Source organism: Macaca nemestrina, chromosome 7, assembly GCF_043159975.1.
Source record: "Macaca nemestrina isolate mMacNem1 chromosome 7, mMacNem.hap1, whole genome shotgun sequence".
NCBI classification, from domain to species: Eukaryota; Metazoa; Chordata; class Mammalia; order Primates; family Cercopithecidae; genus Macaca; species Macaca nemestrina.
Genome location: NC_092131.1, coordinates 25,484,844 through 25,556,932, shown reverse-complemented (window position 1 = coordinate 25,556,932; position 72,089 = coordinate 25,484,844). Strand labels below are relative to the sequence as shown.

The following is a 72,089-nucleotide window of genomic DNA, read 5'->3' as shown; positions in this document are numbered from 1 at the left end:
TTCCATGTGTAGATCTGCATCTACTTGCAAGTGACTTTGTACAAGATGTGAAGTAAACATCCAGTTTTATTTTTTTACATGTGGATATCCAGGTATCCTATGTTTTAAAATAAATTAAATCTGTTTTTTATCAACTGTCCTGCAGTGTCATCTTTTTCTTAAATATCCATATATATATGGTATGTGTTGAGATTTTTTTATTTCATTAGCCTATTTCTCTGTTGCTGCACTGATACCACACTATCATAACTACTATGCTTTATAATACATCTGTAATAAGGTTTTGTTTGAGATGCAAGGTGAAGAATCAGTTTCAATTTTCTCATGTAGATAACCAGTTGTTATAAGGACTATTTATTGGATAGTCCAAAATTTCTACATTATCTGAAATATCAACTTTGTCATGAAAATGTTTAAAAATACATATGTCTATTTGTGTATTATTTATTTCATTTTATTGGTCAGTATTTTTTAAGGACTCATAGTATCGAAATTACTGTAGTTTAATAAAGCTATAGATTTGATATCTGGTAGAATAAGATGAACTATATTCTTATTCTTATGTATTTCTTCTTAGGTCTTTTATTTCTACACACATTTTAATGTAATTTGTTATGTAACCCCCAAAAAAATTCCTGTCAAAATTTTGATTATAATTGCATTTAACGTAAGTAATGTGAAGAGAATAAACATCTTTGCCATATGAACTCTTTTATACTAATGATTGTGGTATATTACTCATATATTGAAGTGGCCTTTATGTTCTCTCAATGAATGTGGCATATTACTTCTTTTTTTAAGGCAATGTTTTACATTTCTTCAAAACATGAATTTTCTCCATCAGTATCATCTATTTATATATTTTATTAGGTTTACTTCTAGGTACCTTACATATTTTTCATTTATTTACTTCGATGACAATGATAATGGCTTTCTACCTTTTTGTTGCCAATATTTGAAAACACAATTTTTGTTATTAATATTACATGTGATTATCTTGTTAATCTCTTATTAACTTGCTAATTTGTCTGTACCTCTTGGGGAGGGTGTTTATTTCATTTGTAATCGTTTGGTTTTTTTTCCTTTCCAAAGTTTTAAGAATGTAGCTATCTTTATTGGTTGACTATTTTTATATTTTAAATATATATTTTAAAACATCATAAAGATAGATGATTTTTGTCCATTCAATCTGACATTTGATATTTTTATTTTCTAATTTTGTCTATTTGTGTTTATTAATATTAGGCATTTGAATTTCAAAATTTTTTGTTTTTCTTGTTTTGCCTTTGTTTTTTATTTGTTTTCATGCTATATTTCTGTTCTCCAAATTGAATAATAGAAATAAGGGCAAATGGTTTTAAAAAAGAGAAGAAAATTCAAACAATATACTAAAAATCCATGTATATGTCTTACTTGCCATTGCAAAGGTTGCTAAGAAATTTTAAAAAAAATTGTTATTATCTCTATAGTACTAGATACCATTTTTCATAGTGCCACTTGGTACAGAATTTTTAATATTTTCATGTAACAATTATCTATTAAATTTAATTATATATGAACATTTAATCTTATTTTCTTATAGCCATCTTTCCTCAGGATCATCTGAATTTATTATTCTTTCTCTTGTTTCACATGCTGAAATCTGCATAGTTATGCTGAAAAATTATGTTGCTCCTAACAATTACCTGAAATGATTGTATTCAATTGTGAGACCCTTTCCTTTTTCCTGCTGATATTGGGTTTTTACTCACCTTGTAATATTTTTATCTCCTAAGAGTTTTTTTTTTTTTTTTTTTTTTTGCTCGTTTATCTTTTGACTTTGGCTCTTTCCCTTCTCTTCTCATCATTTGTCTTCTACCCCTTTACTATCAAAACCATTTCCATTTTAAGCATATTTACCATAAAACCAAAAGCAAATACAAAAGTTAAAATAAAATTTATAAAGTACTTATCTCACGTTACTGGTTGCGCAAGTTGATAAATTACTGGTTAAAAGATTTTGGATTATTTTACTATATGCATACTAGTTATGTCAGAGAGGATGAGTCATGTATTTTAAGATCTATTTTTTCCTAGCAGTTACTCCTGTAGAAGTTTCTCTTTCCAGGTCAGCATTGTGGACGTTTCTGTTTCCACAACAGCGTCTGCATATGTAGATCCATGATCCATGAGAAGTGGAAATTTAGAGATGTAAGTTCATGAATATCAGATAAGCAAATATTATTTTCACTTGACTTTGAGGTGCAGTTGAGATTTGGGGCACATTCTTTTACAGAAATCATCAATCTTAGATCTGTGCCCTCTGTTTCAAGATTGAGGGCATTCTCAACACTCTTTTATCTCGAGCTCTATGTGAATTGCAACTTCTTGTATCTGTTTCCAAAAGATAACTCATGAATGGAAAACCTACAGTGACATTAATGAGTCATACAATTGGCAAACTTAAAAATCAAAATTCCTTGATCAGGGTTAAAATTATGATGCCTAATATGTTTAGCACTTTTTACTACATTGTTCTAAGTACTTTGTGTATAGTAATTTCTCTAAACTTTACTACCATACCACAAGATAGGTGTTCTATATTTTGGATGAGGTTAATTAATTTTCCTTAGGTCACACAACAAGTTATTAATTTACATCCATATAATATGACTTCACAACCTAGTCTCTTAATTGTCACACTCAACTTCCTCAAAGTTAGTAATAGGGGAATTCAATTAAAATTCTGATTTTCTATTCCAAAGATGGTTATCTGATGCCTTGTCAAAGAATAGACAGGCTGGTAGTTATTTACAGTAACTGGTATGTATGTATGTGTTGTTTTATAAGATACCACAATTGGGTTCACTAATCAAAAATTAAGTTATTTGATTAGTATTTTCTTCTTCTTCTTCTCTCTCTCTCACTTGATTCCTTTATTTGCCAGCTACCATAATTTAGTGCAGGATTTGGCCTACATTCATTTTTATCCAATAAAAACCTTACTGAAGTCCTAAACTTTGCATACTTACTGCCAGCCAACTTTATTATTTTATGAAGTTAGAAAAGCTGGATCTTTCCTGTTTCACTGAGATAAAAGTATCTTGGCTTTCCCTACTCCACTGTGATCAGGCTAACCATATGGAGTTTTCTCTTAATTTTCTTGCTTTTTATATCATAAGCAAACACATTTTGAGAGATACAATATAGCAGAACTAGTACAGCCATTAATTGGCAATGGGTTTACTCTAAGAAATAAGATATTAGTTAACAGCAAACTATTAAGCTATAGCTACCTGGGGTCAAGTCCCAGCCTCTTTTAGATATACAACCTTAAGTAATTTACAAAAAAATTTCTGTGCCTCTAATTTCTCATTTATAAATGTAAATATGATGACACTCATTTTAAATATATCCTAGACTTGTTATAATAATTAAATGAATTGACATGTATAAAATGAATTCTGCTTTTCATGTAATTACTAACTTGTATTACTAATAGTCTATCTTTTTTGAGTTAGAAAAATTTAACTTCAATTGAAAATATATATATATATACACACACACATACACAAATACATGTATAGTTACAAACTGTGACAATGAATATAAATAAAAGTCATTATGTTGTAGAGGAATGATACGGTTTGTCTGTGTCCCCACCCAAAATGTCATATTGAATTGTCATCCTCATAATCCCTATGTGTCAAGGGCAGAACCAGTTGGAGGTAATCAAATCAGGGTGGTAGTTTCCCCCATGTTATTCTTGTAATAATGAGTTCTTATGACATCTGATGGTTTTATAAGTGTCTGGCACTTCCCCTGCTTGCACACACTCTGTCCTGCCACCCTGTGAAGAAGGTGCCTGCTTCTTGTTTGCCTTCTACCCTGATTTTAAATTTCCTGAGGCCTCCCCACCAGTGTGGAACTGTGAGTCAATTAAATTCTTTCTTTTATAAATTACCCAGTGTTGGGTATTTCTTCATAGCAGTGTGAGAATTTACTAACACAGTAAATTGGTACTGAGAGTTGAGTGCTGCTGTAAGGCCTGGAAATATGAAAGTGACTTTGGAACTGTGTAGCAGGCAGAGGTTATAACAGATTGGAGGGCTGAGAAGAAGACAGGAAAATCTGGGAAAGTTTGGAACTTCCTAGAGACTTGTTGAATGGCTTTGACCAAAATGCTGATAGTTATATGGACAATGAAGTCCAGGCTGAAATGGTCTCAGATGCAGATGAGAAACTTGTTGGGAACTGGAGTAAAACTCACTCTTGCTATGCTTTAGCAAAGAGACTGGCAGCATTTTGCCCCTTCCCCAGAGATCTGTGGAACTTTGAACTTGAGAGAGATGCTTTAGGGTATCTGGCAGAGGAAATTTGTAAACCGCAAAGCATTCAAGAGGTGAACAGAGCATAGAAGTTTGGAAAATTTGCAGCCTGATTCTGCAATAGAAAAGAAAAACCCATTTTCTGAGGAGAAGTTCAAGCATGCTGCACAAATTAGCATGACTAATGAGGAGTCAAATGTTAATTGCCAAGAAAATGGGAAAAATGTCTCCAGGACATGTCAGAGACCTTTGCAGCAGCCCCTCCCATCACAGGCCTAGAGGCCTAGGAGGAATAAAGGTTTTGTGGGGTGAGCCCAGGGACCTCTTGCTCTGTGCATTTTCAGGACATGGTGCTCTGTATCCTAGCTGGTTCAACTTCAGCCATGGCTAAAAGAAGCCAAGATACAGCTTAGGACATTGCTTCAGAGGGTGTTAGCTCTGAGTCTTGGCAACTTTCACGTGGTGTTGGGCCTGTGGGAGCACAGAAGTCAAGAATGGAGGATTGGGAACCTCCACCTAGGTTTCAGAGGATGTATGGAAATGCTTAGATGTCCAGGCAAAAGTTTGCTGCAGGGATGAAGCCCTCATGGAGAATTTCTGCTAGGGCAGTGCAAAGGAAAATGTGGGTTGTGAGTCCCCAAACAGAGTCCCCACTGGGGCACTGCCTAGTGGAGTTTTGAGAAAAGGGCTGCTGTTTTCCAGACCCCAGAATGGTAGAGCCACTGACAACTTACACCATGTGCCTGGAAAAACCACAGATACTCAATGACAGCCAGTGAAAGCAGCCAGTGGGTGGGTAGAGGGGGTTTGGACTCTGTAAAACCACAGGGATGGACCTGTCCAAGGCCCTGGGAGCCCACCTTTTCATCAGCATGACTTGGATGTGAGACATGGAGTCAAAGATCATTTTGGAACTTTAATTTTTAATGAGTGCCCTATTGGATTTTGGACTTGTGTGGGGCTTATAGCCCCTTTGTTTTGGCCAATTTCTTCCATTTGGAATGGGTATATATACTCAATGCCTATATCCCCATTGTATCTAGGAAGTAACTAACTTCTTTTTGACTTTACAGGCTTATAAGTGGAAGAGACTTGCATTGTTTTAGATGAGACTTTGGAATTGGACTTTTGGGTTAATGCTGGAATGAGTCAAGACTTTGGGGTACTGTTGGAAAGGCATGATTGTGTTTTGAAATGTGAGGACATGAGATTTGGGAGGGGCCAGTGGTGGAATAATATAGTTTGGCTGTGTCCCCACCCAAAATGTCATTTTGAATTATCATCCTTATAATCCCTATGTGTCAAGGGCAGAACCAGTTGGAGTTAGTCAAATCATGGGGATAGTTTCCCCCATGTTGTTCTCGTAATCATGAGTTCCCATGACATCTGATGGTTTTATAAGCATCTGGCATTTCTCCTGCTTGCACTCATTTTGTCCTGCTGCCCTGTGAAGAAGGTGTCTGCCTTCCACCAAGATTGTAAGTTTCCTGAGGCCACTCTAGAAATGTGGAACTGTGAGTCATTTAAACCTGTTTCCTTTATAAATTACCAAGTCTTGAGTATTTCTTCATAGCAGTATGAAAATGAACTATTATAAGGCTATATATCAAGGAAACCTAACTAAGCCAGGTACATAGGTGAGAATTTTTTTTTTCCGGTGTTTGACACTCAAAGTAAGAATGATTCATAAATAGATGGTAATATGCCCAGGTAGGGGAAATTGCACTGGCAAAGATTCCATGAAGAAGGAAGAATGGCCTGTTTAAAGAATGGAAAGGATCAGGCTGGGTGCAGTGGCTCATGCCTGTAATCCCAGCAGTTTGGGAGGCCACGGCAGGTGGATTACCTGAGGTCAGGATTTCGAGACCAGCCTGGCCAACATGGTGAAACCCACTATGTACTAGAAATACAAAAATTATCCGTGAATGGTGGCACATGCCTGTAGTCATAGCTACTTGAGAGGCCGAGGCAGGAGAATCGCTTGAACCTCGGAGGTAGAAGTTGCAGGGAGCCAAGATCGTGCCATTGCACTCCAACCTGGGCGACAAAATGAGACTTCATCTCAAAAAAAAAAAAAAGAAAAAGAAAAACAAAAGAATGAAAAGGATCCAGTATGATTTGAATTTAAATTTAAAGAGAGAAGAGGAAATGGAAAGAAATAATTCTTTGGAGTTAATCAAAGATAGTACAGAGTCACGTAAACCATGCTAATAGTTTGGTCTTTATTCCAGTAATAAGAAATATCCATTAAGGAGGTGGCTGAATTCATCAGTCATGTGTCCACATTCATCATAAAGAGGTTATTCTGGCCAGCAGTTTCTATTACAATCTACCAATCATGTTTGGCCAATTCCCACAAATCAGATGGTTGCATTTTTCCTACTAGCTTCAGGTTTCTTCTTTTGTTTATTCCTCCCTCTTATGGACTGAATTGTGTCCTCCTCTTCCCTGAAATTCGTATGTCCAAGCTCTAATCTTCAGTACTTTAGAATGACTGTAATGGAATTAGAGCCTGTAAAGAGGTAAATAATTTAAAATGAAGCTATTAGAGTACGCCCTAATCTAGCCTGACTCACTGATATTTTTATAAAAGGAAGAGATTAGGATATACAGATAAATATCAGGGTTGTCCATGAACAAAGTAAAACCATGTGAGAATACGAAGAAAAGGTGGTTATCAGTAAGCCAGGGAGAAGGGCCTCAAGAGAAACCAAATCAACTAGCACCTTGATCTTGAACTTCCAGCCCCCAAACTGTGAGAAATAATTTTCTATTGTTTAAGCCATCCAGTCTGTAGTATTTTTATGGCAATCCTACCAAACAAATATACGCCCCTCTCTTTTTGTCTTTTCTATTTTTAAATATTAAATCTGCCCCCGTCAGTGGAAATTATCATGTGAAACCATTTGATATTGAAAAGATTGTCAGTTATTATTTTGGGGCTCCTCTAACATTCCATTTTTCAAAGTATAGTGATTATAGAGAAAATAAATTCAGTTTGACAAACAAACATTAATGTGGTATCATGTCCTGTGACTTTGATTTTAGCAAAACTCCTATTGAAGCCCTGAAAGTGAAGCATGAGTACTAGTTGCACCATTCACAGCCTTGCATCTGGGGCACTGGGATAGTTCTAATAATTCCTTGCATGACTCTTTCAATAATTAATGTTTTGGTTGTTTTAAATGTTTCAATACCAAAAAAAATAACCTTACACCAAGTGTCAGATGTTCAAATTATAATACAAAACAGATGTTCTGCAGTAATTTACATGAAATTAATTCTATCCAGAGTTCTGGTAAAAATTAGAAACCATTTACATGCTGAGCTGTGGTAGTTTCTGTGTCACTAGACCCCTGTCTCTGCAACCATTTTCTCTTAAATCTTTGCAGTCCATTTATATTTTGTACACACTTAGTCTCTTGATGGCTCTGATGGTTCTTAATTGAATTTCTCATAGGAAGTCCCAGTGGTAGGTTTGTTACAACTAACAACTAATAATGATATGCCATTATGGCTAAAACAACTACTCTCACTTTAATTATTAATAATAATAGTAATGTCTTTCTAGTTACTTCTAAGAAAACATGAAAGTACATTGATTGAGTAACAGACCATTCCAGCATATAAAGCATAGTTTAAAAAATGTTTTTTATGTATTTACTTTTAACTTCAGGTACCCTGGATTGAGTTAATCATATTCCTCTAGCACCTGGAGCATTAGTACAGATCTGCCAGATCTGTCAATGAGCCTCTGTATTTTATTTATGCGTTTGTTTATTTATTTTCTCTTAGGCAATATTGCAAATATGATTTTTAAAAACAATTATTTGTTTTGGTTGTCATAAAACTTGTACACATCTTTTTGATTTGCACAATTGCTGTATTCTCTATGTGGTCTATTTTGTTTCCTTTCAGCAGTTTCTTAGGACAATTTTTCTTTATTGAAAATGAATGAAATTGTTTATAACCTCTCATTTGGGAAAAGAATACAAACAACAAAGCGTCTGTGGTATGTTATGCTTACTGCTCCCCTAGTCTGATGTCCAGTTAAGCAAGTGATGCTACCTGTGCTACATATGTATGTATAAATGGAAGCAAGTGATTCCAGCTATGTAGAATGAGACAAATCCCAAGCAATATCTTCTTAATGTAACATTTTGCAAATTTAACATTTTAGCAGCTCAGGTACACATTTCATTTGGAGTACTAAATCTCAAAAGCCCATTGAAAGCTGTATTGGGTAAGAGAAACATATTTCTGATTAAGACTAAAAATGTTATTAAAGAAGATAGAGAGAGGTACTGGCCAACCAACATAATTATAATGTCTTACCTTTTTTAAAAAACTGGAAGGATTTGACCATGCATGTGCTTCTAGTGGAGAGTAGGGTAGGTAAGCATCAGTTAAGATTCATTCTATGGCTTCACAGAAGACAGTAAATAGCAGCAGTGCACTCAAAGTAACGCCAGAGTTATGTCAAAGTAACCCCAGAGCTTGTGTCTATGGACTTGGGTTATATGGGTATTAGTCTAAGTTAGGAATAGCAATATTTGGCCGCATCTAACATTCAGGAGATGTAGGAAGGGGGAGAGCAAAACACAGAAGCAGTTCATCTCAAGTCTTTTGTATCTACCTAGAAAAGGAAGTAAAGGGCTAATGGTATAGGTAAGGTGTTTTGGCTCTGCAGATTAAAATTGCCCATAAATTCTATGCATTTACATGAAATCTGTCTGCAAATGTTATGGGCATTATATATTTACATGTTTTTTTCTGTTACTTAAAACTATTAATATAATTCAATGATAAGAGTGCTTGTCCTGATTTCAGATATTTCAAAAAAAGCTAGAAGAGAAAATAGAATGAGACACATCCCAAGCAATATCTTCTTAAGTAGATTTTCCAGGGGAATTAATATGCAAACAGCCACATATTTGATGTACTTATGGATAAGTAGATGAATGCTCTCTGTGTGTGGTACAGTGTGTTTGGCCAGAAGAAGGGTCAGCAAACTACAGTGTGTGGGTTAGATTTGGCCAGCTGCCTGTTTTTATAAATGGGATTTTATTGGAACACAGCAGCACTCGTTTGTTTACAGATCATCTATAGCTGCTTTTGTGGTAAAATTGCAGAGCTGAGTAGTTGTGACAGAAACTGTTTGGCTTGAAAAGCCTAAAATATTTATTCTGGCTGTTTACGAGCTTGACAGTCCTTTGAGTAAATCAAACCAAGTCAAGTTTCAGAAGTGAGTGTAAACCAAAATGAAGAAGACTGGATAAAAAACAAAATTTGAGAAGAGGTTAACCTTAACTCTTAGCATCATATTGAGGGTGAATCCTGAAAATCTGGAGAAAGTAGAAGTAGACTGATAATGGACCTGACTTAGGGATGAATAGATAAAGAACCCAAATGTAGGTATGTAGATTAGAAATAATCTGTACAGACAATGAGCAAAGTTGGATTTTGCAGCTTTCATGTGTGGTTTGGCAACTATTTGTAGTCTTCATATTTTGGTTATTGAAATGACAAAGATGTAAAGGAGTCTGTAGGCACTTAGTTTCTGAGTATATCCTCACAATTTAGGTGCTAGGAACAAAGGCACAAAGTTAATGCAACATCAGTTTATTTGCTAACAAAAAATGCAGGTGAGCAAGGCTAGCCCTTCATATTCACTGTGTATTTCTTACTTTCACATACCATGTGCTCTGGTAAGTGACTATAAAGGAAAAATGCAGGTTTCCTTATTCTAATGAAAAAAAAAAAACACACACTCAACTTGGGGTGGAAGTATGGTCTGAGAAATTACTCTTTTAGGAGCAATATTTTCTGCAGAAAAGGTTATCTCCTAGAAAAATGATGAAGACATTTTGCAAATGCTCCTGAGTTTCTAGAGTTCCTCTGGCCAAAATCTCTGGATGAAAACCTCAGCTCTGGCGGGCGCCTGTAGTCCCAGCTACTCGGGAGGCTGAGGCAGGAGAATGGCCTAAACCCGGGAGGCGGAGCTTGCAGTGAGCTGAGATCCGGCCACTGCACTCCAGCCTGGGCGACAGAGCGAGACTCCATCTCAAAAAAAAAAAAAAAAGAAACCTCAGCTCATTTCAAACAATCTGATTTCCAGTTAGAAGTCAGGTAAAGAGAAATTTAAATGAATTCAAATACATGACGTCTAATTATAAGTATGAATCAGATATGCCAATAACATGTACTAACTGCCCTCATAAGGCTGGGGCTGTGAGTATAGGTAAGGAGGATACTGGAGAGTAGTTCTACAGTCATTTCAGTTAAGAATGAAATTTCTGAAAACCTCTCTCTTAAAGTATAATTGCCTGACCTTTAGTTAGATGTCAAACATAAAGTCTGAAGTTTTACATTGGCATATTATTACCTAGTATTTTAGAAAGGCATCTTTTTAAAAGGATAAGGGTATAAATGGATGGAGTATATATTTTGAGAAGATGGGAATCCAATTGATTGTTACATGCTGTGAAGTGTTTATATGGTCTAACTTTGCAAAGTGATTTTAATGTTAAAGGCAGAAAAATTCAACAGATTTCCTGAAATGCCTCAATTCTAACTAGAAAGTTCATTGACAAATTCTAAGCAGCAGCTCCACAGTTAAGCAAAACTTTCTAATTGCTGTGGACCTATGCTTTGCAATAATATATATGTAATAGTCTGGAGAAAGTTCTACGCAGTTTTGGGCTTTTGTTCATGGTCACGTGACCGTTTGGAATCTTAGGTGAGTTTGTAACATTAATTAGAAAATTGTGATTGTTACTACTTTGAATGAAGAAAGAACAACTTCTAGATTATTTAAAATGTTTCAAAATTTTTCTTACTTTAACAGAATAATCATAGATATTTTTATAAGATTTATTTAGTTAAAGTAAAAGTAGAGGACAATGAATTAGAAAGAATTGAAGGGATCAGGGCCTCCTGTTTCTGCTTTTGACACTGGTGCTGGATGTAAAGAATGCTGGACACATATTAAACCAGGCTAATATTATGAAATGAGGCTCTTTTCAGTCATTATTGCTGTAGTTCAATACTCACTGAGGAGGCTGAGCTTGGCAGTGAGAGCTGGGCTGGCTAAACTTAAATGGAAAAGGCCGCAGTGCCACTATGATTTGATTAGTCATATTTATATAAATATTATTTATAATTCATATTTTAGCATCTTGGGGCAGAACAGCAACAAAGACTAAAATCCAAATGACACTTTGTCAATACATGGAACATGATACTTATGACTATTGCTAACCCTTGTATTTCGTCTTTAATTTCAGGGATAGTATCTTGAAATTAAAGGGATAGTATCTTTTTTATTAGCAATTTCTAATCTTCAAACAAAACTCATTTCTCACCCAAAAATATAAATACTATTAATGTAAAGATCTCATTTAGTGTCCTCTAACATCCCATGATCCTCAGTAATAGGCATCAGTTTTCAGTCATAGCTTTGAATAATAGCAGTGTTCACTTTGCAATATTAACTCCTGTCCTCCTAGGGCACATTGAGTTCCAGGGATTAGCAACATGAACATATCTTTTTATGTCACCTATTTTAATGCCATGGTCTGAATGTTTGTGTCCCTGCTAAAATTCATATATTGAAACCTAATCATCAAGATGATGGTCTTACAAGGTAGGGCTTTGTGAAGTGATTAAGTCATTGATGGCTCCACCCTTGTGAATGGTACTAAGGACCTTATAAAAGAGGCTCATAGAGCTGCTTTCTCTTTCCGCCATGTGAGTACCATCTTTGAAACAGAGAATAGGCACTCTCCAGAGACCATATCTGCTGGAATTAACCAGCCTTAAGTTCTTGGTTATAGCATCCTAAAATGATTAGGATACCTCATGAAGCCACTTTATTTTATTTGGCTTTTTATAAGGCAACTACAGACACAAAGTAACCAAATTCATTTTATTTTTTAAAGCAAGTTGTCAATACTGTGGAATTAATTGTCAATATCTATCTATTCAAACTAAAGAGAATTTTCCAATAAGTCATGCCTATTTTCTTTTTTCATTTTATAAACTAATCTACCTAATAAAAAGAAAAGCCTATGTTAAAAGCATCTTCCAAATTGTTTTTTCAGTTTACAGTTTGACATGATAATAGCTTGGGATTTGTTTTTCCTTCACATGGGTATATATTGACCCTCACAGTTTCTGGACGCAGACAATGTTGTAATTGTGCTTACTTGGGAAAGACTACTTAACTTTTCTAGGTCTTAATTTTCTCATTTATAAAGTGGGGATGTTGTGAGTCTCAAATGAGACAATGTACAAGCAATGTAAAGATGATTAGGACATTATTTATTTACTTATTTTTTTTTTATTATACTTTAAGTTCTGGGATACATGTGCAGAACGTGCAGGTTTGTTACATAGGTATACATGTGCCATAGTGGTTTGCTATACCCATCAGCCTGTCATCTACATTAGGTATTCCTCCTAATGCTATCCCTCCCCTTTACCCTTACCCCTGACAGGCCCTTGTGTGTGATGTTCCTCACCCTGAGTCCATGTGTTCTCATTGCATATGTCTTTACAGTAGAATTATTTATAATCCTTTGGGTATATACCCAGTAATGGGATTGCTGGGTCAAATGGTATTTCTGATTCTAGATCCTTGAGGATTCGCCACACTATCTTCCGCAATGGTTGAACTAATTTACACTACCACCAACAGTATAAAGGCATTGCTATTTCTCAACATCCTCTCCAGCATCTGTTGTTTCCTGACGTTTTAATGATGGCCATTCTAACTGGAGTGAGATAGTATCTCATTGTGGTTTTGATTTGCATTTCTCTAATGACCAGTGGTGATGAGCATTTTTTCATATGCTTGTTGGCTGCATAAATGTCTTCTTTTGAGAAGTGTCTGTTCATATCCTTCACCCACTTTTTGATGGGGTTGTTTGTTTTTTCCTTGTAAATTTATTTAAGTTCCTTTTAGATTCTGGATATTAGCCCTTTGTCAGACGGATAGATTGCAAAAACTTTCTCCCATTCTGTAGATTGCCTCTTCAGTCTGACTGAGAGTTTCTTTTGCTGCGCAGGAGCTCTTTAGTTTAATTAGATCCCATTTGTTAATATTGGCTTCTATTGCCATTGCTTTTGGTGTTTTTGTCATGAAGTTTTACTTAGGCCTATGTCCTGGATGGTATTGCCTAGGTTTTCTTCTAAGATTTTTATGGTTTTAGGTCTTATGTTTAAGTCTGTAATCCACCTTGAGTTAATTTTTTTATAAGGTGTGAGGAAAGGATCCAGTTTCACTTTTCTGCATATGGCTAGCCAGTTTTCCCAACACCATTTATTAAATGGGGAATCCTTTCTCCATTGCTTGTTTGTGTCAGGTTTGTCAAAGATTAGATGGTTGTGGATGTATGGTGTTATTTCTGAGGCCTCTGTTCTGCTCCCTTGGTCTATATGTCTGTTTTGATACCAGTACCTGCTGTTTTGGTTACTGTAGCTTCGTAGTAGAGTTTGAAGTCAGGTAGCATGATGCCTCCAGCTTTGTTCTTTTTGCTTAGGATTGTCTTGGCTATACAGACTCTTTTTTGGTTCCATATGAAATTTAAAGTAGTTTTCCACCACCCCCCCCCCCAATTCTGTGAAGAAAGTCAATGGTAGCTTGATGGGGATGGCATTGAATCTATAAATTACTTTGGGCAGTTTGGCCATTTTCATGATATTGATTCTTCCTATCCATGAGCATGGAATGTTTTCCCATTTGTTTGTATCTTCTCTTATTTCCTTGAGCAGTGGTTTGTAGTTCTTCTTGAAGAGGTCCTTTGCATCCCTTGTAAGTTGGATTCCTAGGTATTTTATTCTCTTTGTAGCAACTGTGAATGGGAGTTCACTCATAATTTGGCCCTCTGTTATTGGTATATAGGAATGATTGTCATTTTTACGCAATTGATTTTGTATCCTGAGACTTTGCTGAAGTTGCTTATCAGCTTAAGGAATTTTGGGGCTGAGACAATGGGGTTTTCTAAATATACAATCATGTCATCTGCAAACATAGACAATTTGACTTCCTCTCTTCCTACTTGAATACCCTTCATTTCTTTCTCTTGCCTGATCTCCCTGGCCAGAACTTTCAATACTATGTTGAATAGGAGTAATGAGAGAGGGCATCCTTGTCTTGTGCCAGTTTTCAAAGGGAATGCTTCCAGTTTGTGCCCATTCAGTATGATATTGGATGCGGGTTTGTCATAAATAGCTTTTATTATTTTGAGATATGTTCCATCAATACCTAATTTATTGAGTGTTTTTAGCATGAAGGGCTGTTGAATTTTATTAAAGGCTGCATCTATTGAGATAATCATGTGGTTTTTGTCATTGGTTCTGTTTATGCAATGGATTACGTTTATTGATTTGCATATGTTGAAATAGCCTTGCATCCCAGGGATGAAGCCAACTTAATTATGGTGGATAAACTTTTTGATGTGCTGCTAGATTCAATTTACCAGTATTTTATTGAGGATTTTTGCATCAATGTTCATCAGGGACAATGGCCTGAAATTTTTTTTTTTTTTTTTTTCTTTTTTCTTTTTTTGTGGTGACTGCCAGGTTTTGGTATCAGGATGACACTGGCTTCATAAAATTAGTTAGGGAGGATTCCCTCTTTTTCTATTGTTTGGAATAGTTTCAGAAGGAATAGTATCAGCTCCTCTTTGTACCTCTGGTAGAATTAGGCTGTGAATCTGTCTGGTCCTGGACTTTTTTTGATTGGTAGGCTATTAATTACTGCCTCAATTTCAGAAATTGTTATTGGTCTATTCAGGGATTTGACTTCTTCCTGATTTAATCTTGGGAGGGTGTATGTGTCCAGGAATTTATCTATTTCTCCCAGATCGTCTAGTTTATTTGTGTAGAGGTGTTTACAGTGTTTTCTAATGGTGGTTTATATTTCTGAGCTATCAGTGGTGATATCCCCTTTGTCATTTTTATTGTGTTATTTGATTCATTTCTCTTCTTTATTAGTCTTGCTAGTGGTCTATTTATTTTGTTAATCTTTTCAAAAAACCAGCTCCTGGATTCATTGATTTTTTGAAGGGTTTTTTGTGTCTCTCTCTCCTTCATTTCTGCTCTGATCTTAGTTATTTCTTGTCTTCTGCAGCTTTTGAGTTTGTTTGCTCTTGCTTCTCTAGTTGTTTTAATTGAAATGTTAGGGTGTCAATTTTAGATCTTTCCCACTTTCTCCTGTGGGCATTTAGTGCTATAAATTTCCCTCTAAGCACTACTTTAGCTGTGTCCCAGAGATCCTTGTATATTGTGTCTTTGTTCTCATTAGTTTCAAATTACTTATTTATTTCTGTCTTAATTTTGCTATGTACCCAGTAGTCATTCAGGAGCAGGTTGTTCAGTTTCCATGTAGTTGAGTGAGTTTCTTAATCCTGAGTTTTAATTTGATTGCACTGTTGTCTGAGGGACTGTTTGTTATGATTTCCAATCTTTTGCATTTGCTGAGGAGTGTTTTGCTTCCAATTATGTGCTCAATTTTAGAATAAGTGCTTTGTGGTGCTGAGAAGAATGTATATTCTGTTGATTTGGGGTGGAGAGTTCTGTAGATGCCTATGAGGTCCACTTGGTCTAGAGCTGAGTTCAAGTCCTGAATATCCTTGCTAATATTCTAGCTCGCTGATCTGTCTAACATTGACAGGGGGTGTTAAAGTCTCCCACTAATATTGTTTGGGAGTTGAAGGCTCTTTGTAGGTCTGTAAGAACTTGCTTTATGAATCCGGGTGCTCCTGTATTGGGTGCATATATATTTAGGATAGATGGCTCTTCTTGTTGCATTGATCCCTTTATTATTATGTAATGCCCTTCTTTGTCTTTTTTGATCTTTGTTGGGTTAAAGTCTGTTTTATCAGAGACTAGGATTGCAACCCCTCCTTTTTTTTGCTTTTCATTTGCTTGATAAATACTCCTCCATCCCTTTGTTTTGAGCCTATATGTGTCTTTGCACATGAGATGGGTCTCCTGAATACAGCACACTAATGGGTCTTGACTCTTTATTCAATTGGGGCATTTAGCCCATTTGCATTTAAAGTTACTATTGTTATGTTTGAATTTGATCCTGTCATTATGATGCTAGCTGGTTATTTTGCACATTAATTTATGCACTTTCTTCATAGTGTTGATGGCCTTTACATTTTTGTATGTTTTTGCAGTGGATGGTACAGGATTTTCCTTTCCATATTTAGTTCTTCCTTCAGGAGCTCCTGTAAGGCAGATGTGGTGATGACAAAATCCCTCAGCATTCGCTTGTCTGTAAAGGATTTTATTTCTCTTTCACTTATGAAGCTTAGTTTGGCTGGATATGAAATTCTAAGTTGAAAAATTTTCTTTAAAAAATGTTGAATATTGGTCCCCATTCTCTTGTGGCTTGTAGGGTTTCTGCAGAGAGATCCACTGTTAGTCTGATAGGCTTCCCTTTGTGGGTAACTTGACCTTTCTCTCTGGCTGCCCTTCACATATTTTTCCTGCATTTCAACCTTGGTGAATTTGACAGTTATGTGTCTTGGGCTTGCTCTTCTCGAGGAGTATCTTTGTGGTGTTTTCTGTATTTCCTGAATTTGAATGTTGGCCTGTCTTGCGAGGTTGGGGAAGTTCTCCTGGATAATATCCTTAAGTGTGTTTTCCATCTTGGTTCCATCCTCCCTATCACTTTCAGGTACACCAATCAAATGGAGTTTTGGTTCTTCTGCATGCTCCCATATTTCTTGGAGGCTTTGTTTGTTCCTTTTCATTCTTTTTTCTCTAATATTGTCTTCATGCTTTATTTCATTAAGTTGATCTTCAGTCTCTGATATCTTTTCTTCTGCTTGATTGATTCAGCTATTGATACTTGTGCATGCTTCACGAAGTTCTCATGCTGTGTTTTTCAGCTCCATCAGGTCATTTATGTTGTTCTCTAAACTGGTTATTCTAGTTAGCAGTTCCTGTAACATTTTATCAAGGTTCTTAGCTTCCTTGCACTGGGTTGGAGCAAGTTCCTTTAGCTTGGAGGAGTGTGTTATTACCAACCATCTCAACCCTACTTATGTTAATTTGTCAAACTCACTCTCCATCCAGTTTTGTTTCCATGCTGGCGAGGAGTTGGCATCCTTTGGAAGAGAAGAGGCATTCTGGCTTTTGGAATTTTCAGCATTTTTGCACTGGCTTTTCCTCATCTTTGTGGATTTATCTAGCTTTGACCTTTGATGCTGATGACCTTTGGATGGGGTTTTTGCATGGACATCCTTTTTGTTGATGTTGATGTTATTACTTTCTGTTTGTTAGTTTTCCTTCTAACAGGCCCCTCTGCTGCAGGTCTGCTGGAGTTTGCTGGAGTTCCACCCCAGACCCTGTGTGACTGGGTATCACCAGCAGAGGCTGCAGAATAGCAAAGATTGCTGCCTGCTCCTTCTTCTGGAAGCTTCATCCCAGAGGGGCACCCACAAGATTCCAGCTGGAGCTCTCCTGTATGAGGTGTCTGTCGACCCCTGCTGGGTGGTGCCTTTCAGCCAGGAGGCATGGGGGTCAGTGACCCACTTGAGGAGGAGTCTGTCTCTTAGCAGAGCTCAGGCACTGTGCTAGTAGATCTATGGCTCTCTTCAGAGTTGGCAAGCAGGAATGTTTAAGTCTGCTGAAGCGGCAACCACAACCGCCCCTTTTCCTAGGTGCTCTGTCCCAGGGGATGGGAGTTTTATCTATAAGCCCCTGATTGGGGCTGCTGCCTTTCTTTCAGCAATGTCCTGCCCAGAGAGGAGGAATCTAGAGAGGCAGTCTGGCTACAGCGGCTTTGCCATGCTGCGGTCTGTTCTGCACCCAGTTCGAGCTTTCTGGCAGCTTTGTTTACACTGTGAGGGAAAATCTGCCTACTCAAGCCTCAGTAATGGTGGATGCCCTTCCCCCTACCAGGCTGGAGCATCCCAGGTAGACTTCAGACTGCTGTGCTGGCAGCGAGAATTTCAAGTCAGTGGATCTTAGCTTGCTTGGCTCTGTGGAAGTGGCATCTGCTGAGCAAGATCACTTGGCTCCCTGGCTTCAGCCTCCTTTTCAGGGGAGTGAATGATTCTGACTTAATGGCATTCCAGGTGCCGCTGGGGTATGAAAAAAAAAAAAACAAACAAAAAACAAAACTCTTGTAGCTAGCTTGGTGTCTCTCCAAACAGCCGCTAGGTTTTTGTGCTTGAAACCCAGGGCCCTAGTTGTGTAGCCACCTGAGGGAATCTCCTGGTCTGTGACTTGCGAGAACTGTGGGGAAAGTATAGTATCTGGGCTGTATAGCAATGTCCCTCACGGCACAGTCCCTCATGTCTTCCCTTGCCTAGGGGAGGGAGTTCCCCCACCCCTTGTGCTTCCTGGGTGAGGCAATGCCCTACCCTGCTTTTGCTTGCCCTCTGTGGGCTGTGCCCCCTGTCTAACCAATCTCAGTGAGATGAGCCATTTTGCCCTGGAAACCAATATTTTTAAAAAGTATGCGACTGGAGGACCACAGGAAAAAAAAAAAATTACCTCCTGATTTTGAAAACAAGGAAAAATTTCTCAGAAAAGTTGATAATAGTAAAACAAAAACCAAAATGATAAACTGAGCCATTTTACTTCTTTAGAATAATATTATAAATGCATGACGGATGAGTGATTCAATTCAGAGAAGTAGAACACACAAGTGAACACACATTCGGGATAAGAAAGCCAGAGATTGTGTCTGGAGGAGCTTACATGCAGATAAAACACATACATTCAGAATTGATCATGAAATATTAAAGTAACTGAAGCAGGTCACATACCAGAAACTCAATGATTCTGGGATAAGAAGGCTACAAATGGTTTTAAGGACACATACAAGACTAACATTTTGTGAAATTCCTTTTCCATAAGCGAAGTGTCTTTTTAGTGTTGTATTGTTGTCTATTGAATTAAATTACACATGGAAAGCAAGCTTGGAAGTGGAGAAATATTGTTTAAATATTCTGGACTACTTTTTCTCTATGTATGAGTGACAGTTTGTAATAGGGAGTTAACTATGCAAGAATTATAGTGATATGTCATTGCGTATGTCAACTCATAATTCTGATAAAGTCTTGTAATCCTTTCCTAACTCTGGGCTAAATATTCACTGGGAGCATTTCATGCCTTACAATAGCACCTGTGAATTACAAATAACTGAGGAGCTTGAGTGAAACACAAACTCATACTTGCCTCCTGTTTGTGTGGTCTCACTGTGCTGTTGCCACACACATACCCTCCACATCCTGATCTTTTGTTGCTGTTGTTATTTTGTGAGATGTAAGAGCCAATGCAAACCTTATCATAGATTCAGTGAATCTCATCATTGAAAAAGACTTTCAAGGTCATCTAGTTCAATATTTCAGCCAAATAATAGGTTCTTTTTTTGCATGTTTGATGCCTGAAGTTATGACTAGCTAAAGGTTTGACAATTTTGTTTATATTTTCAAAAAGTCACTTATTTGTTTTGGTCATATGTTGTAATGTTTTTCTATTGTCTATGTTGTTCATTTATTGTCTGACCTCTATTTCCTTCTTCCTAATAATTTTGGGGTTAGTTTGTTCTTGTTTTTCTAGTTCTTTGAGGTGCAGTTTTGGCTTGTTTGAGATCTTTCTTTTTTTTTTTGATGTATGTATTTATTGCCTATAAACTTTCTTCTTAGAACTGATTTTGCTATAACCCTAGGTTTTGGAATACTGTTTTTTCATTTTAGTTTGTCTCAAGAAATATTTTAAATTTACCCTTTAACTTCTTCATTAACCCTTTGGTTATTCAGGAGCATGTCATGTAGCTTCCATATATTTGTAAACTTTCTGAAATTCTTCTTATTAATGATTTCTAGTTTTGTAGCATTGTGGTTAGAAAAGATGCTTGGTATGGTCTTATCTTATTAAACTTGTTAAGGTTTGCTTTGTGGTCTCATACACAATTTATCCTGGAGAATGAGCTATGTGTAGTTGAGAAATATGTGTATTCTGTAGCTGAAAGATGGAATGTATTGTTAATGTTTGTTAGGTCTATTTGGTCTATGATACAGTTTAAGCCTGATGCTTGTGTTCTTGATATTTCTGTGTAGATAATCGGTCCATTGTTGAAAGTGGGATGTTGAAGTTTCCTCCTAATATTGTATTGCAATCTACCTCTCCCTTTAGATCTAATAATATTTGTTTTATATTTTAGAGTGCTCTGATATTAGGTGCATATATTTACAATTGTTATATTACCTTGCTAAATAGGTCCCTTTATCGTTTGATAATGACTATTTATGTTTTTTTTAATAGTGTTTTGTTTTTTGTTTTTTTACTTGGAGTCTATTTTATCTGATATAAGCATAGCAACTTCTGCTTGCTTTTGGTTTCCATTTGCCTGGTGCATGGAATGCCTTTTTCATCCCTTTACTTTTAGTCTATGTGTGTCCTTACAGGTGAAATGGATCTCTTATAGTCAGCAAATACAGTTGGATCTTGTTTCTGCCATTTTGTTAATTATTTTCTGATTTTATGTTTTTAAAATTCTTGTTTACTTTTTCCTCTCTTGTTTACCATTGTGGTTTGGTGGTTTTCTGTTGTTCAAAGCTTTCATTCTTTTTAAAATGTTGTATCTGTTGTAATTCCTTTCTTTGTAGTTACCATGGTGGTAAAAATAAATTTTTAGAAATAGTGACTATTTTAAGCTGACAACTTAACTTTGGTAACATAAAAATGCTCTAGACTTTTATCCTCTTCACCATAATTTATATTTTTGTTTTCTTAACTTACATTTTTATATATTATCTGTTTCTTAAAAACTGATGGTAGCTGTAATTATTTTTTATCCTTTGACTTTTATCTTTCATATTTGAGGACTGAACGATTTCTATAGCACCATTCCAATACTGGAGTATTCTGAATTTGATTATGAATTTACCTGTACTACTGAGTTTTATATTTGCATATGTTTTGAAGATAGTAATTATTGTCCTTTTGCTTTCAGTTGTAGCACTCTCTTAAGCATTCCTTATAAGTCCGTTCTAGTGGTGATGAATTCCTTCAGGTCTTGCTGGGATGGATTTTACTTTTCTTTTAGTTTTGAAAGATAGCTTTGCTGGGTATAGTATTCTGGTTTTTTTTTTTTTTTTTTTTTTTCTTTTTTCCTTTTAGTACTTTAAACATATCATCTCATTCTCTCCTAGCCTGTAACATTTCTGGTGAAAAATTTGCTGATCGTACAATGGGGATTTACTTACATGTTACTTGACATATTTGTTGCTTTTAGAATTTCCCCTTGGTCTTTGACTTTTGATAATTTGATTATAATATGCCTCAGAGGGAGATTTCTTAGTTTTAAATTCTTAGAATTTATTAGGGAAATTTTGAGCTTACTAAATCTGGATGTTCAATGATACCTCCAAAGACTTGGTAAGTTTTCAGCTGTTATATTAAACATGGTTTCTGTGCCTTTCTTTACCTTTTCTCCCTCTTGAGCTCCTATAAGCTGAATATTTGTTTTATTGTGTCATATGAGCTATGCAGGCTTTCTTCGTTCTTTTTTGTTTTTATTTCTTATTTTTTCTCTAACTTGGTTATTTCAACAGACCTGTCTTTAAATTCAGAAATTTCTTCTTTTGCTTGATTTAGTCTGTTGATGAAGCTTTCGATTGTCCTCTTAATTTCTCTCATTGTATTTTTTTTCAGCTCCACGATTTCTGCTTGTTTATTGATGATATTTATCTTTTTTGGCATTTCATAAATTTTATTTTCTTTGTGGTAATTACTGGAGAATTATTGTATCTCATTGGAGATGTCATGTTTTCCTGTTTTTGTTTTATATTTTTTATGTCTCTAACTTGATAACTGTGTGTCTGGTGGAATAGTTGCCTCTTCCAATTTTATGGAGCATCTTTCATACCAAAAGGTATTTTTTCTGTGGAAGTTATAGGGTGTTGGTTAGGTAGGATGATTTGTGTCTGGTTCTGGGTGGAAGTAGTAATGTAGGATTTGTGCAGTTTTTTCATTTGTCATCAATGTCAGTGATGTCTATGAGTGCTTCAGTGGCCTAGGCTGCAAGAGTATGTGTTGGCAGTGGAATGACTTTCAGAGGTAGAGCCACTGGGCTGGTTCTCAGGCTGAGGGTATGCACACATGGTAGGTTTGCTGGCTCAATATCAGGGCTGCTGAACTGGTTTTCAGGTCAACAATGTACATACATGGTGGTTCTCCTGACTGGGGTTGGATTCTTTGTTGTGCAGAACTGCCTTTTTCTTGGGAAGCAGGTGCTATGTGAGCTCGGGCATCAGGATCATGGTCATTCTGTTGGGCCTAAGCTCTGAGTAGCTGAGGGCCCTGAAGCCACCCATGTGAGTATCCTGGAATGACAGTGGAGCCTCAGGAACAGAGTGGCATTATGGCTATTGGCCTCCAGAGCAGGATACAGTCTAGCAGTGATGCCAGTTTCGTGATATCACCATGCCTTAGCAGCTTGGGGGTCGGAGGTATGTACAATGTATGCTCCTACTCCAGAGCAATGCAGCCATGTGAACCCCTGAATGTTCCCCAATCTGGGCCCATGGCCTGTGAGGGCTGTGGGATTGTCCTGTAACAAGAACTGCAGGTGTCTCTGTTGCTAACAGGGGCTTTTGGGAGTCTACTGCTTGTCTTTTTTCTTCAAAGGAAAGTTCCTCCTTGTTTGAAGTCAATCCTAGTGGAGGAGAGGTGTGGTAGAGGCAGGGTGTTTTGCTCTCCTTTCTGTGCTGCCATTATGGGTTTCTGTGTTCCATAAGAATTCTGCCACTACCTTGCTATACTCCAGAACTCTCCATAGGGAACTCCAGTAGAAATGTAGTTGTTTATTTGTTGTTTAGGTCCTTTTTAGGGGATGAAATCAGTGCCAGGCACCTCTAGGCAACCATCTTGATGTCATTCTGAAGTTATGACTATGTCACTCCCCCATATTTTGGATTACTCTAATTATTAAATGTTTCTCTGATTTAATGTAAAAGTATAAATGTTTTTCTCTGTAGTGACTATCTAGGTCTTCATTCTTTCCATGAAGACACACAGAATAAGTCAAATCTGTATTTCCCTTACAGACTTTTAGTAACTTTAAGAACTCTTTTGATTCTGTATCCAAATCTACTCTTTTCCTAGTGAAATATACGTGATTCCTCCTTCTCTAATACATATTCTTGTGCTTGTTTTTGGAGTGAATACATATGGCATGGTTCAGATCCTCCATCATCTACTTTTCTTTCTTCTGGATTCCATACAATATTGTATTTTTATGTTTCTTTTAAAATATCATGCCCAGAATGAAACATCATGCCCCAGATTTTTTTCTGACTTTCCTAGAGTAGACCAAAAGTATTTGCTTTATTGTGATGGAACCATTACTTCTATTATTGTGGCCTAAGATTTCATTAGGTTTTGGCCAGCAAATCATATTTTTGCTACGTATTGAACTTAAATCCAAGAGCTCTCATATGTATTTAACTTACAATATTCCATTTAGTCCAGCTCTCTCATTGTGTCCATGAGTAATCAGAACAGTAGAGAGTAGTACTAATGTAATATTTGGAAAACTTCTGAAATGGATTAAAACATTATAGATATGTTTATTATTCAATTATAAAATTATTATATTATTAGTTCCATTACCAACACTCCCAAAATGTACCCTGTAAATCTATCACCTAAAAAATCTATTGTTTACTTATGGTGCCTTAGAGAAAATTAACATGATGCCTAAACAAAAAGGTCTACTTAGCTAGAATTAAGACCCTTGAGTTAAAGAACATTTAGCCTGATTTGTATTTCTTTTGTTAATTCATGGTCAGTGGAGATTAATAGTGCATTTTGCAATCTATTCAACTTAACTTTTTACCTGATCTAACATCACCTGCTGTGCTATGCTGTGGAGACTTAGAGAAAGTTACTCCATTAAGCAACCCTGCTGTGATATTTCTAATGTTTAGAAGTTTAATGTATTTCCGCAATATATATCCACAGGTGTCTGGTGAGTATCTATTTATTCATCTGTGGTAAGCTGGTTACAGATTTCTACTAGTATATTATAGGCTTGAATTATTTTTTTAATCACATTTTCCATCATTAGAACTGTAACCTGATACAGTGGTGTTCCTTAGTTAATGACCTAATTTTTATGAGATTCTTTTAATAATTTTCTTTTTTCCCCATGTGTTTGTTTATTGCCTCACATAAAATTATATTAGCTAAAGATTAAAGAATTATGTCTTGAACAATGAGAAACATGCCTACCAACCTAGGACTTTTGAATAGTGAATAAATTGGGTGAGGAATCTAGGGAACAAAGGAGGGTACATATGTGTGACATTTTGATGGCATAAAATTTTACTATTAAAAGTTCTGTATAACTGAGGCACACACATACATTCACACATATCAAGATGTAATGTAATAGAGCACAGCAAGTCTGCCATGACCCAGATAGTTGAGCTGAGGCTTTGATAAACAGGGACGATGCATTTAAGGACAAATCACATGAGCGTGGTTATTTAAGGCAATATCAATATCTGCACTGCACCCTTGATATGACAAAGAACAGAGAGCTAGATGTGATTGAGTTATTAATTCAAAAGTATGTTCGGTGTATACTGAAAGGGGATTACACTACACCCCTGGGGCCTCCACCCACACCTCTAGTCCTATTGACATCTGAACTGGCCATATTGTTTAATAGAATATCAACAAAAGTGATGTGTGCCCCTTTCAAGTAGCAATAGGAACCATTCTGTGATTCTGTCTCTCTCTCGTTTCTACTGTAAGATCAATATGTTCCTTATAGTGGCTATTTCTTCATCTCTTGTCTCAAAATAAACGAGGTAGAAGAAATCATTTCTGACCCATGTCAGATAAGAATGTAAAAAAGAAATTATTATTGTTATAAGCTATCACATAATATGTGCTTCATCATTTATAAAGTTACCATTCAGTGTTCAGAGCTGCGCATCAGAACAAAAGCACTAATGCTTAATTAAGTAATAACCACATAATTGACAATTACAGGTCATATATAATATAAATATTTTCCAAGTAAGTATTTGTAATTGTATTAGCAGAAAATAGTGATTGTCTATCAGATGTAATATATGCCTTAATTAGAATAGTGGGCACAAAGCATATTCTTGGAAAATTGGTAAGGATAATGTAATCAAACTATCATATAAGTAGTAAAAACTACAATAAACTTCAAATCATTCAATTGTTACATTCCTAAATTATAAGATAAAAAATTTAGTCAGCTGAATGGTGCTACAAAGATTATGTCTATATCCTAATCCCTGCCACCTGTGAATATTACTTTATATGGCAAAGAGTAAATACCTTATTCAGCAAAAGATGTGATTAAAGTTCTTGAGAGGAAGCACTTATCCTGGATTATCTTTGGTGGCCCTAAATGCAACCAACATTTTCTTATGTAAGACAAGCAGAGAAAGTTTTTAGATAGACACGAAGGGAAGATTACGTGAAAACAGAGTCACAAACAGATGCAGCTACAAGCCACGGAATGCCAACAGCCACTGGAAGCTGGAATGAAAAAACAAACAAACAAAAAAACTCCCTTTAAATCCTTGAGGAACAATGGCCCTGCTGACAATCTGATTTTGAAGTTTTAGTCTCCAGAACTGTATAACAACAAATTTCTGTTGTTTTTAAGCTGCCAAGTTTGTGGAGATTTGTTACAACAGCCTTGTGAGACTAATATACATGGTAAACCAAACAGACCACAAATTTTGGGGACTTTTTAAGTATTCAGATTTATAGGCCTGGAGATTCAAGTTCAAATAAATCTACAGTGGGCTAAAATTCTCTTTTATTGTTGTCTATCCCTGATGAACATCGATGCAAAAATCCTCAATAAAATACTGGCAAACTGAATCCAGCAGCACATCAAAAAGCTTATCCACCATGATCAAGTGGGATTCATCCCTGGGATGCAAGGCTGGTTCAACATACACAAATCAATAAACGTAATCCAGCATATAAACAGAACCAAAGACAAAAACCACATGATTATCTCAATAGATGCAGAAAAGGCCTTTGGCAAAATTCAACAGCCCTTCATGCTAAAATCTCTCAATAAACTAGGTATTGATGGAACGTATCTCAAAATAGTAAGAGCTATTTATGACAAACCCACAGGCAATATCATACTGAATGGGCAAAAACTGGAAGCATTCCCTTTGAAAACTGGCACAAGACAGGGATGCCCTCTCTCACCACTCCTATTCAACATAGTGTTGGAAGTTCTGGCTAGGGCAATCAGGCAAGAGAAAGAAATAAAGGTATTCAGTTAGGAAAAAAGGAAGTCAAATTGTCCCTGTTTGCAGATGACATGATTGTATACTTAGAAAACCCCATAATCTCAGCCCAAAATCTCCTTAAGCTGATAAGCAACTTCAGCAAAGTCTCAGGATACAAAATTAATGTGCAAAAATCACAAGCATTCTTATACACCAGTAACAGACAAACAGAGAGCCAAATCATGAATGGACTTCCATTCACAATTGCTTCAAAGAGAATGAAATACCTAGGAATCCAACTTACAAGGGATGTAAAGGACCTCTTCAAGGAGAACTACAAACCACTGCTCAGTGAAATAAAAGAGGTCACAAACAAATGGAAGAACATACCATGCTCATGGATAGGAAGAATCAATATCGTGAAAATGGCCATACTGCCCAAGGTAATTTATAGATTCAACGCCATCCCCATCAAGATACCAATGAGTTTCTTCACAGAATTGGAAAAAACTGCTTCAAAGTTCATATGGAACCAAAAAAGAGCCCACATTGCCAAGGCAATCCTAAGTCAAAAGAACAAAGCTGGAGGCATCACGCTACCTGACTTCAAACTATACTACAAGGCTACAGTAACCAAAACAGCATGGTACTGGTACCAAAACAGCATGGTACTGGTACCAAAAGAGAGATATAGACCAATGGAACAGAACAGAGTCCTCAGAAATAATACCACACATCTACAGCCATCTGATCTTTGACAAACCTGAGAGAAACAAGAAATGGGGAAAGGATTCCCTATTTAATAAATGGTGCTGGGAAAATTGGTAGCCGTAAGTAGAAAGCTGAAACTGGATCCTTTCCTTACTCCTTATATGAAAATTAATTCAAGATGGATTAGAGACTTAAATGTTAGACCTAATACCATAACACCCTAGAAGAAAACCTAGGTAATACCATTCAGGACATAGGCATGGGCAAGGACTTCATGTCTAAAACACCAAAAGCAATGGCAACAAAAGCCAAAATTGACAAATGGGATCTAGTTAAACTAAAGAGCTTCTGCACAGCAAAAGAAACTACCATCAGAGTGAACAGGCAACCTACAGAATGGGAGAAAAATTTTGCAATCTACTCATCTGACAAAGGGCTAATATCCAGAACCTACAAAGAACTCAAACAAATTTACAAGAAAAAAACAAACAACCCCATCAAAAAGTGGGCAAAGGATATGAACAGACATTTCCCAAAAGAAGATATGCATACAGCCAACAGACACATGAAAAAATGCTCATCATCACTGACCATCAGAGCAATGCAAATCAAAACCACAATGAGATACCATCTCACACCAGTTAGAATGGCAATCATTAAAAAGTCAGGAAACAACAGGTGCTGGAGAGGATGTGGAGAAATAGGAACACTGTTACACTGTTGGTGGGATTGTAAACTAGTTCAACCATTATGGAAAACAGTATGGCGATTCCTCAAGGATCTAGAACTAGAAGTACCATATGACCCAGCCATCCCACTACTGGGTATATACCCAAAGGATTATAAATCATGCTGCTATAAAGACACATGCACACGTATGTTTATTGCGGCACTATTCACAATAGCAAAGACTTGGAATCAACCCAAATGTCCATCAGTGACAGACTGGATTAAGAAAATGTGGCACATACACAACATGAAATACTATGCAGCCATAAAAAAGGATGAGTTTGTGTCCTTTGTCCATAGATGCAGCTGGAAACCATCATTCTCAGCAAACTATTGCAAGAACAGAAAACCAAATACCGCATGTTCTCACTCATAGGTGGGAACTGAACAATGAGATCACTTGGACTCGGGAAAGAGAACATCACACATCGAGGCCTATTATAGGGAGCGGGGAGGGGGGAGGGATTGCACTGGAAGTTATACCTGATGTAAATGATGAGTTGATGAGTGCTGACGAGTTGATGGATGCAGCACACCAACATGGCACAAGTATACATATGTAACAAACCTGCACATTGTGCACATGTACCCTAGAACTTAAAGTATAATAAAAAAAAATCTATAGTGGGACTCATATTTGTATATTTTCAACAATGTCTTTAAGAAACGGGAATACTGTTAATCTTAATGCATTTTGAGGGGACTATTTGGAATAGGTAACACAAAGAAATTCTCGTGAGTACCTATGAAGTAATTAATAGCTTGCTGGGTAAACATTACAAGTTCATGTCTCCAGTGATTCAGCATACAACTTCCAGGCACATTTCACCATTTCTTAGTTCTGAACGTCATGTATATATATTTTTAAAAAACAACTAAAATGTACTTACTCTTTTTTATGATTAATTTTATAAAAAATATAATCAGCACCCCGCCCCCAAAATGGTCAATAAACTATTATTAAAACAGGTTCTATAGTACATAGTGAAAAGCTCTTAAAACTGCATTTATTTGTCAACAAAATGATACAGTCTTGAGAAACATCTACAATCATAGACTATTATAAACTTTGCTGTTTCAAATCATATCAGAAATCATGGAACATCTCATTCTTGTCTGGAATATCTGAGCATTTTGGGTCACTTTGATACAGAGAAGCAGCTTTCATTTTTCAGCCAGCTTCAGTGTCTCAGATACAGGATTTTTGCACGCACAATTCTGTTTTTCTAACTTGTAGCTTTTAAGAAAATGGGAATCTCAAACTTATTTCTCAACCTGAGCCCGATACTTACCTTTTACAAACAGGGCTACTTTGCTTTATGCAAAACAAAACACTGCTTCATTTAAATTTTACCTAAACCTAGCTCTTGGTCAAAATTCTGTAATATCCCTTATGTCTTCCTTTGTTAGGTGAGGTACTTTTTTTCCCCTCAAGTATTCCTCCTTATCCTGGTAGGTTAATAATCCTAACTTGTTTGGACCCTAGGTTGGTCTTGTTGTCTTTGCCTGTTGGACTTTATTAACAGTTTGGGAAATGCTGGTAAAGAAAAAAAAGTACAATTTCAGAATAAGATAAGATTATGGAGGAATAAAGTAGTATGATGAGGAAACATTGAGAGAGAATGTGAGTTGGATGCTATTGGGCATATTGGGTTTATGGTGGCAGAGGTTTTAGAAGCAGCGTGACCAAAGACAAATGAGGGGGCATTCAACTATTTAGCAAATCTTTATAAACTCTCCCTTCAAATGCAATAACTCACTACATTTCTTGCTTTTATGCTAACTCGAGCCCTGTGTGGATTAATGCAGTAATTTTCTAATGGGTTCCTACTCCTTGTGCCCACCTACAGTGCATAAAATACTCAGCAGCCACGATTACCATTCAAAATATGAATAATGTAATATTTCGGTCCTTCATAAAATCCCCCAATGACTTCTACTATACAAGAAATCCAAAGTCCTTCCATAGTCCATAAGGCTTTATACAATCTGGTTTCTGATGACTTCTCAGAACTTATCCCTACCAACCTTTGTCTGGGCTCACTGTGCTCCAGCTGCATAAGCCTGCTGTCTGTTTCTCCATCAGCCTAAAGGTGTTTGTATGCATTGTATGCTTTGCCTAGGGACGGTAGAGGAAGAAAGGGGTTGAAAGTAGATTTTGAAGTAACTAAAGGGGCATATTCAATCACATTTATGACTTTATATATGTCATAAATGTACAGACCAAAATGCATATGTCAAAAAACGTCAAGTATAAGGTGAAGATTTGATTCATGTTACAGTAGTTTCTGTTTTACACATAGAGAATAAAAATGTCATTTTAATTTAAACAATATACATTTTTTACTTTTAGAAAAAAATTCTAATTGAACAAGGAGCCCCTCAAAGTTAGTCTGTTTGACTCTTAGTAGTGCTTACGGTGGTGCTGTTCTGTGAATCACGTTCCCTTTACATTCCCACCCTCCTTTCCCACCTTCATTTAAGTTACTTTAAAGGGCCAATATTATCATTATCTTCTAAGGACAAAGCTTTCCTGTGGCACTACAAATATTGTATAACGATGGAACTGAGATGAAAATACACAGACATATGCAGTTTTTTACTTGTGAACAATTGTGCTGCTTCTACAAATGATGTATTAGACTTTTACTGCCAAACTCATTGAAAGCCCATAAATTTGCATACACTTTACTGATGTGACCTAATTAAGAAGTGAATTGAATTTTATTAAAATCTATGTTCCAGAGTCTCATTCTAATAAAGTACTTTTAGGTGGCTGAAATTGATGTATTGAGCATTTTGACTCCAATATTTTGACTATTTTCAACTCCGTGTGTACACATTTTTCCCTTGCTACTCAGCAGCATGTCTTACCATAATATGTAATAGTATTTCACCTAAACTACCATTCCAGGCTTCCACATATATTACTAAATGTTTAGATGAGTGATCCATTATAGAGTGGTCAGGTTTGTATCAGTGTGACTAAATTTATAGTATAGAAGTTCAAACAGTTATTATTTTGATTTCATTTATACTTTTCATTCTAGAACTAAAACATTCTAGAACATTCCCATTCACCAGAACCCCACTCTAATACATTTAGATTTGAAATTTTAAGGTCTATCATAGTATAGAAGTTCAAACAGTTATTATTTTGATTTCATTTATACTTTTCATTCTAGAACTAAAACATTCTAGAACATTTCCATTCACCAGAACCCCACTCTGATACATTTAGATTTGAAATTTTAAGGTCTATCAGTATTTGTAATACTTATAATTTTATTTTTAAATTCCTAGGGCTTATTGTTCTCAAAAAAAGACTTCTTCATTTTTTTATTTTAATATTTGTATTATTCTGAATGGCACATAGTTCATAAATGAGTCTAGTTAAAGTCTTAGCAAACTGTAAGCCTGTCTTGTGTTTGGTTTATATGGATACAGAGAATGAAAGACTAGTATATTGCCATAATGGTAATAATAATTCATAGAAAAACTCTCATTGGCTTTAACAAAATATCCATTTCTATGAATATCCCCCTTCACCACTAATAAACACTTTTAGATTTTAGCTATGTTTTATAGATAGTTTGATTATATTGCTTTAAAATTATATACGGTAAATTAATTTTTTCCTAATTTTATTGTCATGTTCATTATTACAAATTATTTACTAAAAGTCCATGAGAAATAGGAATAGCACTTGTGCTGTTTTTAAGATAGCAATGTTTTTCCATATATAATCAACTCACATATACTTTACTCTGTGATATATGTAAAATAATTGGCATTTAAAGAGGTATAGTGTATGGCACTATAAGAAAATGAAGTCATATTTTTTCTGTGAATTTACTCATTGTTTGTAGCTCTGATACACTAACACAAAACTTGTTTATGATGAGAGTGTAAAGTCAGAACCATTCACTGAAAAGGAATTGATTGCAGACCCAAAGATATAAGCTTATTTTGAGTTTTTGCTTAAATGCTAAGGTATAAGTCTAACAGGGATACTGACACCACGTTTTTTTCTTATTTGAAATGAGTTCTTTATTCTAAGCATTCTTGTTCTTTGTCATATATAATTGGACACTATAGTCAAATGATAATTCATGGTTTGCTTTAAATAGGTTATTTAGTAAAAAGATTATGTTTTACAGTTGTTTCTAAGAGAAGTGAAAGAGTTCAAGGCCTTCCCAGTCATAGGTTTATGCAATTTTTAGAAATTAACATTTAATAAAATCCACTTTTTGTGATGTACAACTGTGTGAGTTTTGAGAACTTCATACAATTGTGTATCCACTGCCATGGTCAAGATAGAGAACACTTCTGGCTTCTAAAAAATTCCCCTGCTGCCTCATCGTAATCACCTCTACTCCACATGCCTGGCTCCTGGAATTCACTGATCTGTTCTCTGTCCCTATAATTTTGCCTTTTCTGGAATGTCATATAAGTGAAATCATATAATATGTGGTTTTTCAATTAGCAGAATGCATTTGACATTCACCCACAGTTTTACTGTGAACTAATAATTTGGGCGTTTTTTTGTTTGTTTGTTTCTTCCCTTAATAGCATTCTGTAGTATAAATATCTAGTAGTTTATCTGTTTACCAGTTTAAAGATATTAAGAGCTTCCACTGCACTCCAGCCTGGGCAACAGCGTGAGACTCCGTCTCAAAAAAAAAAAAAAAAAAAAAAAAAAAAAAAAAAAAAAGATATTAAGAGCTTCAAGTTTTGAGTGGTTATGTTTAAAGCTTGTTTAAACACTTTGTGTGACCGTTAATTATAACTGTTCTAGGTAAATGCCCACAAGAGGATTGCTGGACTATATGATATTTGACATTATAAAAAACAGTCAAACTATAATCACGTGGATTATATTATATTTTACCTTCCAATAGGAAGTAAAATGGTTCTTGTTGCTTTGCATCTTTGCCAGCAGTTGATTAGTTTCTGTTGTGGTTGGATTTTAACTTTAATTTTTGATCATTCTAATTGGTATTTCATGGTAACTCATTGTGGAGTTAACTTATAATTTTTTTGCAAAAAATAATGGTGAGCATATTTTATGTGTTTATTTGCCATCTGTTCAACTTCTGTTATAAAATATCTAATCAGATTTTTTGCCCATTTGAAATATTTAAGTAAAATTAATAGTTTCCTTTCACAATAAAAAATGAGCAAATCAAATCCAATAATGTATAAAAGAATTATATACCATGACCAGTTGCAATTATCCTGAGGATGTAAGGCTGGTTCAGTTTGAAAATCAATTAATTCATCCATCACATGAACAGACTGAAAAAGTAAAATCACATAATCATATCAATAGGTATAGAAAGCATTTGATAAAATCCAACATTCACTCATGACAAAAACTCTTAGCTAGCTAGGAATAGATGGACACTACCTTGACTTAATAAATAGTATCTACAAACATTTTACAGCTAACATTCTACATAATGGTGAGAATCTAGATCAGAAACAAGGTAAGACTACCTCTCACCACGAATTTTCAGGATTGTACTGGAAGTCCTACGTAATGCAATAAGATAAGGACAGAAAATGTATATGATTCAGAAAGAAGATATAAAGTTATCTTCATTCACGGATTACATGATTACCTGTCTAGAAAATCCAGAAGGATAGACAAAACAAACAAACAAACAAAAAAACACAAAACATCCTGGAACTAATAATCGATTACAGCAAGGTTGCAGAATAGAAGGTAAATATACAAAAATGTATTGCTTTTTTACATACGCAATGTATGTAAAATGGACAAATGGAAATTGAAATTCAGAACACAATATTATTTACAGTAGCGCACCCCAAAAATAAAATGCTAAGGTATAAGCATATTAGTCTGTCCTCACACTGCTGTAAAGAACTACCAGAGACTGGGTAATTTATAAAGAAAAGAGGTTTAATTGATTCACAGTTCCACCTGGCTGGGGGTGGGCCTCAGGAGACTTACAAACATGGTGGAAGGGGAAGCAGGCATATCGTACATGGCAGCAGCCGAGAAAGAGTGGGCAAGAGCAGGGAAAACTCCTTATAAAACTGTTAGATTACATGAGAACTCACTCACTATCATGAGAACAGCATGGGGGAAACTGCCCCCATGATCCAGTCACCTCCCACACGGTCCTTCCCTCTACACCAAGTGATATGGGCATTACAATTTGAGATAAGATTTAGGTGGGGACACAGAGCCAAACCATATCAATAAGTCTAACAAAATAGTTACAAGATCTGTACAAGAAAAACTATAGAACTCTGATGAAAGAAATACAAGGAAAACTATGTAAGTGGAGAGATACTCCATCTTCATGGATAGAAAGACTGAATATTGTCAAAATGATAGTTTTTCTTAACTTGATTTATAGATTCAATGCACTCTCAATAAAAATCCCAAGAAGTTTTTTTATGAATATTGACAAGCTGAATGTAAAATTTATATGGATAGGCCAATGACTCAGAATAGCCAACACAATATTGAAATTTTCTATACTTGAGATAAGAATGTTAAGCAAGGAAATGTATTTGGAAACCTCCTTGCACTTGGTATTAATAAGTTCAAAGGTTTTATTTTTCTTAAAAAAAATCAAGACTGTAGAGGAATAAAATTATGACTTTTGTAGCAACATGATGGAACTGGAGGCCATTATCTCAAATGAAATGACTCAGAAACAGAAAGTCAAATACTGAATGTTCTAACTTATAGGTGGAATTTAAGTAATGTGTACACATGGCATAGAGAATGGAATAGACATTGGAGACTTGGGAAGGTGAGAGAGTGAGAGGGGATGAGGAATGAGAAATTACCTAATGGATACAATGTACACTGTTTGAGTGATGGTTGCACTCACAGTCCAGATTTCACCACTGAAACGCTATACAATATATGCATGTAGCTAATTTGAACTTGTGCCTCATAAATCTATACAAAAAAATTTAAATAAAATTTTAACTATCCAAAAGTTACTTTTCAAAAAATAACCTCAATGATACTTCTAAAAAAAATTTAAACACTAGACACCCTGGTTTGATTTCTAGTTTGACAGGGATTTGTTTATAAGGCTTATTAGTAGCCAAAGCCAGCATTATTAACAGTTTTGAATGCCCATATATGTTTCTCTTTGTGCCTGTCTACAAATAGGCCAATTCCTATATTTGGGTCATAATGCACATTTTTGCACATGTACTTGTATTATTAGCATTTTGTCCTTTTTATTGATGTCATTTTTATTCCTTGCCTTTGGAGAGTAAAGAAGGTGTTTTAATAACTTCTACACATTCAAATAGAACTCAGTCAAATTATATGAAAACTCCAGAATATCATGAAAGTTTTATAGGCTCTTACATGGCAGGTGTCTAATAGGAATCTAATAGGGTTAGAATCTAATAGGATTAGGAAATTAAGGCAGTATGAAGTGGTGTAAAGGGTATAGATTTGGGGACCATATAGATGTGTAAATTTCAATATTGCTGTTTGCCTAAGGAAAATGTACTTATCTTTCATGGGTGGTTCTCTAATCTTTAACGCATCAAGTTGTTCGTATATCACTGGGGAAAATGCACTTATCAAAGAAGTGGGTTAGAACTAGACATGGAGCAGGCATGGTGCGTCATGCCTGTAATCCCAACAGTTTGGGAAGCCAAGGTGGGAGGATCACTTGAGCCCAGTAGTTTGAGATCAGTCTGGGCAACAGAGGGAGACCCTCTCTCTACAAAAAATAAAAATAAAAATAAATTAGCCAGGTATGATGGCACATGCTTGTGGTCCCAGCTACTCAGGAGGCTGAGGTGGGAAGATTGCCTGAGCCTGGCAGTTGAAGGCTACAGTGAACCATCATCATGCCACTGCACTCCAGCCTGGATGACAGAGAGAGACCAAGTCTCAAAATAACAACCAAAAAAAAAAAAAAAAAAAGAAAAAGAAAGAAAGAGAGAGAGAAATGATACTCACCCAAATCAGTGGAATTGAATTTGACAAATAAAATTAACAGATCCAAAACATGTCTTCATTTGTAAAATGGGAATAATGGTCTCTATCTTGCAGGATGATGGTTACAATATAAAAAATTATTTATTTAGCACAAAGGCCAGCACCTGGTTTTAAGTAGGTACTCCTACATGAATGACATTGTTATGATTTAAATTATTACAAAATTAATCCTATCGCTAATATACTTACACTCAAGTATAGTCACATTCATTTTTTTCACCATGACCCACAGAAATTCTTTATATATCACTTGCCAGTATATGACACCTCCCTCTCTGTCTCTCTCTCCTCTCTACTCTTCACCTTCTCTTCATATTGAAATAAGAATTTAATGAAGCAATTATACCCTTGCTGTATGTAATATACCACATTCTATCCAACTCTATCCTGTCCTTTGCATTCTTCTTCTAATTCATGATTCACCAATATGTTACAACCATAGTTTCAAAAATGCTGGCCAGCAAAACAAAGAGATATATAAATTTGTATAATGCATTTGGAATCAACAGTGGTATATGTTTATATATGATATAGAAATAGTACAGTAGAAGAAGTGATTGAAGCTTTCTTGGAGTGTTAGTGCAAGTTTTATAGGAGAAACTATCTGCACAGTTTTTGGGAGAGATAAGTTTGCAAGATAAATGAGAACAGAGAACAGGTGGGGAACTGGTATTGTATCTGGGGTATAGATAGTATGGAACTTAGGACAATTCCAAGCTGTTTAGTGTATCTGGAACACTAAGTACAAGTGCATGCTGTAACTAGTGGAAAGATTAAAAAAAAAAACTGGCTATTATGGATAGGAAGCAAAATCATGAAAGATAACACTAAATAGCTTTGTATTTATCTTATATTTATCTGGGAGTCATTGAACACTTTGAGCAGGGGAATGAGATGGTCCTATTTGTATTTTAAGAGAATCTTGGCCAGGCGTGGCGGCTTACACCTGTTATCCCAGCACTTTGAAAGGCCGAGGCGGCTGGATCACGAGGTCAGGAGATCGAGACCATCCTGGCTAACACGGTGAAACCCCGTCTCTACCAAAAATACAAACATTAGCCAGGTGTGGTGGCAGGTGCCTGTAGTCCCAGCTACTCGGGAGGCTGAGGCAGGAGACTGGCGTGAACCCAAGAGGCAGAGCTTGCAGTGAGCCAAGATCGCGCCACTGCACTCCAGCCTGGGTGACAGAGCGAGACTCTGTCTCAAAAAAAAAAAAAAAAAAAAAAAAAAAAGAGAATCCTATACTGGTAGCCAGGAGGATTACCATGAGTATTTTGAGAACCAAAATTTTGAGAAGGCAATTAGACAAAGCAGTGAAAAGATAATGAGGGCCTACAGGAGGACAATAATGGCAAGGATAGGGAGAACGGATTCAATATATCTTTAGGAAGTAATTAAAATATTTTTATTATTAGGGTAATAGGAAGGGGGGGATAGAAAAATCACCACTCCCCATTTTATTTGATGAGAAACTAGAGAGAGATGTCATCTTTCACTGGGAATGAGGACACAAGTCTCAGTGAGCCATCTAAGATGAGGAACCAGATGGATATATGGGAGAAGAGAGAAAAACAGAAGGTTACTTTTTCTAAGTGTGTGTGTGTGTGTGTGTGTGTGTGTGTGTGCGTGTTGAAAAATCTGATTTCTAAATTTAATTGGATTGCAAAAAAAAATTCTCAGGCTTCTGTTAACAAAAGCTGGTAATTTAAATACATAAAATAGCAGTTTTGTTATACTTATCATTTAATAATTATATGAATAGTTCTGTAATCAGAGAGCAACAAGAGTCATGAAGAAATAGAGATGAATGGCATTTGTCCTGTAGTTCTCCAGATAGATATGATAATAAAGGAATAGAATAGATTTAAATTACTTCTACTTTCTACTTCTTTCCCATGCCCTCTTGGCTTACATGTCTTTTTTAAGGTGGGGTAGGATGGGCTTTCTAAGAGAAAGGTACCTTTATGACAGGAAGAAGGAAGAGAAAGCAGGATACATCTTTGGTACTCAAATAATATTAAAATAGACCTATAATAAAGACTTGAGCAAGATCAAAGGATATGACTTCATTAAAGATAACATATAGCTGTATAATAAATTACTTAAGTGGTGAGGTGATTTGAAAGAAAAACCTGATAGCCTAGTACTTGAGTTGTTCTTTCCTCTCACTTGAGAGGCACAAGAATAACTGCATGGAGTGAGAAAAATAGTGGGTGATGCAAAGATGTTTCAGGAATATGTGAAGGGTTTAGTAAGTGTTGCTCTTAACTCTGTATTTAAATCACCCCTGCTCTCCACTGCCTTTTTTCATAAGAATCACCAGTACAGATTTAGTTTGTACGGTTTTCTTCTCTCCTTGACATTGCTCTAAGGGAAGTTTATTGTTAATGAAATTGAGGCTGCCTTACTAAACGCTTGGCAGAGGTACTCTAAAAACAGAAATCTTCTGTGTTCTTTTGAGGAATAGCAAGAAAATTAGAGGCTGGGGAAATGCTGATCTCTCTGAAGCAGTATTGCTGGGGAGTGGGCTAAAGTGGGGTAATAAACTCTAGGTAAAAAAGTGAATGATGATAGATAGAAAGAAGGAAAGAAATAAAATGAATCCTGGGAGAATCTCCAGAAGAAACATGCTTGGGGATGTAAGATTGATGGCCAAAGTATAACTAAAAGAAAAACTCTATGGTTCAACTGTGGTTCTCAGCAACAGAATTTCAAGAAAGGCATTGCTGTTATTAGAGAAATATTATATATTCTTATTTCCTTTATTCATTTATTATATAAAATATTTTTATGCAGAAATGTGCTAGTATATCTGGAAGGAACTTTTGGAATGTTTTGTGTTTGATAAAATGAAATGAAGCTGAGAATCTCTCAAAGAAGAGAGTAACAAGTAGAATCAACTTTGTAACAAGGGATGGATTTAGTTGAATCTTATGGTTTGAGAAAACGGTGTAAGAATGTTATATTCTTATTTTTTTAGCTTTTATTTTAAGCTAAAAATGTACCTGCACGCATTTATTACATAGGTACACTTGTGTCATGAGGGTTTGTTATACAGATTATTTCATCACAACCTATTAAGCCTGGTACCCATTAGGTAATTTTCCTGATCCTCTCCCTCCTCCTACCACTCCACCCTCCAATAGGCCCCATTGTGTGTTGTTCTCCTCTATGTTTCCATGTGTTCTCATCATTTAGCTCACACTTATAAGAAAGAATACGTGGTATTTGGCTTTCTGTTCCTTTATTATTTCGCTAAGGATAATTACCGCACTACCTGATGATACTAATATGGTCTGATTATGTCTGTTTCCACTACTGAAATAAGCTCTTTGATGGTAGGAACAAAGAGAATGCTACTTTGAATTCTCTCAGCCTAGCATAGTATTATGCACAGAATCTGAGCATAATAAACCTTTGTGAAATTGAAAATGTACCTGCCCTCCTGACCAACATAGAGAGGGAGCACAACCGTATTATTTGTGATGATATTGTGATATCATTGTGATGCTGTTGATATTTTTGTTCGCCACAGGATATATACAGTCCATGTTCCATAGGAGCAAAAGCATAGTTTTTTGCTTCTATTGAACATGGACTGTATATAACCTGTGGCGAACAAAAATATCATTTTCCATTGGCTTTTGCTTTCTTCAGGTTGAAAGAACTCAAGAGATAATGTCCTCTGTAAGCTCAGCTCTACCTGGATCCTAAGCCCATCTCTATCAGGTAGATATTAGCAATTACACCTGTATCAATTAGAAGAACTTAGAGTTACCTGAGTTGCTCTAGAATTGTTATGCTTTAAGTCAGCTGAACTCCTAAGAGTATCAAGAACGAAGGGAAAGGAAATTCTTTTCCAAAACCTTATATTTTAAAGACTAGTTATTTTTGACTCTTCTGGGAATTCTTTGGCGTGAAAGCTTTGGGGTTTTCAGATTATATAGGTGTGTGGATTTCCTGTTGTCGCAGCATATTTAACCACAGTTTAAGAGTATTTTTCTCCTGTATTACCTTATTCACACGGGTTGTGTTTTTGAAACCTGAAACACATGGTGGAAACTATACATTAGAAAGCAGGGAGGGTCTGAAATACACAGCAGTTGCAGCATTTAGAACCAAAATGCCCCCAGGTAACTGATGGCTACCCTGTCCATTTGGGAACCAAAAATGAAAGAGAAACTATTAAAAACATACAATGTTCTTAAATAGTAGCATAGAGAACTAAATTTAAAATCAGCCACTAGCAGCTAATTACAGTATCATTGATTTGTTCCATGTTTTATTAATCTGTTGGTGGTAAATTGGAACATGGTTTGGGGCAGGATTTGTGTTAAGAGGTGGAGCAGCTGCTTGCTTGTTTCTTCAGTGACACTTGCAAATGTTTTTCTATGGTGACCTCTATCTAGCTTAAATTTATGTAGCTTGGTTAAATGTCAAGCAAGCTAAGTGGTGCATTTCATTAATGAAAAATTAATGAAAACTTTGGGCTGGCACGTACTACTGTTTACAATACATATAATTCATTAGGAAGACATCCGTCAAGCAAGGGCCTTGGCATGGATCTGGTGGCATTGTAAATGGGCTTTATTCTCTTCCTTCCAGTTAATGAAAGTCCAAGGCTGGGAAAAATACTCATAAAACAGATTTAATGAGTCTTTGGGGGAAGTTTTACAGAACACAGTATATGAGTCATAAATATCACATGCAAAATCTATTTGGCCCAAATTATTTAGGATTAGAAATGACTATAACTTACTTTTATAATCAAAAAGTGCTCCAGTGTTTAGATCAGGAGCTTAATTCCAAGCAAAAGTCACACATTCTTTTTACCTTGTAATTAAGTAGGTTCCATCTTGAACAAAACATTCAGAATTTTAAAATATTAATTTTTTTCTAAATTGTGATATAATTGGGGACCGCATCCCTAGATATAGGACATAATTATTTATTTTCTGAAAGTCTCCAAACAGTGAATATTATTCACATTTAGTATATACAGTTTCTCTGATCCTGATGGTCTGGTGACACAGTCTGAATATATATCTCCACCCAAATCTGCTGTTAAATTGTAATCCCCATGTTGGAAGTGGGACCTGGTGGGAGGTTATTGGGCCATGGGGGTGGATCCCTCATGACTGGCTTAGTGCTGTCTTTGTGATAGCGGGTAAGTTCTCATGAGGTTTGGTAGTTTAAAATTGTGTTGTACCTCCCTCCCTTCTCTTGCTCCTGCTTTCCCCATGTGATGTGCTTGCTCCAGCTTCACCTTCCACTATGAGCAGAAGATTCCTGAGACCTCTGCAGAATCTAGCAGATGCCGGCATCATGCTTCCCGGATAGCCTGCAGGACTGTGAGCCAATTAAACTTCTCTTCTTCATAAATTACCCAGGCTCAGGTATTTCTTCATAACAATGTAAGAATGGCCTAATACCTCTGGTTACAAAAGATGGTAGACAATTAAAAAATATTATTTCCAATAAATGCTTTCTTTTGGCACAAGTAATCATCCCTCAATATTAACGTAGATGACAATGTTATTGATCTCCTTTGTTTTTATCCCCCTCACTATTTTGCTTAATCTTTCCTCAGCTTCACTGTTATTATTTTCAAATCTGTCAGGAGAAAGATAAGCTACTAGAGAAAGACAAGCTGCTGGTCATGTAGGCTCCATGTGGATGAGAACAGTTATTTTGTTTTATTCAACACTGTTTTCTTGGCAAATACAAAAGGGCCTGATACAGAGACATGACTCAAAAATATTTGCTAAAATATTTAAAATACTTTTTATTTATTTATTTTTATTTTATTTTATTATTTTTATCTTTTTTATTTAATGTTTTATTTTATATTGTTAATTATTATTTTAATATTTGCTAAAATATTAAAACAATAAAAAGAGTGATCATGTCCCAAAGTTTGGTATTGGAGAGATGGATTATTACCTAAAAACATAAGTTGTAGGATGATTAGTTGCCAAAAAATAAACCATATCAACTATGTGAGGTATAAATTTGAGGGAACCAAGCCATCTCTTTTGACCTGAGTTACCAAGCGAGTTATTTCAGAGAGTGGGATTTCAGTTGGTCCTTGGAAAATAAATTGTTGCATGACAGTTCTTTATTGTCCGTGTCCCTTTGGTGGCAGAAACTCTTTCTAGTGTTTGACACAAGATGTAAGTGTTCAGACATAGCCATAGAAGCAAATATGAAAAAAAGAAAAGAGGGGAAACAGAGAAGGGAGAAGAAGTTAGAGTGCCCAAATCAGAACTTATACTGTGATTATAGATTGAGATGAATGTGATTGAAGAATTTGGCTGCAACAGAAAAGATAAGGAGGGAAGGCTAAGAGAATGGGAATGTAGTCTTTGGAGCCAAACTTCATTTGCTGAATGTCAGTCACTACCACTGACCATGTTTGTTACTCTGGGCAAAGTACTTGAGCTCACTCTGCCTCTGTATACTCATTTTAAAAATAAAGATAATATAAATACCTCCCTCATAGAGTTTCCAGCATGATTCAATAAATTAATGTTATAAAGTTCTAAGAATAATACCTACCACATAGTATTATATTTATGTTTAATAAAAAGAATAAGGTAATTGTGGAGAACTCAGGTAGCCCAGGAGATAAACAAGTCATTTAAAATTTTGAGCAGTGACGAAAGATTATAATGGTGGGGTCATGGCAAGATTAACTTGGCAGCAACGTCTATATAGAAAGGACTCATGAAAAGAAAAATGGTGGACAGAGACGTTAGTTGATGAAAACCTTTAATGGTCAAGTAATAAAATGTTTTGAGTTTATGGTTGAAATGGGAATCACAATTTTGCTGAAAATTTAAAAAGGAGAATGCCTGAATAAAATGGGCGGAGGGGTCAGCCCACATAAGAAGTAAGATTTGTAGTCATTAGAAAATTACACCTCCCTTCCTTCCCTCTCCTCTCACTTTTCTGCTTTAAATAATGGGTTTATAGCTCAACTGTATCCTGCATTTCAGCACACTTAATAATGTGTAGTATTCTTAAAGTTGGCCATATATGGAGTCATGGATGCCTGTGTTCTGACACTAGAGACAATGGTTTTATAGATGTGGGTATGACCTGGGCAGCAGAGCTTTAAAAGCTTCCCAGGTTATTCTCACATGTAGCAAATTTAAGAACAGAACCATCAATGATAAAGCAACTTTCTTTGCATTCCTCTTTATTTGCTTTCCCCTACCACATGTATACAACTCCCTAACATTCTATATTTGTGTTTCTGTGGGGTGTCAAATGGGGTGGCATCCTGAATCCCCCCCTTTATCCTATTCTTCAAATTTCCTCTCAGCAATCAGGAGAGTTAAATGCCAAGATTAGTGATCTTTCATTTTTCCCTTATTTGTTGTGAAAGGTTTATGCAGTTGTGGAGTTTCCCTTAATAAGGATGTATGCACCTGAATTTGGGAGATAATGCACTTAAGTTAAACTATATGATAACTGTATGGATATATAGACCCATCTGAGATGTTTTCAACTGGTGGTGGTTTAGTGGGCTTTAGGGACCCAGGACTTTATTAGAAGAGATTCTGAAACACAAATACTTCTGTAGTTGGAGTTAAAATTGAATCTTATTTTTCTCTCTTTCTTGATAATTGTCTACTTTATTAAAAAAAACAATGTTAGGATTATTTCGGTTGTAGGAGGAGGAGTTTTATAAGAGGACACCATGAGATGGTGAAACATGAAGATCAAAACCTGTTTCAGAGGTCAAAAACGGAACCAAAGGGCTGCCTCCAACACACAAACATGTTCTGTTTTCCCCACATAACATAGGTCTGCACATCATTTTAGATTTGAATTAGTTAAAACATTACAAGTTGGAGTGGAATGCTGCTTTACATGAAATATTAATCTCCAAATTTTGGTAAAACAGAAGAGTTTGTTCATGCCCATAAGATACCAATAAGCCAGAGCTGAATAGCTGCCTCTTTAGGTGTGAACACATATCCATCTTTTTGCCAAATTGATCATAAGCACCCTAAGGGAAAATCTTACTTGTTTTATTTCCTCTTGCATCTTTCTTGGCTAAGGATGATGATGATGATGATGATGATGATGATGATGATGATAATGATGTTTTTTTTAGATATAGCAAGGAGGTACGAGTTAAACAAAAGCATATATTTCAGTCTATATTGATTTCACAAGTGATAAAAGTAGTAAGTAATCCTGCTTTGCCTCCTACATTTCTTATTTTCTTAGCAGAATGCCATAGGTAATGTGATCTGTGGGCTAGATTTCAGTGTTACCTCCTTGCTGAGTTGATGTCAACTCTCACTATGCTCAAGTAAAGGTCTTGGCTGTCAAACAGTATCACTGCTAGCTAAAGACATCAGAATGGCAGCTGCCAGCCTACACACTGTCTGTCATCAGGAAGCTGATAGTCATCCACAGACTCATTGAAACAACAGGATCTCAGAATATCACCAGATGGGGCAATCTGTCATGCTCAAGCTGTAGAGGACGGGATGAAGTTTCTTTATATGATTTGAGAGTGCCAAGTGCCACATTCCTTCAAAAGAGAGGCCAAGGCCTGCCAATCATGGCAATCGTTGCAATGCAAAAAGGTCAGATAGTCTTGTCTTTGTGTATCAGAAATGCCAACTTTCTGTCAATGATGAGGTCAAAAATCTGTACTAGATTAAAAGCATTTGTGCCAGGAGCCTCAGACTTCCAAAAGGTCAGCATCAGTGCCAGTCAAAATTCATGTACAGAATGGAAGTTAACTTCTGCCTAAACTTAAATGAAATAGCTTCTTTTTCTTTCCTCACTGAATAACTGAGTCCTCTGTAACTTTATCATCAAACTCCTCCTAATTAGTCTTGGGTGCTCTATGCAAACAAGGTTGTAGAAATGGTGACAGTTTTTCTAAATCGGTGATTCTCAAACTTGAAGGTACATCAGATTGGGGTGGAGGGCTCATTGAACACAGATTACTAGACTCCACCCTAGATTTATGATTCAGTGGGTCTGGGATAAGGCTCAAGAATTTGAATTTCAAATAAATTCCCATGTGGTGCTAATGACACTGGTCTGGGGACCATACTTTGGGAACCACTACTCCAGATAGTCACACACAAAGAAAAAAACAAATGTCTTGGGGCTGTGCTTTCCATATATAAATAATAGGCATGTAGACAATTGTGAGCTTTTACTTTTATATTAATTTTTCTTCCTAAAGTGTTTGGCTGTTCTTGTTAACATTCTTTGTATAAACATTACTACATTTCTTGATCGCCATGTTTTCTAACATTAAGCTAAGAGAATTTCTAGATGATTAAACAAACACATCCACACACACAAGCACAAACACATACATGTCAGTATAGAAGAGGAAATGCTATTTGCATTGGTACTAGTGATATAAATGATGACATAATGGTATTGATAAAATTCCTGGATACAGCAAAATGCCATGCTTGGTATACTGTCAGTGGCTTTCAAAATTTATTCTTTCTTCTATTCTTAATACCTGAACAGACCTCCCTGGTGACCATTGTGGCTGCCTACTTGACGTCTCTACTGGGGTAAGCAGACATCTCGAACTTAACTGATATGCGAGAGAATATTTGATCTTTTCATTCCAAATTTGTCCTGCTAATGTCCCCATCATCTTATTTCATGGTATCTCTAACCTCCTTGTTTTCATTTTGGATAATAGATGTCATTCTTCTGTCTGGTGCAACTAATCCATTACCAAGTTCTACTGGTTGATTCTATGTATAAAGTATATTTAAAAATTCGTTCATTTCTCTTTGTCTCCTCCAGCATCTATGCTGAACAACAAACATCTTTCTCCATGATTACTACATAAACCATTTTAAAAAAATTTTTCTGTTCTGCTTTTTGTTATTAACCTGATAATGTAGAGTATACTTTTTATCATAAATGTTTTAAGCAAGTATATGTTACGAAAAATGGAAGTTCTTACCTTACTCCCCACTACTTATTGTCCCTTTCCCCCCAGGGAGACTTTTTTTTTTTTTTTTTGAGAGAGGGTCTCACTTTGTCACCAGGCTGGAGTGCAGTGGCAAGATCTTGGCTCACTGCCGCCTCCAATTCCCGAGCTCAAGTGATTCTCCAGGCTCAGAGAAGCTGGAGACTCACTGTAGCTGGGACTACAGGGACAAGTCACCAATACCTGGCTCATGTTTTTGTAGAGACGGGGTCTCGCCATGTTGCCCAGGCTAGTCTTGAACTCCTGAGCTGAAAGCAGTCCACCCACCTTGGCCTTCTAAAGTGTTGGGATTACAGATGTAAGCCACCATGCCTGGCCTGAAGGATACTTCTGATAAAAATATAGTATATTTCTTTTACATTCATTTTCATATGAAAATATATGTTTATATGTATGTGTGTGTTGTGTGTATGTGTGTATATATGCGTGTATATGTGTATACACGTGTGTATACACACACATATGGGGGCTTACATCTTCTTTAACACTTGTATGCTAATAAATCCATTGTTTTAATCTGGTTTTATCTACTTAGTCTTTTTAAAATTTAACATAGTGTTCTATAATACAGATGTACCCTTCTTTATTTGACTCTACTGATATATGTTTAGATTTTATTTTCTTTTTTTCTCTCTTTCACAAGCACTGCCATGATCATATTTTTACATAGATCTCTGGGAATAAGGGTAAGCATTATTTATTATTTTAAATTTAGAATAAAAATAAAAAATTGTATCATCACACAAAAAGGCTGTTGCATTTGAGAATAAAATCCAAGGTACTTCACAGGTATAACAAAGTCCAACCTTCTAGTGCCTGCCTCACTTCTGATCATGAGACAACCTTCCTCTGCCTCATTCTGCTTCATCCACATTTAATTCTTCCAATATTCCGCATTGTTTTTTCTATGTCATGCTCATCCCCTGGAATGCTCTTTTCCAACTTTTTTCTGGTAACTCTGATTTTACCATCAAGTTTCATTTACATGCTCAATCCTTGGAAACGTGAGATGTATTCTAATGACTTTATGTCCCCCAATTAATCAGGGGGAAATTTGTTATAACGACTTTGTCTTTTATAATATTTCCCTTCCTTAAAGTTCTTACCAAAATGTGCATCTTTGTTAAATGTATGCCCCTCCACTTTACCCCTTAATATATAAAATTCTATGAGGGTCATGAAATGTCATACGCAGGGTAGTAACTCAATGAATACTTTCTTGAATGTTAGCTGCTGAACTTGCAATGACCCAGAAGTCCTTTAGCGCTCAATCCCCAAACAGGCAATTAGTTTCTTTATGATGCTTCCTGTGTATAGTTGTTTGTGGGTCAGATTGCTTGGCTTTGGGCTATTTTGTTTTGAGGAAGAGCTTGTATAAACAGAACTGAGCTGATGACATTCCAAAATTCATGGCACACAGTCATCAGCAGTCTATAAACATCCCCTCTTTTAAATTTTACTATATTGTACTTTTATTTATCATCCTCAAGCTCATCCTCCAATAGTTATCCACACCTATGTTTTGATGTATGTTTTTTCTTTCCACAATTCAGTTTATTTACATACTCATGTATTTCTGATAAATATATTGTACCATTTTATATGGTTTGAAAGATTGACACAAATGAAATTTAGCTGGAAATCTTGTAAAATGTCCGTTTAATCATTCATTATTCTTTCACATCCATACATTTAGCTATGTGTGGCTGGGTGCAGTGACTCTTGCCTGTCATCCTAGTACTTTGGGAAATCAAGGTGGGTGGATCACTTGAGATCTGGAGTTTGAGACCTGCCTGGTCAACATGGTGAAACCCTGTCTCTACTAAAATACAAAAATTAGCCCAGCGTGATGGTGGGCACCTGTAATCTCAGCTACTTTGGAGCTGAAGCCAGAGAATCACTTGAACCCAGGAGAAAGAGGTTGCAGTGAGCTGAGATCATGCCACTGTGCTCCAGCTTGGGTGACAGAGTGAAACTCTGTCTCAAAAAATTAAAACATAGTAAAATAAATAAACTTTAGCTAGCTATGTGTAAAACTAAGTCACCTTTCCGATCATACTGCACAGTATTTTACAATGTCTATGTGGCCCATTTTACTTATCTATCCTCCACTGATGAACACCTAAGTTTACCTCTAAATTTTTATCAAACATGACACACCACTAGACATTTGTATATATGTATCCTTCCACATCATGCAGTGCTTTTTCTAGGGTGTGTAAGTCAGAATGGAATTGGTGAGTCATAGATATACTTTTATCTATGTTAATGTTCCCCCAAACTGTCTCTTCTTCCTAGGCTCACAACTTGACTGTACTTCCCAACTCCCTTTGCAGTTGGGAATGGTCATGTGACTTGTACAAGCCAATGAGAGATGGATGAGAGTAACATTAGTCACTTCCAGGCCTGTTCTATAAAGCCCTTCTATGTGCCTTTCTTCCTAATCTTTCCTGGCTGAAATGGTTATGAGCTCAGGGAATCCCTTAAGGAGCCACGTAATGAAGAGGAAAGAGTAACATACTGGAAGGAACCTGGGTCCCTGAAACACAGGTCACAGAAAAACCAACTGACAGGAAGACTGGCAGTGAACTGCTATGTTAGAGTTTTATTCTATTTAAATAACTGAAATTTTGACACATATTTTTTTTTTTGCATCAGTATCTAACATTACTCCAATGAATATTGTGCTTGTATTCAGTTCATCCTAAATAAATCCAGATTGCTCTCAAAAATGGCTGAACAAAATTACATTTTCAATTACAAGAAGATTCTCATTTCCTCTCATTCTACCCAATGCTTGATATTATCTGACTTTGTAATGTCTCCAACAGGTAGATTCAGAAGGAAACCTCAGTTTGATATTTTTAAAATTTGCATATTGCTAAGTGCTGGTGAAGTTACCTACCTCTGTGCATATTTATAGATTGCTAGGGTTTCTCTGAATTGTGGTTCATATCATATTCCCACTAATCCATTTGCTTTTTCTTATTTTCTATAAATTCCAGACATTGAAGCTTAGTTGCTTTTGAATGCTGCAAATATCTTCTCCAACCTGATATCTGTTTTATAACTTTATATTTTCTTTTTAAATTGGACTGATATCTTACATTCTCATGAAGTTTAATCTACAAATTGTTTCTTTAATGTCATTTGATTTATGGCTCTGTTTAAGAAATCCTTTTAGTCCTAAAGACACATATATAGTCTCCTATATTTTCTTCTAGTAGATTTAAACTTCTTTTTCATTTTTACATTTCTGGCCTGTTTAGTCCTAATTTTTAAGTATGATATGTGGTAGAAATCTGATTTCTTATTCTTCTATATATTGAGCTAATTTTCTCAATACTATTTACTAAATACAGTTGCTCCTTGACCTGTGAAAGTGTTACACCCTGATAAACTCAATGTAAGTTGAAAATATGATGTGAAAAATTCAATTAGTTCACCTAACCTATGATATATCATAGCTTAGCCTAGATCACCTTAAATGTGCTCAGAACAAGTACATTATGTTGAGCAAAGTCATTTGACACAAAGCCTGTGTTATAATAAAGTGGCAAATAGCTTATGTAATTTATTGTACTGAAAGTGAAAAATAGAATGGTTGTATGGGTATTCGAGGTACAATTTTTACTGAATGCATTACTAAATACAGTTGCTACTTGACTTGTGAGGGGGTTATACTCTGATAAACTCAATGTAACTTGAAAATACGATGTCAAAATTTCATTTAGTGCATCTAACCTATGAGATATCATAGTTTAGCCTAGATCACCTTAAATGTGCTCAGAACAAGTACATTACCTTACAGTTGAGCAAAGTCATTTGACACTAAGCCTATATTATAATAGAGTGGTGAATAGCTTATGTAATGTATTGTACTGAAAGTAAAATAGAATGGTTATATGAGTATTTGAAGTACAATTTTTATTGAATGCATACCACTTTTGCACCATTGAAAAACTGAAAAACAGTAAACTTAGACCATTGAAAGTTGAAAACTATTTGTAATTCATCCTCTTGAAATTGATATATACTAAATTGGCATATAAGTGCTTTGGTTTCTATACACTCTATTATGTTTATCGGTTCTATTTATCTATTATTGTTTCAGAACTGTGCTGTTTCAATTCCATAGATTTGTAACATGACTGAACGTGATGCAAAAGTTGTTCCTATTTTGCTCTTTGAAAAATTATATTTCCACTGTATTAAACTTTGTTCTTCCATAGAAAGCTTAGTATCATTTTATTTTTCCCCCAGCTCATAAATATAATTTTAATTGGAATTTAATTTTATTTTATTCAGTAATTTGAAGAGAATTGATATGTTTACAATCCCACTATGTCCATTTATTGAGGTCTTTTATGCTCTTTATTAATCTGAAATTTTTCTCTACACAGGTCTCAAACAATCTTTATGTGATTAACTACTAAAATCTCTAGATACACAGGAAGGTAGAGATAGAGACAATAAATTGAGATATTGTAAATAGTATTTACTTTATTGTATTGCATTTAAATTGGCAATTACTCAGGTGTAAGAAGCTTATTAAGTTTGTTTATTGATATATTATCCTGTAGTCATGCTAAATTCTTTTATTAGGTTCAGTGTATTGTCTCTTGATATTCTTGTATTTGAAAGGACAAATATTTACGCCTCTTTTTGTTTCCTCTCCTTATGTCACTTGGGCATAACTTTAAACACTATGGTGAGCAATAACAAGAACAGAAAGTAGCCCCTTTTTTTTTTTTTTAAATCACCTTGAAGGGGATGCTTCTAAAGCTTCTCTCTTTAGAAATTATGCCTAGTGTAGATGAAGGTAGATTGACTTTATAAAGATAAGTTAATTTCTTTGTAATACCCAGGTGTTTATGTTTATCAAGTAAATTTTTTGAGATAATTAAGAGATTTAGCAATCTTCTTGGAATCCTGACGGATGAGGAAAAAGTAAAAGTCATAGATCCCAATAAGATACAGTTTTTACTCACAAAACGTTTTCAATGTATTCAATGAACAATTCATATGTGGAATGAAGTATTCCCCCATGAATGAATAGCATAGCAGACATTACACTGTGTGCACAAAGGTACTATCTTTGTAGTTTACCTATATGCTTGCACACACTATCAGTTAATTTTAAAACTTCATCTTTTGAAGATGGTAGATTTCAAGGTTCTTATGCAATCAGTGGGAGGCTTGTGATCTCAATATTCTATATACGTCTCTGTCTTTTTATTTTCTCTCTTGCATCCTAATTTTTATCACATCATTGCCTATATTTAGAATGACCTTACAATCAGTCCTCATCTTTTGAAATCTTACCTATCACTGAAGGTGGAGTTTAAATGTGCTCTCCTTCCAGAAAGAAGTCTTCATGACTATGTACAGAAACAATTAAATATCACCGGTTTAAAATTAGTTCTTGTTTGTATAACCCTATGAGCGCTATACTTTGCATTAGCTTTAACCCTTGACAAGCATGTACTGAGTTATCACATGTATTAGGTACTAGAAATACAAAGATGAAAACAAAAGTGTTGTGCCTGCCCCTAAGTAAGTCAGAGTCCAGATAGGGAATTACACATACTTGCAAAGAAAATGTCATGTGATAAGCTCAATAATTTCAGGAACCAATGAAGCACAAAGGAAGGAATGAACAATTATATGTGGAGTATAGAAAAACCTTCACAGAGAAAATAGTAGAAGCTGGAATAGAAGGGGGAAGGCATTTCAAATAGAAGCCACTGTATTTGACGGAGGATTTTGAGGCATGAAATAATATGTTTTTGCAAAACAATGAATAACTTGAATAGTTGGTTGAATATATAGCACACATGAATATGGGGAGTGGGCAGAGGGAATGATGGGAGGTGAGACTGGATAGGTATGTAACATCCAGTTTGTAATGAATTTTATACACTACGCTAAATATCCGTGAATTCATTATTTAAGTAGTGAAGGCCTATTGAGAGGGTTTATGCACGAAAAAAACACAATCAGATTTATACCTGGACAAGATTAGTCTGTCACCACTGTGGATGATTTATGAAAGAGTGGAAGAGGGAGGAGATACCAGAGGCAGCTACTACTGATAAAATTGTGAGACTGTAGCATCTGAGAGGGAAAGGAGGGCAGACTTAGATGATATTCATAAGGCAAACCCAGGAAGACTTTCTGAATTATTAACAGAGATGTATAAAGAAACGGGAGTTTTCTTTTTTAGGTACTATTCAGAGTGAGTGTTACAGAAAGAAGAGTCAGTTTTATTGGATTTATTCAAGATTGGTATGTAGAAATAGAAAACAAGAGAGGAGGATTAAATGTATGAGATTGCAGCTCAGAAGAGTACAAAAATAAGAGTTGTAGGTCTTAAAAAAAAAAAACCTCACATCGTCATCCATATGGTAGCTGGAATCATGGAGGTGCTTAAGACTGCTCAGAATCAGAATATGCAGTGAGAAGATCTCTTAAAAGAAAGCCCTAAATGCTACCAAATTTAGTGTGGGAACTGAAGAAGTGAATCCATGAATGTAGCCTGAAAAGAATAGTCAAAGATATAGATGAAAAACAAAGTGTTGACATAAAAAACACAATTCGGGGAATATCTCAGCACTCTGTCCCTAGCAAATTCTGTCAGCATTCTCGTTGGGTTTAAAATCCACTTAGGCGATCCTTCCATATCCTGATTTCTTAGTTCCTTGAGGGCCAGTACATATGACATTTTTCAAATGTGGCTTACAATCAGAGGTTTAGCCAATTAATTTAGTATGTTAAACCAGTCTTTAACAAATAAAAGAGGAAAGGAAAAGATATAGCAAGATTGGATTTTAAAAAGTATCAGAGCGTAGTACGTGAAATGGGTATTATGACATTCCTGCGAATGTGAAGTTCTCTTGTTCATTCATATAGCAAGCATGTATAATCCCACCCTTTTCCAAATTCCTAAAGCACTTTCTTCTTTGCATCTTCCATAGGACATTTATAAATTCTGTAGTCCTTCCACTAGAATAGAAAATCCCTGGCAAAAAGGAATATTAATGTGTGATTCTTCATTATATCCCCAGAATCCAGAACAGTACTAATTAGACAAAAAGAAAAAAAAAACAAGTTGAATAAGTAAAATGAATGAACACATTCTTCCTGGTATCATAGAATTTTATTGTTAGTAGAGTGCACTTATTGCCGTGGATAGATCCTAGAATTAGGATTAATTAAAATAAATGTAGCTATTATTTATGTGTTCAATATAGTTTTCCCACCAAAAATATCAACTATCTTGAGAAAAGTGGAAGCATCAAGCTTAATTATTTTTACAGCCACTAAAATATGTATTGATATTTGTAGTCACTGTAGAATTTCTCACAGATAAGATGGAATCATGCTTGTTAAAAATAAGAATTAAAAAATTTTTTCTTAATCAGAATATACTTCGTAACATGAAATTACTGAGACTTTTCACTTGTGTTCTAATAATTTTACTATTTCTGCATTTCTCTTTCTTTATAGAATATTTTTCCTGTTATTTTTGCTACTAACTTTTAATATTTGAGAGCAGATGGCCTTGCTACAACAGCAATAACCTATAAAAAATGGTGTATACATGACCATATGAACACGGTTTTAATTATATAATCAAAGGAAACATTAACTGAAATGGCACATATATAACTGTATGTCTAATTATTTTACTGCATTGAAATTATTCATAAATAAAAGTAGTACACACAAGAACATAATATTGCATTTATACAACCAAACCAAATTATTAAATAGTTTATTTTTCTTTTGTTACTTCCCCAATATCCATAATTACTATCAGTTTCAAAAACATTCGCTTTACCATATGGGATATAAGCACAAATGCATACAAACAAACACAGTCACACACTTACGGATACTCAAGAACTGGCAATAAGTCTGCCCAGAAATCCACTAAGAAGATTGTAAGCTTGGTTTCTGATTCCAAGGTATCGAGGTATCCTGTGGCCAAAAGAAGTATGAAACTATAAGCCCCCTTAACCCCTGTACTTCACGCTATTCCACCTAAAATTGTTTTGATTCAGTCTTCTTCACAAGCAAAAGAAGACCTATTGACCTCAGTAGTGTCTTATGAGAACTCAAGAGAGACAACAACTCTGTTGTGACTATATGCTCTTTGAAAATTCTGTGCTTGCCACTACCCTTCGCAGAAAAAGTAGGAAAAGAAAAAAGAAATGTTGGTGAATATCTACTTTTAAATCTATGCAAACTTTTTTTTTTTTTTTTTGAAACGGAGTCTCGCTCTTTCCCCCAGGCTGGAGTGCGGTGGCGCAATCTCAGCTCACTGTAAGCTCCACCTCTCGGGGTCGCGCCATTCTCCTGCCTCAGCCTCCCAAGTAGCTGGGACTACAGGCGCCCACCGCCACGCCCGGCTAATTTTTTGTATTTTTAGTAGAGACAGGGTTTCACCGTGCTGTCTCAGGAGATGGAGGCCAGGATGGTCTCCATCTCCTGACCTTGTGATGCGCTCGTCTGGGCCTCCCAAAGTGCTAGGATTACAGGCGTGAGCCACCGCGCCCAGCCCTATTCAACTTTTTTAACATTAAATTAAGAGTCTTTGTTCAGTGTTAACTGAACACAAAATAATACATTTCCTGAAATGTTAAACTGTTAAAATATTTTGATTTAATATCCCAGAAATGCCACCTTTAGTTCTGTAGCGTGTCGTGATCACAAGTTATAAAGCTTGTATACTATAGGAAATTGAGTTTTCAGATAATCTACACAAAGTGTTTTTCTAAATAGGAAATTCAGATTGTTCATGTAGCTTGTAAATAAAATCATGATCCTAAAGGAACCCACCACTGTGTAAATCAATGGATGTCCCAGTGTTAACTCCCTAGAATGGTGTGCAGGACAACACAGTGTTTACCCATAATGAGGATTCTCTTGTTGGACAGAAAGTACCAAATACTTTGAACATGTTAGAAACACTCTTTCAAGTACTTGGCAAAGAGAAAGCTGAATGCAATTATAAAGTAGAACAGATCATTTCACAGAAAAAGCTAAAATGACAAACTATACCTAAGTCTTTATTTAGCCTGTTAATTTTAACCCCAGAGTTCTCTCTTTTTATTTCTTTTTTACATTAATATCTGGAATAAAAAGAAAAATAAAGCCTCCAGTCTATTTTAATCTTAAGTATTTCCATTTTCTGCTCATGTATTTAATTTTCTTATTTTGATTTTTCTCTTTTCTTTTACTTTGTTTTTCCCTTTTGGTTTCCACATCTAAAGAATGTAGTGTACAGGTGAGATATATTTTTGCTATAAGAATAAGAAACAGATTGTAATTATGCATGTTTTTAACTAAAGTCCAAAATCATGTTCTACAATCTACATTTTTCTCTTAGAGGAGGCTAGGTTTGAATTGGATTTTCTGTCTCTATATTGTTACATTGTGTTATAGTGAGAATTAAGAGAAGTACTATCTATTGACCAGACAGAGATTCATAGATTTGTGTATATCTCGTATCATTATAATAGTCCAAGGTCTGGTTGTAAGCTTCTCAGTCTCTGGAGCCCTGCTGTATCAGAGCACTTCAAGTTTATTAATAGCTCTGGAACTGATTACTCAATTCACAAAAGTCTGATGTACAAATTGCCAACTTGTTAGTTAGAACTAAAACTGTGAAAGGGCACCAAATATTCTCTCTCTACAAGGAAAGGGTCATTGGCTGCCAAAATTTCATCAGACATGTACTTGAAGAGCATGGCATTGCAGCAAGAGGAGACAGCTGGATTACATGAGAAGCTGCTCAGTTTGACAACCTGATGTATCCTTCTCCTGGGTAAGAGTATACATGCCAAGTTAATATAAATATTGCTGCCAACGGTCAGATATCCTCTTCTAATCCATGTAAAAGGCACATCAATAACTTATCGTGTGTAGATTTTCATTTGTCTAGACTTTGTAGAAACTACGTGCATTTTGTTAACAATCTTTCTTTAACCTGAGAATATAAGATGTTTACATTTTGGTGTAATTGCAATCATATTCCCATCTGGTTCCTGAGTCTATATTTTTATGAGACCAGGTGGGCTTTGGCATTCCCAAACCTTCTTTACTTCTCCCCCACTATTGTTTACAATGGCTTCTATGGTTTAACCATATCCATCTGTGTGAATTTTACTTCTACTGCTGCTAATGGTACCACTACTCCTATTGTGATTCTTACTACCACAATTTCTACCAGCTAAGAAGCATAAACAATGTCAGGTCTCATTTAATCTTCACAACACAACTAGGAAGTAGGTATAATTATTATTATAGTATCATTTTACAAGTAAGGAAACTAAGGTGTAGAGAAGTCTAAATAGAAAGTGGTAAAGCTGAAATTTGAACTCAGATATATGTCTTCAACCTGGATTCTCATTCACAGTAATTTTGCTGTTAATTTAGGATGGTGCTCTTTAACATCCAGAGACTTGTAAATGTCATTAAGCCATTGCTGAGATTTTTTTTTTTTTTTTTAAGAAAACTAGAAAAATTGAGTGGAATCCAAAAGTTGCTTTGGAACATAGATTTTTCTAGATGAAATATTACAAAGTAGGGAGCAACTGTAATTTATGTAGCTTTAAATCCACGAGGGTACAGTGACCCTGGTGAAATTGCTTGCCATGTTAGACTTGTCATAAATATATTGTGAGAATATTTATAGAGTATGGTAAGTGTATATGGAGCTTAGCAAAGCATAAAGCAGCAAAGACAAGGTGCTTGCCCTGAAGAGTTGGTGATTCAATTTAGATGTAGACGGAATACTAAATACCTATAAAATATTAATAGAGAGTTGGTTGATTGACTTATAACCTCAGTCATGGTACCATAAATCAGATGGTTACACTCTAAACATCTAATGAGCTGCTGGGTAGATCAGTAAGACCATGTCTGGCTACTATGACAGCTGCGGGTGGCTTTATTTTGAAATAACATGGGAAGTGGCCAAAAATTCAGGGAAAAATGTAATATATAACTGTCTACATGGCATGCCACACAATACAACATTCTAAAAAGGACAATTATACAAAGTCATATTCGAAGGAGACTTTTTCATTGTTATTCAGTGGGGCAACCTTATTTTTCTACTCCGGAAGGGAGTAGAAAAGAAATTGTAATGCAGATTTTTAAAATCAGAATTTATCTGAATTTTTATCAGTTAACTTATCTTTTACTTACATAGCTATCCCTTGATATTCACCACACCCTAACCCCATGAATACCAAAATCAACAGATGCTCAAGGCCCTTTTATATAAAATGATGTAATATCTGATTAGAACCTATGCACATGTCCAGTTTACTTTAAATCATCTCTAGATTACTTATAATACCTAAAACAATGGAAATATTAGGTAAAATGTTGTTATACTGTTTTGGTTTTATTTGTCTTGTGTTTTATTATTGTAAAATTAATAAATTATTGTTTATTAATAAAATGTTTTATTATTGTAAAAATTAATAAATTTTTAAAAATATGTTTGATCCATATGTTGAATGCCCATAAGTGGAGCCCATGAATATTGAGGAACAGCTGTATGCTAATGGTACAATTATTTTAAAAAGTCAAATAAAGTAGAAGAATATGGGCATCAGTCACAAAATTTCAGTGTCCGTACAGTAGATAGAGAAGATGGAGCTGTGGAATGAAGGATCACGAGACTGGGTGCTCCTTGAGGCCACAGACTTTGTGTTCACATTGTTCATTACCAACCGCCAGTACCCCTGGCACACATGCAGGTGTACATATGCAGATTTAAACATAAAAAAGCCCTGTCTGCCCACTTTTTTTTTTTCTTTTTTGTTAAGATTTGGAGAAAAAAAATAACTGTATGTCTTATTTCCTTCTACGCTTCCTCTTTTGGGGCAACATGCCTGGTAAGCCCAAAAGCATTTCTGCCCTTTCTGTTCCTTTGTGTAGTAAGCTTGTAGGTCAGCCTTCGCTCTGGTGAAAAGTGGGTGTGGGGTGGCCAATAATTCTAAACAGCCAAGTTTAAATCAGTGAAAGCATCAGAAAGTCTGCTTGTGACCAAATATTAATTTCTACTAGCTAGCCCAGCTTTATCATTAGTAAAACTGCCATTTTCTCTCCATCTGTCTGACTTTATGTTTTGCTCTCAGTTGATTCAAAACTTGAAAAGACAGAGAAAGAGTGTGATTAAATTCCAATACACACAATAAATGAGTATTGAATAAACAGTTCAGGTAAATTAGCAATAAGAAATTGAAAAGTTAATTAGGTTATATATGAGTTTGTTGATGTCTTTGTTTTAAATTATCATGCGTTGTTGGTCCCCTTGAAGTCAAGATCTATATTACAGTCATCTTAGCAACAATTAGCACTTAATAGTTACAGGCATATAGTAGGCGTTAACTATACTTAGTATTAAATAGACTTGCTTATTTTTAGCTCTAAATTATACATGTAATCATATATTAGGCTGGTGCAAAAGTAATTGCAGTTTTTGTATTGTTGAAATTTGCCATTTGATATTGGAATATATTCCTAAATAAATGTGGTTATGTTATACATCATTTTAATGCACATTTCCGGCTTTATGTGTTTTTTTGTGTGTTTTTTTTGTTTTGTTTTTTGTTTTTGTTTTTTTGCTAAGGACTTATTACTTGCTACTTATTTTATTTTTATTTTAGACTATGGAAATTATATTAGGCACAAAGCAAATTTAAGGAATTTTCTTATTCGAGTTCAAAATGGGTCATAAAGCAGTGGAGACAACTCACAACATCAACAGCGCATTTGGCTGAGGAATTGCTAACAAATGTACAGTGCAGTGGTGTTTCAGGATGTTTTGCAAAGGAGACAAGAGCCTTGAAGATGAGCGTAGTGACTGGCCATCAGAAGTTGACAACGACCGATTGACAGCAATCATCATAGCTGATCCTCTTACAACGACATGAGAAGTTGCCAAAGAAGTCAGCGTCAACCATTCTATTGTTGTTTAGCATTTGAAGCAAATTGGAGGGGTGAAAAAGCTCAAAAAATGCGTGCCTCATGAACTGACAGAAAATTTTTAAAAATCGCCATTTTGAAGTGTTGACTTCTCTTACTCTATGCAACGACAATGAACCATTTCTTGGTTGGATCGTGATGTGCAATGAAAGTGGATTTTATACAGCAACTGGTGATGACCATCTCAGTGGTTAGACAGAGAAGAAGCTCCCAAGCTCTTCTCAAAGCCAAACTTGCACCCAAAAAAGGTAGTGGTCAGTGTTTGGTGGTCTGCTGCTGGTCTGATCCACTGTGACTTTCTAAATCCTGGTGAAACCATTATATCTGAGAAGTACGTTCAGCAAATCCAGGAGATGCACCGAAAACTGCATTGCCTGCCACCACCACTGGTTAAAGAAAGGGTCCAATTCTTCTGCATGACAACATCCCACCACATGTTGCACAACCAACGTTTACAAGTTGAATGAATTGGGCTATAAAGTTTTGCCTCATCTACCATATTTGCTTGACCTCTCACCAACTGACTACCACCAAGTATCTCAACAAATGCAGAAAATGCTTTCTTAGAGTTCATCAAATCCCAAAGCATGAATTTTTACTTTACAGAGTGATGGTAAAACTATACTTCAAGCCGGCGTGGTGGCTCACGCCTGTAATCCCAGCACTTTGGGAGGCCGAGACGGGTGGATCACGAGGTCAGGAGATTGAGACCATCCTGGCCAGCATGGTGAAACCCCGTCTCTACTAAAAATACAAAAAATTAGCCGGGCGTGGTGGTGGGTGCCTGCAGTCCCAGCTACACAGGAGGCTGAGGCAGGAGAATGGCACGAACCCGGGAGGTGGAGCTTGCAGTGAGCCAAGATCGTGCCACCGCACTCCAGCCTGGGTGGCAGAGCGAGACTCCGTTTCAAAAAAAAAAAAAAAATATATATATATATGTGTGTGTGTATATATGTGTGTATATATATATACTTCACAGAGTGATATTAAAAATAACTTTATAGTATATTATATTCAAAACATTATGTGGGATCACTAACATGTTGCCATGGAAATATAAAAAGTTATCTATTTGAAATATCAGCATATAAACTTTATAACTAGGACCTGAGAGAAGACACTGTATTAAAAACAGGTTGTAGAAGACTGAATCTTAGAATAGAGATGTGAAGAGTGCAACAGACCCTTTCCCCAGCAAACAACCATGTAAATGAAGAAAATTATATTTTTAAAAAGTCTCTGTAAATTATCCTTAGGGGTTACAGATAATGGAGGAATATTCGTTCAGAAAGCCTACTAAACTTCATTGAGGACAGTGAACGCTAATGTAGCCCAACTGTCATTGCTCTCCTACCCTCAGCTCTGTCTCCATGAAACTGCTCTGGGAGTTGTAACCTTGGTGACTGTTGTCATAAGAAAAGGATTCTCTCTCCCTCTACCTTCCAGTTTAGAACTACCTTACCTCAGAAGGGGCAGGCCACAAGTATTTCTCATTGCCACCAGCCCCAAGATGCAGATATACTATGCCAGGCAGGCACAGTGGAGATGTCTGTGGTTACCTTCCTTTACCAAAACCAACTTCTAGGGCAAAATCCCTATTCTAGGCTGGCAGGCTGACAATACTAGGACCTGATTACCCACCAAAGCTGGCTCTGTGAGCAGAGTTTCACAATAGGAGAGGCAAGTCAAAAAGATTAAGGGGTCACCTAGCACTGTCTTTTAAAGCAGAAGTGTCACTCTGGGAGAAGTCCCTCCAGTTCCTATGCAGTGATGCAGAGATCTACCCATGAGGAAAGACAGCAGAGAGAAGCAAGCCTTAAAAAGAGCTCCTTATCTCTACCTGAAGAAACTGACTTCATTTAGCTGAGAGGGTATAAACTTCCATGGCAAAGGATAAAGTGAAAAGACAATGGAGATCTTCGTGGAAAGCAACTAAGAGAGTATACCTATAACTCCATGATATAAATAGCAGAAAGTAAAATTGCAGAGCAATAAGAAGTTTAACAAAGAGAACCAGGGAAAGAAATAGCCAAGAAGAGTCTTTATGGGATCACAGTCAACTCTGGCAGTTGGGAAGACTGTGCATATGTGCTAGGATGCAATCATTCAGGAGTTATCAGAGTAGAACATGGAAAAGACCTGAAAACATTTCCAAAGTCACACACAGAGCCATCAAGAGTGAGTCTTACTGGCATGAGGACTTAAACATAATCTCTGTCCAACTCGTAGCTGAATAATAATTTATTCAGACTCAGAGGCAATTTCTATTTAATACAGCCTTAAAAATAAAATTACATATTCCAAGAATGTGGAAGACCCTGTGCATGCCCAGTAGTTGGGCCTTTCAGGAGTGAACAAAGAGAGCAGGTTCAAGCTCTGAATGTGAGTGAAAAAATGTAAGCTTCTTGAAGGGTGATAGCAGTCTCCAAGCCACACACCCATTCAGTGGTAAGTAAGAGGGCTTAAACACAATCTTTAACCAATAAGAGGTGTATTTCAACACAGCGATAAACCATATTTATCCTAGATAAAAAATATAAAAATAAAAAAATCTTTTTAGAGACATTAAAGGCTGCACATTGCAAGAGTAATAGACTTCAGAGTCAGTTCAGCCAAGTCACCAGCCAAATAAACCATCGAGCAAACAACATCACATCTTCCAGGGATAAAGAAAATTGGTATCCAGAGTTGCTAAAATATATTATCCAAAAATATACAGTTTAAAAAATTATGGAACATGCCAAGGAGCAAGAAAATCCACCCCCTACACTAGGGGCATGGGAGAAGGCAGGCAATAAAAATTATTTTTTGAAGGGCCTAGGCATTGGATTTGGAGAAAATCTTTAAAGCAACCAGTACAAACATGTTCCTAGTACAGGTAACCATATATAAATAATTATTTGAAACTAAGATAATGTGTCATCAAATAGAAAATATCAATTAAAAGATGTATTAAAAAGGAATAAACATTATTTTAACATGCACAATAAATGAAATTAAAAATGCACTAGAGAAGCTAGCTCAACAATAGGTTTTTGGTGGCTTAAGAAAGAAATAGAGAACTTGAAAAATAGATCAATAAAGGTTATTCAATCAGAACACAGAGAGAAAAGAAAAACAAAGGCAAATAAACAGGGCCTCAAAGAAATATAGATTATCATTAAGTGAACCAACATATGCATAATGAAAATGCCAGACAGTGATGAGAGAGAAAGAAAAGTGAAGTTAAAATAGTAAAAGAAAACATTGTATAATATTTTTAAATCTATTGGAAACATCCCTGTAAACCTACAAGAACCTCAAGAAATTCCAAGAAGGTTAAACTCAAAGAGATTCAAATACAGACAACATAGTAAATGTCTTTGTGAAAGAAGATGAAGAAAAAACTCCTGAAAAGAGCAAAGGAAAAATAACTTATCATGATACATAAGATCACTCAGCAAGATTAGTAACTATTTTTTTATCAGAAAATTCTAGAAAAAAAGGGAATAACATAAAACAAATAATTAAAGTACTGAATGGATAAAAACAAACAAATACTGCTAACAGAAATCTTAAACCAAGCAAGAATTATCTTTCAAAAATAAAGTAAAAAAAAAAAAAAGACATCCCTGGATAAACACAAGTTGAAATTTTTTGCTAGCAGTCCTGCCTTACAAGAAATACTAAAGGAAGTTTTCAGGCCAAAGCAGGTGACACCAGGTGAGAGTAATTGAAATGCCCATGGAAACAAAAAATAACTGGTTAAGATAATTATATAGGTAATTATAAAATTAAGTATGAATGTTTACACAGGTGGAGCAAGATAGCTAAATAGAAGCCTCCACTGACCATCACTACTGCAAAAACACCAAATTTTAACAACTAACTACATGAAAAAGCACCAACATAAGAACCAAAAATCAGATGGCCAATCACAGTACCTCGTATTAACTTCACATCCCTGAAAGACACACTGAAGGTAGGAAAGACAGTCTTGAATTGAGGATGCCATCCCTCCTTCGTCCACTGGCAGTGGCCACATGACATGGAGAGAGAATCTGTGCACTTGTGGGAGGGAGCACAGCAACTGGGGACTTGGCATTAAACTCCAATTGCAGCCCTGTCACAGCAGAGAGCAAAGCTATGTTGGGTTCAGTTGGTGTCCCCCATGAAGGGAGCATTTGGACTTGCCTTAGCCAGAGGGGAATTACCCACCAAGCAGCTGGAACTTGAGTTTCTTGAGGCCTCACCACTGTGGTCTAAAGAGCTCTTGGGTCCTAGGTAAACTTGAAAGGCTTTCTAGGACACAGGGACTGCAATTCCTAGGCAAGTCCTAGTGCTGGGCTGGGCTTACAGCTAGTGAACTAGGGTGCCATGTGACCCAGGGGACACCAGACAGGGCAGCTAAGGGATTGCTTGCACCACCCCTCCCCCAACCCTAGGCAACACAGCTCACAGCAAGAAAAGTTACGCCTTCCTTTTGCTTAAGGAGAAGAGAGCATAGAGTAAAGAGGAAGAGGACTTTGTCTCACATTTTGGATACCAGCTCAGCCAAAATAGGATAGGGCACTGGGCAGAGTTGTGAGGTCCCCATTCTAGGCCCTTAATCCCTTTTGACATTTTTAGACACACTCTGGGCCAGAAAGGAACCTGCTACCTTGAAGGGATGTACCCATTCCTGGCAGGATTTATTACCTGCTGGCTAAAGGGCCCTTGGCCCCTTAATAACCAACAGAAATACCCAGATAGTATGTTGTGGGGCTTAGGTGAGACTCTGAGACATGCTGACTTCATGTAAGACCCAGCACATTCCCAGCTGCTGTGGCTACTCCCGCTTGAGAAAGGCAGAGGAAAAAGTAGAGGACTTTGACTTACACCTTAGGTACCAACTTGGACACAGTGGTGAAGAGCACTAAGTGGGTTCTTGGAGTCCCAATTCCTGTCCTGGGCTGTTGGGCAGCATTTCTGGATCTGCTAGGGCTAGCAGAGATATCACTTCCCTGAAGGGTAAGTCCCAGGCTAGACAGCATTTACTACAAGCTGACTGATAAGCCCCTGGCCTTTAAATGAACATTGGTAGTGGCCTGGCAGAACAACTTGTGATGGTTAACACCAAGTGTCAACTTGATTGGATTGAAGGATGCAAAATATTGTTCCTGGGTGTGTCTGTGTGGGTGTTGCCAAAGGAGATTAACATTTGAGTTGGTGGAATGGGAAAGGCAGGCCCACCCTCAATCTGGATGGGCACAATCTAATCAGCTGCTGGTGTGGCCAGAATAAAAGCAGGCAGAAGAATGTGAAAGGCTAGACTGGCTTTGCCTCCAAGCCCACATCTTTCTCTTGTGCTGGATGTTTCCTGCCCTCGAACATCAGATTCCAAATTCTTGAGCTTTGGAACTCAGACTGGCTTCCTTTCTCCTCAGCTTGCAGACAGCCTATTGTGGGACCTTGTGATCATGTGAGTTAATACTCCTTAATACACTCCCCTTTATATATACATCTATCCTATTAGTTCTGTCCCTTTAGAGAACCCTGACTACTGTACTCCCCATGGGCTGCTGGTGGTGGTGACCACTGGGAGAGGCTCTTCTTCCTGGGGAAAGGAGAGGGAAGAGCAGAAAGAATTTTGTCTTCCAGTTTGAGGGCCAGCTTAGCTGCAGTAGAACAGAACATCAGATACATTTTTAATTCTAATCACTGGCTCCCAGACTGGCTCTCTGGATTTCTCATGGGGCCTGTAGGAACTCACTGCCCTGAAGTGAAGGACACAAACGTGGATGGCTTCCTTACTTGCTAATCATATAGCCCTAGGGACTTGGGTGAACATAGGCAGTAGCCAGATAGTGGTTACAGCAGGCCTTAGGTGAGACCCAGTGCTGTGCTGGTTTCAGGTCTGGCCAAGTGCAGTCCCCAGTGGTGGTGGGTGCTTTCATCACCCTACCCCTAGGTCCAAGCAGCTCAGCACTCAGAGAGATAGAAAGATTCCATTTGGGAGAAAGTAAGGAAAGAGAACAAGTGTCTCTGCCTGGTAATCTAGAGAATTCTTCCGGATCTATCCAAGACCACCATGGTGGCACCTCTAAGAATGTGCAAGAACCACAGCATTTTCCAGCTGGTGGCCAAAGTCCCTTTAAAAACCTGGAAGGCCTTCTGAAGAAAGATGGGCAGAAACAATCCCAGACTGCAAAAACTATATAAAAGACCTAACTCTTCAATGCCCAAACACCAATGAATATCCACAAGCATCAAGAGTGTCCAGGAAAACATGACCTCACCAAATGGACTAAATAAGGCACCAGGGACCAATCCTGGAGAAAGACAGCTAAATGACTTTTTAGATAGATAATTCAAAATAGCTGCTCTGAGGAAACTCAAAGAAATTCAAAACAGCAGAGAAGGAATTCAGAGTTACATCCAATAAAGTTAACAAAGAGAATAAAATAATTAAAAATAATCAAGCAGAAATTCTGGAGCTGACAGAATGCAATTGACCTACTGATGAATGCAAAAGAGTTTTTTAATAGCAGAATTGATCAAGCAGAAGAAAATTAGTGAGCTTATGTATTTGAAAATACATAGAGGAGACAAAAGAAAAGGGTAAAAATAGTATTAAGTATGCCTATGATATCTAGACAATAACCTCAAAAAGTCAAGTCTTAGAGTTCTTACTGTCTTTAAGAGGAGGTAGAGAAAAAAATAGGGATAGAAAATTTATTCAACAGGATAATACCAGAAAACTTCCCAAACCTAGAGAAACATCAACATTCAAGTACAAGAAGGTTATAGAATATGAAACAGATTTACCACAGTCCAAAAAGGACTACCTCAAGGCATTTAGTAATTAATCTCCCAAAAGTTAAGGATAAATACAGGATCATAAAAGCAGCAAAAAAATAAAAGAAGCAAATAAGATTCAGTGAAGCTCCAATATGTCTGGCAGCAGATTTTTCAGTGGAAGCCTCACAGGCCTGGAGAGAAGGGCAGGACATATTAAAGTGCTGAAAGAAAAAACATCCAAAATATTTTACCCTAGAAGGGTATATCTCGCAAAAGCATTTTTTAAACGTGAAAGAGAAATAAACACTTTCCTTGATAAAAAAAAAAAAAAAAAGAAACAAAAGAAATTTAAAAAAAAAAGAAAAGAAAAAGAAAAGCTGAGGGATTTTATCAACACCAAACTTATTGTACAAGAAATGCCAAAGGGAGTTCTGCAATCTGAAAGAAAGGATGTTAATAGCAATACAAAATAAACTGAGGGTACAAAACTCACTGGTAATAGTAAGCACACACAAAAAACTCAGAATATTATAACACTGTAATTCTGGTGTGTAAACTACTCTTAAATAGAAAGACTAAATGATGAAACAATTAAAAATTATAACTACTATAACTTTTCAAAACATAGGCAGTACAATAGAACATAAAGAGTAACAACAAAAAGTTAAAAAGCATGAGGACAAGTTAAAGTGTAGAGTTTGTATTAGTTGTCTTTTTGCTTGCTTGTTTGTTTATTCAATGAGTGCTGTCACCAGTTTAAAATAATGGGTTATAAGATTTGCAAGCCTCATGATAACCTCAAATAAAAAAAAACACAACAGATACACACAAAAAAAACATAAGAAATTAAATCATACCACCAGAGAAAATCACCTTCACTAAAACAAAGACAGAAAGGAAAAAAGGAAGATAAGACCACAAAGCAAGCAGAAAACAAATAACAAAATGGCACAGGTGAGTTCTGACTTATCAATAATAATATTGAATGTACATGGACTAAACTCTTCAATCAAAAAACACAAAGTGACTGAGTGAATAAAGAAAAACAAAAAACAAGACCCAATATCTGTTGCCAAAAGGAAACACACGTCACTTACAAAGATATATATATTTAGACCGAAAAAAAGGGATGAAAAAACATATTCCATAATAATGGGGAAAAAAAAGAGCCACAGTCACTGTGTTTATATCAGACAAGATAGATTTCAAGACAAAACTGCAAGAAGAGACAAAGAAGGTAATTATATAATCATAAAGCAGTCAAGTAAGCAAGGAGACCTTCCAGATAGAAAATCAACAAAGAAGCTTCAGACTTCTTCAAATTTCTGCACTATAGAATAAATGGACCAATAGATATTTACAGAGCATTTCATCCAACAGCTGCAGAATACACATTTTTATTCTCAGCACATGACTCATTCTCAAGGATAGACCATAGGTTAGATCACAAAACAAGTCTCAAAACATTCAAAAAATGAAAATAATATCAAGCAACTTCTCTGACCACAATGGAATGAAAGTAGAAATCAATGACAAAATAAAATTTGGCAACTATACAAGCACATAGAAATAAAACTATATGCTCCTGAATGACCAATGGGTCATTGAAAGAATTTAGAAGGAAACTGAAGAATTTTTAAAGTGAATAATAATGGAAACACAACATACTAAAGCCTAGGAGATACAGCAAAATTAGTACTGAGGGGGAAATTTATAGCTCTAAGTACCTACATCAAGAAAGAAAAAAAAAAAAAACCTTCAAATGAATAACCTAGCAATGCTTCTTAAAGAGCTAGAAAGGCAAAAGCAAACCAAACCAAAAACTAGTAGAAGAAAAGAAATAATGAAACTGAAATGGAGAAAATACAAAAGATTAATGAAAAGAAAGGTTGGAACTTTGAAAAGGTAAATAAAATTGGCAAACATTTAGCCAGACTAACTAAAAAAGAGAAGGTCCAAATAAATAAAGTCAGAGACGAAAAATGAGAAATTACAACTGATATTGCAGAAACTGAAAAAAAAATCATTAGTGGCTACTCTGAGAAACTGTATGGCAACAAAGTGGAAAATAACAGGAAACAGAAAAATTCCTAAACACGTACAACCTACTAAGAATGAACTAGAAAGAAATAAAAAACCTGAACAGACAAATAACAAGTAATGAGATCAAAGCTGTAATACAAAGTCTCCCAGAAAAGAAAATCTCAGGACTGATGGCTTCACTGCTGAATTCTACCAATCATTTAAAGAAGAACTAAAACCAATGCTACTCAAACTATTTGGAAAACTAGAAAAGGAGGGAACACTTCCAAACTCATTCTATGAGGCCAGTATTACCCTGATACTAAAACCAAAGAAGAAAACCACAGGCCAATATCTCTGATAAACATTGTTGCAAAAATCCTTAACAAAATATTAGCAAACCAAATTAAACAAAACATTAAAAAGATCATTCATCATGACCAAATGGGATTTATCCCAGGGATGCAAGGATTGTTCAATATATGCAAACCAATAGATGTCAAATGTCATATCAACAGAATGAAGGACAAAAATCATGTGCTTGTTTAAATTGATGCTGAAAAAGCATTTGATAAATTTCAACTTCCCTGCCATGATGCAAACACTGAAAAGTTGAGTATAGAAGAAATATAACATAATAAAAACTATATATGACAGACCCACAGCTAGCAATGTATTGAATGGAGAAACACCAAAAGTCTTTTCTCTAACATTTGAAACACAAGAATGCCCAGATTCACCACTGTTATTCAATGTAGTACTAGAAGTTCTAGATAGAGCAATCAGACAAGAAAAAGAAATAAAGATTGTCCAAATCAGAAAAGAATAAGTCAATTTATCCTTGTTTGCAGATGATATAACCTTTTATTTGGAAAAACTTTAAGCTGCCACAAAAAACTACTATACCTGAGAAACAAATCCAATAAAGTTGTAAGATACAAAATCAATATATAAAAATCAGTAGCATTTCTGTATGTCAATAGTGAAAAATGTGAAAAAAATAAAAATTAATCCCATTTATGACAGTCACACATAAAATTAAATACCTATGAATTAACTTCACCAAAGAAGTGAATGAATTTTACAACAAAAAGTATAAAACACCTATGACAAAAATTTAAAAGGACACAAAAAAAGGGAAGATATTCCATGTTCATGAATTAGAAGAATCAATATTGTCAAAATGTCCATACTCCCTAAAGCAATCTACAGATTCAATACAATTCCTATCAAAATACTAATGACATTATTCAGAGAAATAGAAAAAAAATTCTAAAATTCATTCATATGGAAACACAAAAGACCCAGAATAGCCAAAGCTATCCCAAGCAAAAGGGAAAAACAAATAATAATAACTGTAGAAGTCACATTACCTGACTTCAGATTATACTACAAAACTATAGTAACCAAAATAGCATGGTACTGGCATAAAAACAGACACAAAGATCAATGAAATAAAATAGAGAACCCAGCAACAAATCCATACATCTACTGTGAGCTTGTTTTCAACAAAGATGTCAAGAACTTTCATCAGGGAAATGACAGTCCTTTTAATAAATGGTTCTGGGAAAACTGGATATTCATATGTGGAAGAATGAAGTTAGATTCATATCTCTCAATATATACAAAAATCAAATCAAAATTGATTAAAGATTTAAATCGAAGACCTTAAACTATGAAACTACTAAAGAAAAGCTTTGGGGAAACTCTCCAGGAAATTGACCTGCGCAAAGATTTTTTTTTTGAGACAAGTCTTGCTCTGTTGTCCAGGCTGGATTTCAGTGGTGTGACCTCGGCTCACTGCAACCTCTACCTCCCATGTTCAAGTGCTTCTCCTGCCTCAGCCTCCTGAGTAGCTGGTATTACAGGCGCCCGCCATGATGCCTGGCTAATTTTTTTTTTTTTTTTTTGTATTTTTAGTAGAGATGGGGTTTCACCATGATGGCCAGGTTGATTTTGAACTCCTGACCTCAAGTGATCCTCCCACCTCAGCTTCCCAAAGTGATAGGATTACAGGCGTGAGGCATCGTGCCCAGCTGGCAAAGATGTTTTGAGTAATACACTACAAGCACAGACAACCAAAACAAAAATGGACAAATCATATCACATCAAGTTAAAAAAGCTTCCACACAGCAAAGGAAACAACCAACAAAGTGAAGAGACAACCCAAAGTATGGGAGAAAAATATTTTCAAACTGCCTATCTGAAAAAATGATTAATAAGCAGAATATATAATGAGTTCAAACAACTCCATAGGAAAAAAATCTAGTAATCTGATTAAAACACTGGTAAAAGATCTGAATAGACAATTTTTTTTTTTTTTTTTTTTTTTTTTTGCGGAGTCTCGCTCTGTGGCCCAGGCTGGAGTGCAGTGGCCGGATCTCAGCTCACTGCAAGCTCCGCCTCCCGGGTTCACACCTGAATAGACAATTTTTAAAAGCACACATACAAATGAAAAACAGGTATATAAAAAGTGTGCAACATCACTGATAATCAGAGAAATGCAAATCAAAACTACAATGAGATATCTCACTTCAAAAGACAGGCAATTGCAAATACTAGAAAGGATGTGGAGGAAAGGGAACTCACACTGTTGGTGGGCATGTAAATTAGTACAATCACTATGAAGAACAGTTTAGAGGTTCCTTAAAATACGGAAAATAGATCAATCATACAATTCAGCAATCCTACTGCTGGGTATATACTCAAATGAAAGGAAATCAATATATCAAAGGGGTATCTGCATTACCATGTTTGCTGCAGCATTGTTCACATTAACTTAGATTTGGAAGCAATCTAAGTCTCCATCAACAGGCAAATGGATAAACAAAATGTGGTACATATACACAATGGAGTACTATTCAGCTATAAAAAAAGAATAATATCCTATCATTTGCAACAGTATGGATTTAACTGGAGGTCATTATGTTAAGTGAAATAAGCCAGGAACAAAAAGACAAATGTCATCTGTTTTCACTTACTTGCAGGAGCTAAACATTGAAACAATTGAACTCAGAGATAGAGAGTAGAAAGATAGTCACCAGTGGCTGGAGAGGATAGTTGAGGGGAATAGTGGAGATGGTTAACTGGTATGAAAATGTAGTTAGTAAGAATGAACAAAACCTAGAATTGTACACTGTTGGTGGGAATGTAAATTAGTTCAACCATTGTGGAAGACAGTATGGTGATTCCTCAAGGATCTAGAACCTTTTGAAATGCCATTTGACCCAGCAATCCCATTACTGGGTATATACCCAAAGGAAAATAAATCATTCTACTATAAAGACACATGCACATGTATGTTTACTGCAGCACTGTTTATAATAGCAAAGTTGTGAAACCAATCCAAATGCCCATCAGTGATAGGAAAATGTGGTACATATATGCCATGAAATACTACAGAGCTATAAAAAGGAATGACATCATATCTTTTGCAGCGACATGATGAAGCTGAAAGTCATCATCCTCAGCAAACTAACACAGGAACAAAAAAACCAAACACAGCATGCTCTCACTCATAAGTGCAAGTTGAACAATGAAAACACATGGACACCGGGAGAAGAACAACACACACCAGGGTCTGTTGTCGGGTGAGGGGTGAGGGGAGGGAACTCAGAGGACAGGTCAATAGGTGCAGCAAACCACCACTGCACACGAATACCTATGTAACAAGCCTGCATGTTCTGCATATGTATCCCGGAACTTAAAGCAAAAATAAATAAATAAATAATAATAAAACCCTAGTATTTGATAGCACAACAGAGTGACTATAGTCAATAATAATTTAATTGTACATTTAAAAATAACTAAAGGAGTATAATTGAATTGTTGATAATATAAACAATAAATGCTTGATGGGATAGATACTCCATATACTATGATGTGATTATTACACATTACATTCCAGTATCAAAGTACCTCATGTATCCCATAAATATCATAAATATGTGCACCGACTATGTAGTCACAATAACTAAAAATTGAAAAAAGGAATAATATTTACATATTCTCTTTCTTAACTTAGTAATAAATAATATGTATTTTTTATTTAATATTTATGTAAAATTATGTAAACAGATTTTTAAAACTTGTATCACATAAAAAAATGTAATATATTTGATAGTAACCACACATAGGAGGGGATGGGACAAAACTTTAACAAGAGTAGAAAGAAAGATACCAAATGGTAACCTGAATTCATGGGAAGAAAGAATAGAACCAGAAAGAATAAAAGCATTAAAAACTTAATAAATGTATACTTAATTTTCTTCTCT

General features: G+C 35.9%; 1 long non-coding RNA gene across 1 annotated transcript; it reads left to right on the top strand.

The window, feature by feature from the left end:
* Positions 1-39,681: 39,681 nt before the first annotated feature.
* On the top strand, positions 39,682-59,909 carry LOC105467624 (uncharacterized). The gene is made up of 6 exons (XR_011625671.1): positions 39,682-39,758; positions 41,290-41,425; positions 45,549-45,595; positions 46,670-46,712; positions 55,731-55,858; positions 58,735-59,909. It is a non-coding gene; the product is annotated as an uncharacterized lncRNA (long non-coding RNA).
* Positions 59,910-72,089: the final 12,180 nt, after the last annotated feature.